This window comes from Carcharhinus amblyrhynchos, chromosome 13 (genome assembly GCF_965287045.1).
Source record: "Carcharhinus amblyrhynchos chromosome 13, sCarAmb.v2.hapA, whole genome shotgun sequence".
NCBI classification, from domain to species: domain Eukaryota; kingdom Metazoa; phylum Chordata; class Chondrichthyes; order Carcharhiniformes; family Carcharhinidae; genus Carcharhinus; species Carcharhinus amblyrhynchos.
In genome coordinates this window covers 7,574,975-7,635,922 of record NC_137336.1, presented here as the reverse complement: position 1 = coordinate 7,635,922, position 60,948 = coordinate 7,574,975, and the positions used below count along the sequence as shown (strand labels likewise).

The 60,948-nt window shown below is 42.3% G+C and overlaps 2 protein-coding genes across 3 annotated transcripts; both read left to right on the top strand.

Annotated features, from left to right (window-relative positions):
• The first annotated feature begins 1,101 nt into the window (after window positions 1–1,101).
• Window positions 1,102–31,487, top strand: hars (histidyl-tRNA synthetase). 2 transcript variants are annotated; one of them, XM_080201243.1, is made up of 14 exons: window positions 1,143–1,256; window positions 6,045–6,410; window positions 8,782–8,871; window positions 9,222–9,341; window positions 10,893–10,988; window positions 12,509–12,634; window positions 13,581–13,688; window positions 17,853–17,951; window positions 20,800–20,893; window positions 21,593–21,720; window positions 25,403–25,663; window positions 27,600–27,716; window positions 29,817–29,963; window positions 31,164–31,487. In XM_080201243.1, exons 2-14 carry the CDS (start codon window positions 6,300–6,302, stop codon window positions 31,221–31,223), a joined length of 1,557 nt encoding a protein of 518 aa, XP_080057369.1. In that variant the 5' UTR covers window positions 1,143–1,256; window positions 6,045–6,299; the 3' UTR covers window positions 31,224–31,487. The 2 variants fall into 2 exon arrangements, with proteins under 2 accessions (XP_080057370.1, XP_080057369.1); XM_080201244.1 differs by lacking the exon at window positions 6,045–6,410 and having other exon boundaries at window positions 1,102–1,256.
• Window positions 31,488–49,974: 18,487 nt separating this feature from the next.
• On the top strand, window positions 49,975–60,553 carry LOC145351435 (dead end protein homolog 1-like). Its single transcript, XM_080201028.1, has 4 exons — window positions 49,975–50,100; window positions 55,170–55,637; window positions 57,769–58,266; window positions 60,486–60,553. The coding sequence occupies exons 1-4, from the start codon at window positions 49,980–49,982 to the stop codon at window positions 60,551–60,553; spliced, it is 1,155 nt and encodes a 384-aa protein (XP_080057154.1). The 5' UTR covers window positions 49,975–49,979.
• Window positions 60,554–60,948: the final 395 nt, after the last annotated feature.

Below are 60,948 nucleotides of genomic sequence, written 5' to 3'. Positions count from 1 at the left end.
CCGATGGTTTCTGGAAGTCATGTTAATGCCACCCTGTTGGGCTGGTGGTAATCTGAACTTGTAGCAGAGACAGAGACAGAATCATTGTGACTGTGCCGTCACTCTCACTCACAATGGAACAATGAAAGATTCCCGCAGCCGCAGCAAGAAGAGGAATGGAGCTGAAACTCTGAGCGGATTGTCAACGTCTGCAATATTACAGCGCTTCAATAAAACCTCAGCCTCACTGCAGAGAACGGTGTCATAAATAACAAAGAGGACTTAGCTGTGAATTGATATCGCAGTGAGTTTGAGGCGGGGAAGGGGGTTTTGAGGCAGTAAAGGGCTCTGAGGCATGAGGGAGGTTTTGAGGCAGTGAGGGGATATTGAGGCACTGGAGGAGTTTGACGCAGTGACTCGGATTTGAGGCAGTAAAGGGGTTTTGAGGCATGAGGGGGGTCTTGTGGCACTGACGGGGGGGTTGAGGCACTGAAGGAGTTTTGAGGTAGTGAGGGGGATTTGAGGCAGTGAGGGGAGGTTTGAGGCAGTGAGGGGAGTTTGAGGCAGTGAGGGGGGTTTTGAGGCAGTAAAGGGGTTGAGGCATTGAAGGGGAGTTTGAGGCAGTGAGGGGAGTTTGAGGCATTGAAGGGGGGTTTGAGGCACCGAGGTGTTGAGGAGGTGAGAGAGTTGGAGATAGTGAGGCGGTCACCGCAGTGCAGCTATCGCAGCCGCGGGTCAATTTGTTGCTTTGACATTTCCCCATCAAATTGCAACAATCCTCATCAGTAACGCGCATGCGCCGGATTCCTGACGGGCATCTGGCGACAGCGGGGGCGGGGTTTGGAGCATTGGGGGCGGGGATTTGGTTTGTGGCGGGCGATTCGGGGCGATTGACAACCGGGACAGAGTCTGTGCTGCGGCAGGAGTATGGGCGGGGTTAGGGGCGGGGTTAGGGTGATTGACAAATCATGGCGGCGTTTGAGCTGGGCGGGCGTTTGGCGGGTGGGCGTGGTTAGGGGGTGGGTTGTGGGTGGGGTCACGGGGCGGGGGTTAGGGGGCGGGGCTCGGTCTGTCAGTGGATACTGGGGCCGGATCTGGGCGGGGTTTGGGTGATTGACAGCCGGGGCTGTTGGCCTTATCCCTCCGCCTGGCAGCGGTTGCTATCACTTTCTCTTTGAGCGGTGGCGATCATGGGTCGGGAAGAGCTGGAACAGGAGGTGAAGAAGCAGGGCGATGTGGTTCGCACACTGAAGGCCAACAAAGCCCCTGAGCACCAGGTCAGTGATATCAGCAGCAGTTTATAATAAGGGGGGGAGTCCTGGCCGGGGCCCCGGGTGTGAAGGCCGCGGATCGCGAGCGGGTGGTGCTCGCCCAGCTAGGCCGCAGCTCTGATCCCCTGATGTCTGAGGAAGCCGGCCGGCTCCAGCTCGGGAGTGCCAGGGAGGGAGGCCTGGTACAGGCCAGTGTGTGAGGGCATGGACTCTGCTGCCGTTTCTGATCCTCTGTTGCTGGCGAATACTGACCCTCCCATTAGCCCATTAACACTGACTCAGCTTCTCCCCTTGCCCACCCAAAGGCAAGTAGCTCATTCACTGTCTTTGATCCTGTGTGGCCATAGCTACAGAACACCCCAGTGTCCCTGAGGATGGGTGAGAATCCTGGTGAAACTGTCCTCGAGTTATAGAAAATACAATGAATGAAGGCTAGGGAGGAGATTGCAGAGCCTTTGGCTTTGATCTTTAGGTCGTCATTGCCTACAGGAATAGATGATAGAACCCTGCAGTGCAGAAACAGGTCCTTCGAGTCTGCACTGACTACAATCCCACCCAGGCCCTATCCCCATATCCTTACGCATTTACCCGCTAATCCCTCGAACCTACACATCCCAGGACAATTTTAGCCTGGCCGATCAACCTAACCCGCACATCTTTGGACTGTGGGGGGAAACCAGAGCACCTGGAGGAAACCCATGCAGACACGAGGAGAATGTGCAAATTCCACACAGACAGTGACCCAAGCCGGGAATCGAACCCAGGTCCCTGGAGCTGTGAAGCAGCAGTGCTCAGCACCACCCAGCTCCACGCCACCCTAAGACTCGAGGATAGCAAATGTTGTTCGCTTGTTCAAGAAGGGGAATAGAGACAGCACTGGTAATTATAGACCAGTGAGCCTTACTTCTGTTGTGGACAAAGTTTTGAAAAGGATTATTAGATGTAGGATTTATAATCATCTAGAAAGGAATAATTTGATTAGGGATAGTCAACATGGTTTTGTGAAGGGTAGGTCGTGCCTCACAAACCTTATTGAGTTCTTTGAGAAGGTGACAAGTGATGATTATTTTTATTATTTCATGGAATTTGGACACTATTGACAAGGCCAATATTTGTTGTCCATCGTTAATTGTCACTGAAATGAGTGGTTTGCTTGGTCATTTCAGAAGGCAGTTAAAAGCTGTGGGTCTGGAGTCACATGGAAGCCAGACTGGGTAACAGTGGCAGATTGCCCTCCCTAAGGAATATTAGTGAACCATTAGCTTTTTTACGACAACAATAGTTATCATGGACGCTATTATTGATCGAATTTAAAGTTCACCAGCAGTCATGCTAGGGTTTAAACCGTGTCAGCATAGCATTATGTTTGAGCTGCAGGATTACTAATCAAGGGACGTTACCACTACACCACCATGTTCTCCCTGCCATGCACCCTATCCTTATAATTTAAGCCTTGTTGTCATTTTGGTGAATCTGTACTGCGCACTCCCTCTTCAGACCGGTCCTCATGGGTGATGGCTGTTATTGCAGACATTGATTAAAGCCCCATTCAAATGAACTATAATTTTGCCACTGTTTTTCAATCCCTGAGGTAAAAGTCACATTTTGTTAGTCTGTCTCAATACTTTTTGTACCCATTGGAATAAATCTAATTTTTCTACAACGATGCTCCAAAGATGTGTGGGTATGGTTGACTGGCCATGCTAAATTGCTTCTTGGTGTCAGGGAATTAGCAGGGTAAATACGGGAATAGGGCATGGGTGGAATTGTTGTCAGTACAGGCTCAATGGGCTGAATGGCCTCCTTCTGCACTGTAGGGATTCTATGATTAGTGCTACTCGCTTATGCAGTGAGCTGTGCAATCTGAGCTACACAACTTCACTTTGAACAATATTTTGACTTCTAGAAATGATCTAAATTCATATTCGAATGTTGGAATGATTTTAATTGGTCATGAATGTCCTGTTCACTCTCCACTGCCTTGCTGTGCACCTTCAGGAAGTGAAATTTAAAACAAACAAAATAACAATCACTCATGCTGCCTAGTTTTTTAAAAGCTTTTTCTTGATTTTTTTTTATGGAAGGAGGAAATAATTAATGTGGAAAGATGTGATATTGGACATGGCTACAAATGGATGACTGGGAGTGTTTCTCTTGCATTTTGGCTTATGGAGGCTGTCTCTGGTTATAAAGAGAAAGTTTAGTTGCTAAAACAGGACTTCAGGGTGGGTTTCAGTATAAACAAGATAGAAAATGAAAGCAAGGAAATCCCCATCCACTCTGAGTTTCAGTTTGTAATATAGCTAATATGTGTAAAATTGTGGCAGGATGTACTTGTTGTTTGGAAAAGCTTTCAGTTCTGCCCCCCTAGCCTGTATTATAAATTTGCAGTATAAATGGATAAACAATAACGAATATGTTGTGTCTTCTTAGAAATCCAAAAGTACCATATACATCAGGATTGCAGTTGAAAATACAGACTCCTTCAGCTGAATTGAGACACAGCTGTGAGAAATCTGCAGCACTCTGCTCATTCTGTGTCAGCCCTCTCTAAACTTAGTACAGCCCTTTCCTAAATAAGGTGCCACTAAAGCTGCTGAAGATTCTATTGGAGCTGGGTAGTGAATGAAATGAAATTAGTGTACTGTATCACAGCCCAAGTTTCATTCTGATACTGTTTTATTGATGGAGTGGGGCTGTAACCGGATGATGCAACACTGGCTGAAATTGCCTCAGGTTGCTTTCACATGGAAATCATCTCAAATGTTCTTGTGCTCTGACAAAGTGTTTCATTTCTGTCAAGTTTTGGCAATTATCTAGATCACAAAAGTTCCAGATGAGCACAGAACATCAGCTGTAGGATCAGTATCAGCACCAGCATAGCTGCTACACAGTTTGATTAGATTGGTTCATTGCGAGCTGTATTCTGATTAAGGTTTAAACACATATTAAAACTCCAGAATCAATTTTCAGCACATCTTCATATTGGCTTTCCTGCCAGTATTACTGCAGAATCTCAGTAAAGTTTGAATGAATATCACCCACTATCTTCAGTTGATCAATGCCTTTTTGAATTGTTGTAGTTTTATTGTTTTAGTCTAGCTAATATGAATGTCCACATCCTTTGAACTGTGTTAAGATCCCAGACCAGAATCCCAAATTGTATTAGGAAGCCAAGCTAGAACCCAACAACTTTTCTACTTTGGCACAAATGTAAGGAAAGGGTACTTGCTTCAAGAGTAAATCCACTGACAATTTAAGGATCTTTTATGGTGAAGCAAACTTTTATTTAATAACATGATTTAAACATAACTCTAACAAATGAAGCAGCTTAAATCTTAGCAGTTGAACAACATTTAAAATTGAAAAGAAGTGACTACTTTTTAGCTCATCACTGTTTCAGTTCCAAATAAGTAGTCTTTCTCTTAGAGACTTAAAAACCACTTTTAAGTGCAGTTAGTAACCCTGAATATACTTGCTATAAATTGTGTTAACAGGAACATTTTGCATATGCCTCTGTTCTGCAATTTCCAACCTCCAAAAAAACCCTTTCAGTTTCCTCTCCTCACTGTCAATTGCTTTAACTTTCAAGTCCCAGCTGTTAATAGAATTACTTCAAAACTTTCACCTTTCCTCAAAGTTTTCTCCCAACTATAAATCTAGTTAAATAGAATGGCTTCTTTAACTCAAAGCTCTTATTTCATTCTTCCTCGATTTCTTCTGGAGCATAATTCATTCTCTATTCATTTAGCTTCAGTATTCTGAAGTCTATTTTCTATCATCGTTCTCTGGGTCTGTTTAGCTGGCTTATGTTTGTTACAGCTTCTCCCAACCTTGAGCAGAACAGAGAGAGAGAGAGAGAGAGAAAAAGAGAGCTTTCCCCCAGCTCTCTCACAACCTTCAAAAACACTTGCCACTCTTTTTTGCTATAATTAAGAATACAGAATGCTCCGGCACCACCCCTTCGCCCTCATTTCTAAACTTGTTGGGGGACAGACACTTTGAATTTCAACAGGAACTTGAAGTTAACCCCTAAACAAGAAAAAAGTAACACATACACACAGCGATTGCACGTGCATCAATGCAACTATCATAACTGAATGACATTGTCTTAGCTAGGGAAGATAGTATTATTGATGTATTAGAAATCATGAAATTCCGTACCCCAGCTTAAACTCCTCAGACACTGAACTGCCCTTCTGTCTTTCCGTGTGTCCCTTGGCCCCTGTTGCTAGGCAACTTTTTTCCCCCCAAACCATTAACCCCTCCTCTTCAAGGGCTGCAAAACTTCCCAGCACCAAGCTCACAAAAAACTTGGAATGAAACTACAACCACGTTTCAGACTCCTTAATGCCGAAATACAAATACAGATTAAACTTGTTCCTAACAGTATTGTTAAAGAAATGTTTAACGTGTTAATCAGAATCCACCATGTGGAATTTGTTCAGAGACAATAATGAAAGGAGAATTTATCAACCATAACAGGGCTGGAAGAACCAGAAATTGATTAATTGATTGTACCCCACCACTTGGCCATCAAGATATCAAATTCATGATGTTGGTTTTAATGCTTTATTATTATAGAGACAGAAATAGTACGCACTTAACTCTTTTTTTAAATTTTAATAACAAGATACATGGCCTTAATTGTAACTAGCTGTAACTTAAAGGCCCAATAACTGGTTAGACGTTCTTCCAGATCTGTGTGATTTGAGATATATTGTTCAGTTTCGTTAATTATCATTGTTACTCCTCCCCACCATGCTTTGCTGCCACAATGTACCACTGGCTTAGTGGTAATTGCTGACCAGTTTTCTCCTGTTCCTTCATGCACGATCCACGTGGACGTTCCTTCCCCTTGTGATCTATCATTTTTGGACCTGGCGAAATCTGCACTCTGGACGAAATCTGCGGGAATGAAAATTTTTAATGGGTGGATTTTAATGGGGCTTGAATGTTAACTTTGCTTAATGGGACTTTGCTGATTATTGGAATTAAACTGGATATGTGGTGTACGTTGCCGACATCTGCGGTGAACTCAAAATCAAAATGAACAAATTTGGAACAATTGCTGCTAAATGCTGGCCTCGATTTTTCTGTTACCGGGCTGGACTCTCTGACGTGGTTGTACGAATGCTGTGCTCTCTGCCTAATGAACAGGTGCGTAACTTTTTTAAAAGGTCTTGCATATAAAAAAAAATTTTGGGTCATAGATCAACTGGCCAAGCATTTAATTTTCAAATTTTAGTGCTCATCTAAGCAGGTTCTTGTATTTATATTGTACCTTTTTAATGCATTAAAACATCCCAAAGTGCTTCACAGGAGCATTGTAAGACTAATTTGGCACACAGCCACATAGTGATATTAGGGCAAATGGCCAACAATGTGGGGGTGGGGGGAGGGCAAGAGTTAGATTTTAAGGAGCGTGAAAAGGAGGAAAGAGAGGTTTAGAAAGGAAATTCCAGAGCTCGGGGCCCACACAACTGAAGACTCAGCTGTCGATGGCTCATGAAGCTGGAATTAAAATGACATAGATATCTCTGGGGCTGGTGGAGATTGTACAAAATATAGAAAGATTCTATTATAAAGGCCAGAAATTGTTGACAAGCACATCTTGCAGATTTTAATATTTATGATAACTTTACAATAAAAAACTGTTTGCTAAGTGTACCTTGTCACCTGATCAAGAACAACTTTGATGCCGTCTGTAGAGAAGTTTGTGAAAGTCTTTCTCCCCCATTGTAAACTCTTTATTATATCCCATTTATTGCCTCATTGTAAAAACCCTCTATTACCACCAGCTCCTTCCCACTCTTAAGTTTGTTACATCTTGTTGCCATCTGTGTCCTAGTTACAGTTACTAGAGTCCCAGACCAGAAGCCAGTCTAGACTCCAACAATTTTCCTATTTTGACATGAATGTGAGGAAAGGGTGCTTCATTCCATGAGCAATTTCACTGATAAGTTAGGGATCTTTTCTCCAAACAAGATTAATTCATGAGACAGTTTAAGCATATCTCTCAATAAAATGAAACATCTTAACTCTTAACAGTTGAACAATCTTTAAACATGTAAAGAAGCAACTCTAATTTCTAATTTATCATTGTTTCAGTTCCAAATAATCAACATTCTTCTTAAACTCAAAAACCTACTTTACATATAGTTAGCAATCACAGATATACTTGCTATAATGAGTATAGACAGCCTTGGAGTTTTCAGGAAGATTTAGACCTTTCAGAAGCCTGCAAAAAAAACTCCTAACTTTAACCTGAAAAGCCAAACTCTTGTGCAAGGTAATCACCCATCAGAAGTTGAAACTTCCTTGTGTGGGGATTTCTGTTAGAGGATGCAACCCCTGGGGAGTGCAAGTTCTGGCCCTACACATTTTGTGGGTGTGTGTGTGGTTTGTCATATCTTTTAAACATATTGTTCCATGTGAGTAGAAATGTTCACAATGTGGAAGACTGCAGGGAATGGAACGTAAGGACACCTCTTGCATTCATAACATTGATGCACTATTTTGGAAATACTTTAACTGGAATAAGTAATTTTGAAATATCTGCACTTTGCAAAATGTTCCCCAACCTGGAAATGCCTGATGCATTAATATTATTTCTGTTAATCTCTCCTCATCCCCTGTATTAAAAGGGAGACCTCTTATTTTTAAACTGTTCCCATGTTCTAGCCTCTGCCACATCCTCTGGCTATCCACTTAAAAGTTGCCTCAGGATCTAATTCTCAGCTTCCTATTCACAGAATTCAAATGAAAGAAGACTTCCAATTACGTAGCTATTCTCACGACGAGCCCAAGCAAATAGAGTCATAGAGGTTTGACTCTATGGAACACTTTTGAAGTATAAATGTTATTGCAGGAAACATGGCAGCTAAATTGCACACCACAAGCTCTCAAATGCTGTCCTTTCTTAGACAGTCCCCCAGGATCGAGGGTGATTTGCTTCTATTCTAGTTCATTGGGTTCTGGCATGGTTGATGAGTTCAGTGCATGATCTGCTGACTCATAGACTCATTCTAAGTTCAGAAGCACACAATCTTTAATAGCAAGGCAGAATTTATGGCCCCTGTTTCAGACATTAGATTGAACCACACAGAGTTTAAATGTAGTCTCACTGAATAGGCTTGGTAGGCTCTTTTCCCTGTACTCCTTTGGGTGTTTATAGCCCTGTCTAGCCTTGTTCATGGTTACTTTTGTGCAGTGTGGGCAGGTTGTGCTTGCAGGGTTGGATAGGTGTGTTGAGTGGTTTGCATGCTCTGTCCAACACCTCAGCTTTCCCTCTGCACATTCCTGACAGAGTGTCTCAATCTCACCACAAGCTCCCAGCAATATGGGAATGATCAGATATTGACTAGGACATTGAGGACAACTTTCTTGCTCCTCTTCTAAATATCACTATAAGATAATTTACATCCACTGCAGGTAATTGGCAGACAGCGTTTCCTAATGAAATTGTGCACTGGGTGAAGGGAAGATTCAATTCATGAGATTTAAAAATTGCTTTTACTATTTTATTCAGATTGCAGAGGAGTTAGCGAAGTTGATGGAACTGAAAGCTCAGCTCGGGACTAATGATGGGAAACCACAGTTTCTACTCAAAACACCCAAGGTATGTTCAGTGTAATTATAAGAGTGTGGTTCAGGATTTGTTGAGTGTTCTGCTCCATCATTGAATAAATAAATTGCCCTGTTTATGTTGCCAGCTAATTTCACAAACCAGGTAGATCTTAAAGCAAATGTGTTTGCACAGAGGCAATTGGGATTGCCCAACCTGACACACAGCCATGTTTATTTGCCTTTAACACAATTGGTATTTGTATTAATGGCAGCAATGGTACTGCAGTTGTACTGACATTATATACTATAATGGGGTGATGTAAAAATATATATCTTTATCGCAGTGTTGCACTGAAGGGGTGTGCTTCTTTTTGATCTTTATATAAACTTTCAATTTTACAGGGAACCAGGGACTATAACCCCAAACAAATGGCTATCCGTGAGAAAGTCTTCAACATCATCACTGACAGCTTTAAACGCCATGGAGCTGAAACCATTGACACACCAGTATTTGAGCTCAAGGTAAAGGCACTCAGGGCTTTGCAACACCTGAATATTTTTCTGTTTTGACTTGGATAGGGTGGCCTGTGTAGGCAGAACAGGGGAGAAGGCTCTGTCAAAATGGTGCTATCATCAAGGTTATTTAGCATATTGGTATTAATACATCTTGTGAAGATTTCACAAACTTTATCAGGCATTAGGCTTTTGTAAAATTGAGTCTCCAATACATCATCTGAAATTACTCCTGTTATGACCAGCAGTGCTGTATCTGTATCTATTGGTACTTTCCCCTACTTCTCAGAATCTTTTCTCAGCCTATGTTCAGAAGCACAAAATCTGTAAAAGCAAAGCAGAATGTATTGCCCCTGCTTCAGGCATTAGGTTGAACCACATACTGTTTAACTGCAGTCTCACTGAATAGGCTTAATAGATTTTCTACTCTGCACTCCTTTGGGTATTCATAGAACACTCTCGCACTGTTCATGGTTACTTTTCTGCCCTCACCTCTTCTGACTTTAATTTCATAGCATTTCCATGGTGCAATTTGAACTCATAACATCTGACTTAGTCGATACGATAGCTACTTGGCCATTGTTTCTCTGAACTACTGGGTATTCCTTGCAGATTATGACTTTATAATTTAATTGCCTTGTTATCATCAATATTAAGATTTATTGCAATCCTAGTACAACACAGCATCAACCCTATTGAGTGCTTAATTCTTACAGTGCATTGTATGCTGAATATTCTTTTTACCCGTCCTCATTGTAGTAGAGTAGTAGTAGTAATACAGTATATATGGACTTAGATAAAGTTACTGTTAGGTTGGATAACAGAAACACATTATCCAACTTGATTAAAATGGGCCTCGGGTATGCCATCGCTAATGCATTATAGTCATAGAATCCCTACAGTGCAGAAGAGGCCATTTGGCCCTTCGAGTCTTCTTCAACTCTGAGTATCTTGCCAAAGCCCTCTTCTCCCTCTATCCCTGTACCCCACACATTTACCATGGCTAATTCATCGAACCAAACATCTTGAGACACTAAGGGGCAATTTAGCATGGCCAGACTGCTTAATCCGCACACCTTTGGCCTGTTGGAGGGAACCAGAGCTCTTGGAGGAAACCCACAGCGGGAGTTCAGAGTATAACTTTTTTTCTGCCAGCCTACAGCCTATGGTGTGTGTGTGTCGGCTCAATGCAGAGTGATATTTAACAAACAACTGGGAAAGACAGTGCTGTTGGCTCATTTGATTTCAATGACAAAAGGACTGAATTACTAGCAAAGAGCATGAATTCGAGATATGACAGTTCAAATCTTAATGGGCACAATTCATATTTCTACTCTGAACACTCCTGTATACACTCCCAGGTAATTAGATACATAACCAGTGGGGAATGTGGAAAATTGGACTTTTTTAATTGCTGTACATTGCTGAAAAATCTAGTTGGAATACTTTAAAAGACAATATTTAATGCAGAATGTATGTTGCATCGTTTCTTATTTCACTCAAAGATCCTTGCAATATATTCTTGAAAATGTCTGTTCTGAATGATCTCCTGTTCTTTAGGAAACGCTGACTGGAAAATATGGTGAAGACTCAAAACTTATCTATGACTTGAAGGACCAGGGTGGCGAGCTGTTGTCATTGCGTTATGATCTCACGGTATCCTTGATCTGCCAGTGAACAAAATTCAACAAAGAAAACAAAATAAATTATATAGTATTTCCACCACACTGGATGTCTCCAACCAATGAAGTACTTTTGAAGTATTGTCACTTGTAATATAACAATGGCAAATAGTGTGTGATATTAACTGAGAGATAAATATTGGCCAGGCCACCCAGAGATAACTGCACTCCACCCTTTCAAAGTAGTAGCATGGAATTTTTTGCATTTGCCAAGTAGGAACATGGGAGCTTGATTTAATGTCTCTAGAATAGCAATGGACCCGCATCCCCTCAGTATTGTCTTGGAATGTCAGCCTTGATTTTTTTGTGCTCAAACTCTGGAATGGGACTTAACCTATAACTTTGTGACTCAGAGAGAGAGTGTTAATAACGGAGTAAGCCCTGACACAACAGTGAGATAAAAATGTGCAATTTCACTCTATCTTAAACACAAAAGATAATTTTAAAAAAATACATTTGCGAGCAAATGATTTAGATTCAAGAGGAACAGATAAATAAATATTTGTTAATGAACAGTAGCTTGTTTTTTTTCAAATTTTAATTCAGTCAGATTATAAATGCACCAGTTTTTGTAGCTATTTGGAAGTTTTTTTTCATCCTTGATACTTGAACTTAATGCCTGAATTGGATATTTTTCTTGCTTCGTCCACCCTGTGGTTTTATCTATCATGGGCAAATATAGTCTAGCAGGAAGAAAGGAAATGATTATTGAGTGTGATTGAGATAACTGGAGTGAGAGAAAACTGCGACTGGTGCCAGTTAAGAAATCTATTAGCAAGATTTTGCTTACTGAGTCCCTAATTAAATTTAACCTCTTAGAATTCCTACAGCACAGTATGACGCCATTCAGCCCATCTAGTGTGCACCGACTTTTCGAAAGATCATCTTACCCAGGGTCCCAGGTGCTGTGAGGCAGCAGTGCTAACTACTGTGCCACTGTGTCGCCCACTGACAGAAATCAGTATATGTAGTGTCTGATATATGTAGTGTAATCAATCTGGTTGAAGTGCATTATTTAAAATGCAGAGATTTGCTTATTAGTCAAGGGAATGTTGCACTGCCTGTTTTGATATCAAGCCCTTAACACTGAAGGTAGCAGGCGTGATGTCCAGCTGGTAATGAGTAGGCGGACCTTGATATCCATAGTCCAGAAAGAACAATGACAGAGACTCTGATATCTGACTGTTGTGAGGTTATCCCTATGAGGAAGTTTGTGCATGTGAATGTCAGGTGTGCAAGCGGGATGCTGTAGAATATCCTTTCCAACTTATAGTCACCAAAATTCAGAAGCCAAGGAACATACCTCTGCACGTGTCACAGTGTTCGTGAGACAAGAATAAAGGAGATATTTAAAGAGAGAATTTAAAAATAGGAACATGAAGTAAAATAATTTTTCAATTATGTGACCAGCATAAAAGTTACCATGATATTTCAGGTAGAGCTGTTCAGTCCATTCTGTTACCATTCCTGTGTTTGTCCTTGACCTTTTCTCAGGTTCCTTTTGCCCGTTACTTGGCTATGAATAAAATTACCAACATTAAGAGATATCATATTGCTAAAGTATACCGAAGAGACAATCCAGCCATGACCAGGGGCCGTTACAGAGAGTTCTATCAGTGTGTGAGTATATGTTGAGTTGATGTTTCTGGAGCAGCATTCTGCTTGGAATTCATTTACCTTGCAGAACTGGAATCATTTTGGAGTAGCTGAATATTAATGACCATAATAAGAAATAAACAAAAAGCTGCATGTTTACTGTGCACGAAGCTTACTCCAAAAGGTCCAGTGTGTAGATTGTGTTGATGTGAAAGTGGCATTTTACAGTGCAGCTTTGTTATCTATTAAAATCTGACCCATGTATAAGTTTTCAAACTGAAGGGATTCTCTGATCTGAGCCCAGGGGATCTAAGAAGTCATTGCTTTCTTTGCATTTGACAACGTACAGGTACCTCTTTGTTCCTGTCCATTAAAATATTTTCTGATTTTAATTAGTGTAGCTCACACTATCTTTTGGAGCTTAGGGCTGAGTTTCACTGAGAATACGTCATTATGGGTAGGGGCTTTAAAGAAGGTTGTTCATATTGACAGAGTCTGGGAGTGGGTCACTATTGAATAAGATTCTGGGAATGACAAAGAATTCAAAAAGCTGTTGTTTTTGTTTAGAGAATGAGCTGAAGTTGACAAACATAATGATCTTTAACTGTTGATTTATTTTGCTTCTATATAAATTTTGTACTTGAGTCAGGAAGATGCCATTTGTCCAATTATAATTTTTTCCTGGCCCGTTGGGGAGATTAAGAGTTCATTTTGGGTATCCCTTTGAAAAGTATATTGTTAATCCTAAAATATGCTACCCCAATCAGCTCTTACATATGGTTCAGTCTTTTTTCTGTAGCATGGGCTTGCCTGAGGAAGCTGTATTTGCAATTAAAACGTCTGAGACACTTTAAATTGTAAAACCTTTGATGTATTTTCTCCTCCGCTTGTATTCAGTGTTGCAGTGCAAACAGATTTAAACTGCTGATCCGAATTTAAAATTTTTTTTAAGAATGATTTCCTTTTTCAGGATTTTGACATTGCTGGCCAGTATGACCCAATGATTCCCGATGCTGAATGCCTGAAAATTGTCCATGAGATCTTGAGCGAGCTGAAGTTGGGAGAGTTTCAAATTAAGGTAAAATTGGAATTCCGTTAAGATTCTGAGTGAGAAGATGAAAACCAGTGAAATGTTTGAGATATCACAGCTAGATGCCACTTGTTTAGAACATAAGGGCTAGGAGCAGGGGTAGGAAATTCAATTCAATTTAATCTAAATCCTTTCTTGTTGAGTAAGCTCGGCACAGATGTGATAAATTCCTTGGTCATGTCACGATATAAAGGCAGGAAGAAGTGCAACTTACTTTGTGTTTTTTACACATGTATGGCTGAATAACAAATAGATTTAGGACAAATGCTAGAAATATTTTTCTTCTTGTCTTTAGGCATGTTTTAGACATTTGGTAAGCCAAGTAGACACTAACAACAACCTTGTGTGAATAAATTTGATTTGCAGCTGAAACCGTCTTACGGTTTCATAAGTAATTCTGGTTTTTTTTTTCATTCATTTGTGGTTCATGGGTGTCGCTGGCCGGCCAGCATTTATTGCTCATCCTTAATTCCTTTTGAGTGCAGTTGCGAGTCAACCACGTTGCTGTGGCTCAGGAGTCACATGTAGGCCAAACCAGGTAAAGATGGCAGATTTCCTTCCTAAAGGACGTTAGTGAACCAGGTGGGTTTTTCCAACAATTGACAATAGTCTTTGATAGATTCTTAATTCCAGATATTTTTTATTAAATTCAAATTCCACCATCTGCCTTGGCAGGATTTGAAACTAGGTCCCCAGAACATTTGCTGAATTTCTGGATTAATAGTCCAGTGATAATACGACTAGATCGTCACCGCCCCCTGAAAATAAACACATTCTTTGTTTGCATTAAATTGTCCCATGAGTTCCAACCACCTGTGAAGTCTTTGTCAGGGAGTACTGAGCACAAAATAAGTTTGAACTTGAAAAAAGAAAGTTATAAGATGGAGGAATAATGTTGAAAGTCTGTGGCACAGTGAGACTGTCTACATTCACTGAAGGAGTAGGTGTGTAGTTTCGAAGGTCAACAGCTTATTGCATTCATTGTTTAGTTGTGCTTTCCTGTATGTGTTTTTGTATTTATACCGTTCCAAATAGAGCTGATAACTTAATTTACGACTCAGCCCTCCTTCATCCCAGTGGGCCACAGATTGAAACTGGGTATGTTCACCAACCTTGAATGAGTTTTAATAAACGTTGAATATTTCATAGCACGTTATAGAAAATACTTATTTGTATATCAGTAGAACTGTCATCAACCTCAAGCAGTAAAAGGAAGATAAATATTTAGACAGAGCACAGTCAGCAATTGTGAGCAATCAACATGCACTTAACTTAATTTGTCTTTGCTTTATGTGCGTATCACTTCAGTGACACTAGTAGGAAAAGAGTTGTGCTAATGGAAATTAGCAGAATGTGGCAAACCTGCAAAAAGGCAACAGTCAACAAAATGACTGCACTCAGAACCCTGATCTCCCGCATATGATCCCTGGGCTGCAGGTTGCCCACCATTGCTGTAGAGGGCACTGGCACAGTAGTCTTTGTGAAAATGCTGTGGGAGGGGACAGCTGTTTGGTTGGTTCCATGTTTTGGATTGTAGGCCATAGTGCCTTGATTAAAAGAGGGTGTAGCTCATTAAACTAAAAGCTTTCATTTCAGAGGGCTGAATGCATAGCTCATCACTTCGTAGGTCAGGACTACACCAAGGTTAAAATGAGGAGGAGAGATTGTTAGCTAATCGCAAGGTTAGATTTGAAAGAGAGTGTGTTGTAAGTGGATAGACTGAGGCGGATAAATAGTCTGTGATTTTTCAGGTCATGTGTAAAGAATAATTTAAAATAGGGATTGCTCAATAGTGGATGCTGAGAAGGATTGCAGCTCTTAATTCTGTATTATATTTCATTCTTCCATCATTCTTAAACGAAGCAGGTTCTATACTTACTTTAAAATATCCAAATTTTGTACTTCAGCTTACATGTTACAGTGATACAGTTCTTGTGCTATAGTTCATGGAATTGCGAGGTTTCAATATAAACACAAGGAAATGCAAATAAGTCTCAAATCTGAAGCCTGGGTTACTCTGCATTTTCTACCCACTGTTAAGATGAAGTTGATCTAATAGTGATCCTACCTAATAGTTGATTGTTTTTATGTATATCTGCTCTCATCGTTTTACGTATTGCCTCCATTTGTGAGTTCCGTAAATATTAGCTTTGTAATTTATGTGGATGTGAGAGTCATTGGGAAGACTGGAATTTATTGTCCATCCCTTGGTTCCTGAGAAGATGTTGGTGAGCGATATTCTTGAAGGATGCAGTCTAGGTGTCTTGTCCTTTGTGGAAGTTTGATTCAAGCGAGAAGTTTGCTTGGCCACTTCAAAGGACATTTAGGAGTCAACCACATTTGATGTGGAATTAGATGAAAGATATCAGCCAGGTTGGGCAAGGACCTACCTCATAGAATATTAGTGACACAGTTAGGGTTTTTTCAAGCAACTGACAACATGCACGGACTTTATTTTTAATCTGAATTCAAATTCTCAAGATCACAATCTGGATTGTTAATCCAATTATCTTTTTCTAAAAAAGTTTTTGTTGAAATGCTGAGAGATTGCAAAAAACATAAATGCAAGATTAGATCAGAGGCTAGGAATATTGTAGTGAGTAACTCGACTCCTGACTCCCCAAAACCTGTCCACCATCTACAAGGCACAAATCAGGAGTGTGATGGAATACTCCCCACTTGCTTAGATGAGTGCAGCTCTAACAACATTCAAGAGGTTCGACACCATCCAGAACAAAGCACTTGATTGGCACCATAACCACAAATATCCACTACGTCCACCACCAACGCTCAGTAGTAGCAGTGTGTACTATCCACAAGATGCACTGCAGGAACTCACCAACAATCCAGAGACAGCACCTTTCAAACCCACGACCACTTTCATCTAGAAGGATAAGAGTAATAGCTACAGGGAAACTGCAACATCTGCAAGTTCTCCTCCAAGCCACTCACCATCCTGACTTGGAAAGATACTGCCATTCCTGTGCAGTCGATCGGTTAAAATCCTGGAATTCCCTCTCTAACAGCATTGTGGATCAACCCACAGCACATGGAGAACAGCATTTCAAGAAGGCAGCTCACCACCACTTTCTCAAGGGCAATGAGGCTTGGGCAATAAATACTGACCAGTCAGTGACGCCCATATCCCATGACTGAATTTTAAAAGAAGAGGGATCTGGCTGTCCTGGTGCTTGAATCACAGAAGACTAGTATGCAGGTACTGCAAGTAATTAGGAAAGCTAACAGAATGTTATTGTTTATTGTGAGGGGAATTGATTACAAAATTTGGGAGGTTGTGCTTCAACTGTTCAGGATGTTGGTGAGACCACATTTAGAGTAGAATGTACAGTATTGGAACAGTATTGTAAAGATACTTTAGAAACAGTTCAGAGATGGTTTGGTAAACTAATAACAGGAATAGTGCATTGTCTTTTGAGGAAAGGTGGACAGGTTATGTTTTTTTCACTGGATATAGAAGAGTAAGAGTCAACGTGATTGAAACCTCTAAGATGCTGAGTGACCTTGACAGGATGGGTGTGGAGAAAATGTTTCCTTTTTTTGGAGAATTTAGAACTGAGGATCACTGTTTAAAAATAAAGGGTTGCTCGTTTAAGATGGTGATGAAGTGAATTTCTTTCCTTGAGGGTTATGAGTCTGGAATTCTCTTCCTCCAAAAGGCAGTGGAAGCAGAGTTTTTGAATATTTTTAAGGCAGAGCAAATAGATTATTGATAAACGGAGGGGCGGGGGGGAGTAGTGAAAGGTTATCAAGGGCTAGCAGGAATGAGGGGTTGAGTTTACAATCAGATCTGTCATAATCTTATTGAATGGTGGAGCAGCTCGATGGGTTGAGTGGCCTACTCCTGCTCCTGATTTGTATGCTGGTATTGGTGCCAGCTTTCTGTAAGGCGATGGTTTAACTCTTAAGTTAAACATTGCCTGTTTACCCACAGAAATTTCAGGATTTTCTTTTTCAAATCTTTATTACTTTTCCCGGTACCCTTTCTCTTTCTTTTTGATTATCAGTAATTTGAAACAGTGAAGGTCCAATTTTACACATTACAGTGACTCATTCAGAAGATTGAAACCATATCTTGTGATAAATCTATCCTGATGCCAAAACCTTGTAACTATGTCCATTGTCTGAATTCAGGTTAATGACAGGCGTGTCCTTGATGGGATGTTTGAAGTGTGCGGCGTGCCAGCTGATAAATTTCGAACAATCTGTTCTGCAGTGGATAAAATGGACAAGGTAATGTCTGATTCACGGACCAGACTTGTTATCCTTTAAGTAGAAAATTGGTGAAAAGTCTAGCCCATTATTTTCCACAGTCTGTTCCAAATCCTTGTTTAAAACCACTGGTTTATGCACTTTTTTTTCCCGGAGTTTCAAGTTGATTAAAAAAAAAAGACTTCAAAACAGAAAATGCTGGGTGTACTCAGCAGGTCAGGCAGCATCTGTGATGAGAAAGACAAAGGATTAATGTTTAAATTCACAGACCAGTTGTCAGCTGTACATGTTCATCTGGGGAGGCTACAATAGTCCTTGGTGAGGATAGTGAAAACCAGCCAGCATTCCAGTTGCTACACGTGCGTGCATTGGCAAGAGGACGGTTGTCATCTTAACAGTGAAACTTTTAAATATTAATTTCTGGAATGTGAGTGTCACTGACCTGGGCTAGCATTTATTGTCCATTCCTAATTGCACTTGAAGTTTAGGGTTTGAAGGAAATAAACCATTGCTGACCAAAAGTACAAACACTTTCACCCAGCAACACCCCACCGACCCTCCCACATACACCCAAGCACCCTTGCCCATGCTCACACTCGTACACACTCACACACACTCTCTCACTCACTCTCTCCCACAGACATACTTACACACAGACACACACACACATTCACCCACACACACGTTCTCCCATGCATATACTCATGCGCACACACACGTACACTTGCACTCATCACTCCCTCCTACGCACTCATCACTGTCTCCTACACACTCATCACAACAGCTTTTCTTCCCGGTGCAGTCAAGGCTTTGCCTTTCTGAAACCAGCCAAAACCCAAAGTCACGGGGCTCCCACCTGAGCTTAGCCTTGTGGCCCTAATGTGAGCCAGATATACCAGGCCCCCTGGGTTATAGCCTCAATACTGGGCTCCCTGGGTTCTAACCTCAATGCTGCTTCCATCATTCTGGTAGCCCTCAGCATATTCACCAGTGTCCAATCGAACACTGTTTCACTTCCTCGTTTGTTGCTAATTGGCACCTAGCAAAAGTGGGAGAGAACTGGCTCATGATTGGAGGAACAGCTCCAAGAATACTCTTCCATTGAAACTCACCTATTGACCAGGATTTCAGAAATTGGTGCTGGGTATTGCGTAGAGGGAGCACTGTGCAGAGGGGCATTGTGGGCTGCATTTGTGTCCTGGTCCGAACTGTGCACGCACCTGAGTTAGAATCCCTGACATTAACACTTTCTGTTTCCACAGTGCCACCTAACCTGGGTGTTTTACAGCAGTTTCTGTGTTTAGTTCAGATTTTCAGTATCTACAGTTTGCAAATATCTTTTCTGTTTGCTTGGGGTACAGGCTGATCTCTTGAAGCTGGTAGTAGTATAGTTTATTCAGTCCCTTCTGTCTGAGCTCTGTATGTGTGTGGCCAAGCAGCTGCCTCTGTTGTCCCCTTTAAGATATTGCCAGTGCGTGGCCTTGCAAAAGTAATTGAAAGTGTATTGAGATGAGGAGTGAAATGTAGAGAGGATATTGACTGATTTTTGTAAAACTTTTGGTGATATTTTTCTCTACAGCTGTAAATAGGGGAGAGAGAGTTTATTCAGTTGCAGTCCCTTGAGATGGTATTTCAAAATGCTTCTTCATAATGATGATGTTTAGAAACAGCTTCCTAAACTGACTGTTCCTTTATACACTTGTGCTTTAGTAACGAGAATGAAGCTAATGGAACAGCTAGCCGTCCCAGTTAGAATTTTTCCCAAATGTTGTGGAAGTGTTTCTAATTGCGGTGAAGGATTTTCCCTCGGGGATTATTTGTTATCTACATCAAACATTCTAGCGTGGTCTGCCGTGGGCGGAAGACTCCCCAAGCACTTTTAACTGCCCTTGATCATTATTCTCTTGATGTTAATGATCAGATAAGTGTTCTACCAGAGGCAGACAGTGCTTTATCTTTCCTTTTTCTGTTTTACCTGGTTACTCACTGGGGTGTTTTTATGCAAATGAATCTGCCCAAACTGCACTGACCTTCTGAAGTGCTTTCAGCATTGCTAAAGTCAGCGCAGAATTCAGATCGACCCCCTGACCTACACAGTCAGCTCTGTACAGTACTACAGATCCCCCTGACCTACACAGTCAGCTCTGCGCAATACTACAGATCCCCTGACCTACACAACCAGCTTTTTAACTGAGTCACTATTCAAGTTTATACATGTGGATCATGTTCAGTCCTGGCATGATTTCTATAAATTTGACCATTGCCCTACTAATCAAATAAAGAAACTTGTTTTTTTCATGAACTTAAGTGATTTTGGCACGGTGGCACAGTGATTAGCACTGCTGCTTCACAGCGCCAGGGATCCAAGTTCAGTTCCAGCCTTGGGTGAATGTCTGTGTGCAGTCTGCACACTCTCCCCTTTATCTGCGTGAGTTTTTTCCGGATGTTCCGGTTTTCTCCCACAGTCCAGTGATGTGCGTGTTAGTTGTTTGGCAATGATAAATTGACCCTAGTGTCAAGGGGATTTGCAGGGTAAATATGTGGGGTTATGGGGATAGGCCATGGGTGGGATTGTGTCAGTGCAGGCTCGATGGACCAAATGGCTTCCTTCTGCACTGTAGGAATCCTATGATTCCCTGTCTGTTTTAACTGGATTAAGTCTTGAGCATGTGCTTTCTGATCGCTGCCATTGTTTTTTTTAAAGCACTTACCCATCTTTTCAATATATTCATTTTATTTAGATTGTTTTTACTTTCACATTCCCTTATCATGCTGTTCCATTTCTTTACCAATCCTGCTGATACATCCCTGTGCTGGTCACTATCTGGTTTCTGTGGATTCATTCCTTTCATGACTCATGTACCTATAGATGCCATGGGAAGAAGTGAAGAATGAAATGGTTGCAGAAAAGGGCCTCGCTCCTGAGACCGCTGACAAGATTGGAGAATATGTTCAGCTGCATGGTATGCTTTCTTTTCACAAAATGCTCTGAGTAATGTCATCAAAGCTGTCTCCACTTTTGTCGATTCATGCTAAGTACTGTCTGTAAGATGCACATTGTATAATGGTTCTTTTGCATGGGGAACAAACTTGAATTTAAAGGATTGTTCATGTTGTCAGATGCCAGTGAATTGCTTTTTGAGGAGTAGGCATTATTGTTCAGGCACATGCAATGGGTGTTTCACTCAGAGGTGTCACAAATGACAGGGGATAACTGATCAGACTCTGTTTGTTTGTTTTGCTAGTGTTGAATGAGGATGGAATGTTGGCCATTTAATTGGGAGAGTTTTGCCAATGTCAGAGAGGAGAGGCCATGAGTAAGCTCTAAACATAAACTCGGGTGAATGGAGAGAAAGCCTCTGCCGTATGCTGGCTTACATGCTTGCTCTTGTGTGTAAGTGGTGCCAGGGTAAGAAATGTGGCTGTGATTTGGTGGGGGACATTTTCAGTGCAAGCAGGGGACGTACTCCTGTCAAAGTGGTAGAGAGAGCTTAGGCCACTGTCTGAATGCAGCCTATCTAAATCTAAAGATTTAGAATACAAATAAACATGCCACTTTTTAAATTAATTATCTAATTTTGATGAAATAATGGAGTGGTTACTTTTTCTGTGCTACTTATTCTCTCCATGAAGCACAGAGGATAATTCACTATGTTTTGCAGGTGGGTCAGAGTTGATTGACCGGCTGGTACAAGATGCTAAACTGTCCCAGAACAAGGTGGCTATGGAAGGTCTGAATGACATGAAGCAGCTCTTTGAGTATTTGACACTTTTTGGTGTTGCAGAGAAGGTAAGCAGCTCACCTACATGATTTAAACTTTTCTAATAGAATCACATCCTCAGCTCCCAGTTTGTATGGAGATGGAATATCAATTGTAGGATGTAACCTGTCAGGGCTGTCCTAAAATAGGAGTTTTTAACAAATCTGTTGGCAGCTGGAAAAAACGTAACCATTTTCTTTACCCCAAAGGATATAAATGATTTGTGTGAACTAGAGAGAGTGCAGCTTTGTTACAGATTCAACATATTCCTGGCACCTTCATCACATGACTCACCCCGCCACATCTCAGCCGTTATCACAAATGTGTCCATGCTTCTGACGCACTGCCTTCCTATACCAATTGGAAAATGGAAAAGACTCATTACCCAATTGGACGATGCTTGACTGTCAGCCTTACAATTCCCCCTGTCCCCGCCCCCATCCCCTGCCATTTTTCAATATTTTTGATGTCTGGTATAGAGAAATATTCAAAGAAAATAACCAAAAAAAATCTGTTTTAATGTCCAAATGATATTTCTCCAGGGTGGCACACAGCTGTGTCCTGGAGATTGAGCTTCAGTTCTTGGAGACTCCAGGCCAGCCCTGGAGAGTTAGCAAGCCTACCCACTTACGGCGTAAATTGTACGTTTTCTGTGCAAAAAGAGAGTGTATTTTGAAGTCTTTTGGCTTCACTGATCAGCTAATGATGCAATTGCACCTGAAATTATTGAGGCAAAAATGCAGTAAATATTTGAGTCATATAGTTGGCATTCTTGTTTCATTTTCGTGACCTCACAGTTCACCTCCTGCATACAGTAAGTGAGATAAAAAGCATTACAAGAAATCCAGTTTGTATATTTATGATTTACTCGAAACCCGACTTTAGTTTTCCAAAGCCATTTGAAAATGAATGGCGGAATGGACTGATGGTTGTTGGGTAATCTTTGTTAAATTACATGTCTTGTCAATAGTGCACGTTTCCTATAAACATCCTGCTTGCTTCCTGCAGCATCAGCCTCATTACATTTTTTTGATATTGCTGTTTCTTCTGAAGCAGCAATTTACAATGAACAATGTATTACAATAACAGCTGATGTTCATATTGGGCATGTAAGATCCCAGAATGAAACCTGACTTGATAGATCCTAACTTTCTTTTCGAAACTCTGGAAGAAAGTTAATCAGCAAATTCACAGGAGTTTGCGGATGAACTTTGAACACAGAATAAAATATCAAACAAGAACAGTGATCTATATTGCACCAGACAAAAAGGGTGGAAAATCTTAACACAAACACAAGAAAATAATTCAATGTTTACATTGGCCTCACCCCAGCTATATCTTCACATAATTTTTTTTATAAAGAACAAAGAACAACACAGCACAGGAAACAGGCCCTTCGGCCCAACGAGCCCGCACCGCCATATTAACAATGCATTTTTCCTACACCTCCCTCGACCTGTGTCTATGCTTATGGTACCCCCATTGGAAACCAGATTCAGGGAAAATAATTTGGGGACAATTTGTTACACCAATCAGCCTAAGAGCACATCTTTGGGGTGTGGTAGGAAACCGGAGCACCCGGAGGAAACCCACGCAACATAAGAACATAAGAAATAGGAGCAGAAGTAGGCCATCTAGCCCTTTGAGCCTGCCCAGCCATTCAATAAGATCATGGCTGATCTGTCGTGGCTCAGTTCCACATTCCCGCCCTCTCCCCATAACCCTTAATCCCCTCTCTTATCAAAAACCCATCAACCCGCGTCTTAAAAATATTTAGCGAGGTAGCCTCCACCACTTCAACGGGCAGAGAATTCCAGAGATTCACCACCCTGTGAGTGAAGAAGTTCCTCCTCAACTCCGTTCTAAACCGCCCCCCCTTTGTCTTGAGGCTGTGCCCCCTAGTCCTACTATCCTTTCTGAGCGGGAAGAGTCTCTCCACCTCTATCCTATCCATCCCATTCATCATCTTATACGTCTCAATGAGATCTCTCCTCATTCTTCTAAACTCTAACGAGTACAAGCCTAGTTTATTCAGCCTCTCCTCATAGCTCAACCCCCTCAACTCCGGCATCAGCCTAGTAAACCTCCTCTGCACTCCCTCCAAGGCCAAAATATCCTTGCGTAAGTACGGCGCCCAAAACTGCACACACTACTCTAGCTGCGGCCTCACCAATGCCCTATATAGCCGCAGCAAGACCTCCCTACTTTTATATTCAATCCCCCTCGCTATGAAGGCCAGCATCCCATTCGCCTTCCTGACCACCTGCTGCACCTGCAAGCTGGGTTTTTGCGACTCATGCACAAGGACCCCAAGGTCCCTCTGCACCGTCGCCTGCTGCAGTTTTTCGCCACGTAAGTAATAGTCCTTCCTACCATTATTCCTACCAAAGTGGACCACCCCACAGGGAGAATGTGCAAACTCCCACAGACACTGGCCCAAATCCATGTATCTGCACAGCTAGCAGTGATAGTCACTGAGCTGTTGTGGTGCCCATCTGCTAGACCAGTTTTAAGCATACACAAACAACGCGAAGTACTAGGCCACTCTCAAAACATCCAAGAGCAGCCCACGCACAACCCACCGTGTGCATTCCCCTCGTTAGACAACAAGGTGGATCGACACACCTGCGGAGTAAAAGAGACAAAACATCAACACGTAGCATTAGCTTTCCAGTAATGTCCCAAGGCTCTGACCCTTATTTAAAACCATCTCCTATAACCCTCCATCCCTGTTTCACTCATGTGCCTATCTAAGTAAACCTTAAACAAGTCCAGCGTTCCTGCCTCCACCACCTTATTTGGTAGTGCATTCCATACCCCTTATGTAAATTTGTAATATTTATCCTATACTTAAATAGTCAAGGTGAGTATCAGATACATGTGAATTGACAGGGAGGCTGTATTCAGACACATCTGACTCCAAAGTACATGACAGATGCAACCTAAGCAGATTGCGTGGATTCCTCAACAACCCACCCAGACATTTGTCACACTGAGCCAGCCTGTGACACTGAAACTCCGCCTTTCTCACAAAGGTTTTCGTTCGAGTTGGAATTCCCTCCATGCTACGTCTACAGCTGCAACATGGAGTCACCAACTTTTGGCTGCCCTCTGGGCTAGCACAGATCTTCTGGGCTTCTCTTGAATCCACTTTGCTTCAATTCTGCTCTCCACAGCTTTCCCAGAATGTATTTCTCACTTCCTTTTCTCTCAATTTAAAAGATCTGCTTTGATCTCTGTCCTTATCCCTTACCTGCAGCTGTCTTCTGGGATCTCTTTCAGACCCACTCTTCGGTTTGGGACCTCTTCCCTGTTCCCTGGGGCACCTTCCTCTGAATTGAGCTCCAGTTGCAGGTCACTTGACCTGCTTTTCATGCTGTATTGCTTTTCTTCATTTGGGTGTGCACATAGGGCTGGTTCCCGGCCCGAAAATGGCAAACAGATGCCAACTGTGCATGTGTGGCCATCCCCCAGTCTGCACATGCAAGGAAGGCCAGAGGCAATCATTTGTGCTTTATGACAAATACTATAAATAATCTTCAATTGAAAACTCACGGCAATCATTCTTTAGCTCACTTCTTAAAGAAAGATAATGGAAAGGTTGAAACGTTGTTTAGAGCTTTCATTTAAAAAATAACTTTCAGTGCCTAATGTTTGCAATTTTAAATTTATATTCATTTTGTGTTGTGAATAATTGCTTTTATTTTTCAGGTTCTTTTTGATCTGAGTTTAGCTCGAGGTTTAGACTACTACACTGGTGTCATCTACGAGGCTGTGCTAACTCCGAGTCAGGCAGATATCCAGACACAGCAGAATGAACACTCTGAACCAGTTAACGTTGGCAGTGTCGCTGCTGGAGGGCGGTATGATGGCCTCGTTGGAATGTTTGACCCCAAAAATCGGAAAGTGCCTTGTGTGGGAGTCAGCATTGGGATTGAAAGGATATTCTCCATTATGGAACAGAGACTAGAGGTACCGCACCTGATTTCTTATGTGCTTTAGAACAAGAAAAATGGTTTAAGAAAAGAAACTTTGAGTGTTCTTGGACACTTTACACCAGTTGTACTGCATTTTTGGTCAAGTTGCAACATGTATTTTCTCTTCAATTCCTTTAGTCCAGTGTGCCTGTTTTCAAATGAACCTTCACACATTTGATTGAATTGCACCTTCAGATGAAGTGTGGGTTGTGTAGCAGCCAAAGATAGTTCCATATTTGCTGCACTGATAACCTGGAAGACAGATTTTTCAGTGGATTGATACTAGATTTGACATTCTGATATCTGATCCATTTGTTGCTGAGCTCATGATATTTCTCATGGTAGAGCAGATTCGTCGTCTTTTTATTTTAGTTACCTATGCAAACCTATGATTTCCCCTTTTCATCCTGTTCACCTGTATTGCAGTGGTTATGTTGGTGTATTAGTAAACAAGAGTCCTACATGCACATCAGATAAAATCTTATAGTGGCAGCTTCCAAATTTGAATGCAGGGCTATTGGGTTGTTATAAATAAACAACAGGAACATTAATGACTGTTCAGTAAGGAAACCTGCCTTCCTTACCCAGACTGGTCTATGTGACTGCATTAACTCATTACTGCCTTGTTCTGTCTTAGAAAGCCACTTGGTTATCTCAAATCAGGGAAAATGAGAATGGACAATAAGCCTCTTCCTGAGAAAACTTTCCAATGCTCTGCCTTAGCTGCTCTCCCCAATGCCTCACACACACACCCGCCGCCACCACCACCATAATGTTATAAAAGTGCACAACACTAAAGAAGAAAGAAGCATTTAGATGAACATTTGGGTTGCCATAGCATTCAAGGCTTCAGACCCAGCGCTGCAAAATGGGATTTGAGTAGATAAATGGTTGGTTAGCACAGTCACAATGTGCCGAGGGGCCTTGTGCTGCATTGTAAAACTCTGATTCAATGACATGACCTTTCATACATTCCATTCAGTGCAAACCATGTAAATTTCTTCCAACACTGTTACTCACTACATTTACAATTACAGTTAATAGCTACAAGGTTTGTTACATTTTCTTTATTCATTCATGGGACATGGCCACCATTTATTGCGCATCCCTAGTTGCCCTTGAGAAGGTGGTGGTGAGCTGCCTTCTTGAATCACTGCAGCCTGTGTGCTGTGGGTTGACTCACGATGCTGTTACGGAGGGAATTCCAGGATTTTGAAGTCAGGATAGTGAACAGCTTGGAGGGGAAGTTGCAGATACTGGTGTTCCCACATGTCTACTGACCTTGTTCTTCCAGATGGAAGTGATTGTGGGTTTGGAAGGTGCTGTCTAAGGTGAATTTCTGCAGTGCATCTTGTAGATAGTATCCATTGCTGCTACTGCTGAGCCTGCCGTGTAGAGAGAGTGGGTGTTCATGGATTTGGTGCCAATCATGCGGGCTGCTTTGTCCTGGATGATGTCAAGCTTGTTGGAGCATGTCAAACATAGAGCCCAGGGAGTTTTATACAGTTTCCAGCCCATTGGTGCACGATGGCTGAAAAGTCATATCAGGAGTTGGGTAAGTGGCTAGGCAGGTGTGTGCAATACATGTCTGAATTTCACTGCACTGGCGAGTGAGTGTGCTGCCAACAGCCCCAGGTGAGAGCATTACATTCTTAATTTGCAAATGAAAAGAAAATGTGGAACATGGATATGGGGAAAGAACATGGTGGGGTTGGGGAAGGGAGAATGACGACAACTAATTGTAAAGCTTATTCAAAAAGCTGGTGCAGACACAATGTGTTAAATGGCCTCCTATAACAGAGTCAGTAAACTCCACTGTAGTATCCATGCTGGTTTCCTGCCTTCCCTCAGTGAGTAAGTTCTCCGTCATTCCTTTTCCTGAAACAGTATATCCTATGGATTTTTTTTTTACTTCTGTTCTGTTTTGCCAGGCCTCAGATCAAAAAATTCGTACGACAGAAACACAGGTTCTTGTTGCTACGGCGCAGAAGAAGCTTCTGGAAGAGAGGATGAAGTTGGTGGCAGAGCTTTGGAAGTCTGGAATTAAGGTTTGTGACATTCTACAATGCTCAGTTGACATGGCAAGTAACGGGATGAGAAACTTCACTGAAGTGGAGAGATTGGAGAATCTGAGACTTCTATTTAGAGCAGTGCTGGTTAATGGGGATGCATTAGAGTTATTCAAAATTCCGAGGGATTTTATAGAGCAAATTAAGGAAACTGTTCCCTTTGGTATGTCAGTAACCAATGATCTAAAATAATTGGCAGAAAAACTAAAGAGGAAATCATGGAGAATCTATTTCACAAAAGAGTTGTTATGATCTGTAAGGCACTATTTGAAAGGGTGGTGAAATCAGATTCCCAAAAGACGTTCAGGAGAGCATTGTTTTTGTATTTGAAAAAACAAATTTGCAGAATTACGCAGCAAGAGCTGGAATTTGGGGCCAAATTGGATAAACTTTTCAAAGAACCAGCACAGGACGATGGATCGAATGGCTGTAAGACTCTATAATTCTAGATTTAGTTCAAGTGAGGGTGGTGATAAAGATTTTTTTGTTGAAGAAGCATTGTGTGTTTATTGAAAATGACTTACTGAAAATCAAGATGTGTCCAGCTGTGAGGAGCTTTCCTTTCTCCCCCTTCCTTCAGCTCTGCCATTTGAATGGCTTGTTAATAATCCCCATGCAGAATGTGGATGCCACTTGCAGAAGGTGTGATATGGTTCTGACTGCTTGTGGATTCCTTTATCCATGAGTATCAGAATCTTTGGAATGGGGAGAGTTGGTGAGGAGGTAAATAAAACATTTGTTCGGACACCAGTTTTTCTCATGCAGCAGGTACCACTGCCCTCCAGGTCAATGCCAGCTATGTGACTTGTTAAGACCCAGGTCAAAGACTGCAAAGTGTTTGATGAAGTTAGCCAAGACCCTCAGTTTCACATTTGATTTTGGCATTAGTGAGTGGAAGTTGTTTCACTCCAGGTATGATTGAAGTGACCCACTAGGAAGCTTTTATCAAACAAAGTTTATTTAAGAATACAGTTAGAATATAGCAAAAATGATTCACATAACTTTTACCAATCACAGGACTTAAACATGACGCTGTATAACTCCTAATAGCTAGTTACCTCTGTTGTTCCAAATTAAAGCACCATCCCTTGGACATACACTCTTCTTCAGACTTAGCACAAAAACAAATATGCTCACGTGATGCTGGATTTTGAGCTCTATAATACCTCTGGACAAAAATCCAAGCCAGCTGTTTGCAAAGAATGATATATTCTCAAAACAGCCAAACTTCAAGGAGGTAAACCTAATCTCTGGTGGTTTCCAGTCTTCAGACTCCAGAGTGGGGGAAAAACGCTGCTGTTACACTCAGCTTCAAGCTGCTTCTGAAAACAAAACTAAAACCAAATGCTGTGTGAAAAATATCTGTCCTGAATCACATCACATGACATGATCTGTCAAACATCCCCAAATCAAGTTCTACTTGGCAAGGAAACATTAAAACCACAGAACACTGCATTAGTTCAGACTAAAATCAACATGTTATCAATCATATTGCTTCAGTAACAATGAAGAACACCAGCTACAGACAGCACGGTGCCTCCAAAACACCCTGCAGAGAAACATCATTAAAGTACATTTCTTAAAGGCACAGTACAATTGCAGACTATTACATTCTGCCAGGAAATGAGATTCTGTGTAAGTGATCAGAAATTAGTATCGGTCAACAAAATGCCAGCCAGCCCTGATGGGTAAAATAATCTAGTAAAAAGTCTGACAACACCAGGTTTTAGTCCAACCGATTTATTTGATAATAGACTCACAAGCTTTCGAGGTTTCCCTCTTCATCAGGTGAATGGAGAGGGAAACCTCGAAAGCTTGTGAGTCTATTATCAAATAAATCGGTTGGACTAAAACCTGGTGTTGTCAGACTTTTTACTGTGTTTACGCCAGTCCAACACCGGCATACCCACATCATAAAATAATCTAAGCAGTGTTCAGATATTATTTGAAACTCAATGTTTCCTGCCTCAGTGAATACAAATACTGAAATGACTCCATCAGAGGAGCAACTTCTTAGACGTGTTGTTCACCCATTCCATGGGATTTATAGTGGGGAACTTTTCTTGTACAATTCTACAGGCGGAAATCAGCTACAAGCAGAACCCAAAACTACTGAACCAGCTCCAGTACTGTGAGGAGACAGGAATTCCCCTGGTGGCTATAATTGGAGAACAGGAACTAAAAGATGGAGTTATCAAACTTCGAGTTGTTGCCACGAGAGAGGAGGTTAGTTATTTATTTACAAGTTACATTTGTATGAAAAAAGAAAATTCATAGCTGTTATGCTTAAGATTCTAAGTTTAAAACCCTTTGAGAGAGTTGAACCTTTATAAAGAAATGGTCTTATATAATGGACCCTTGCAAAAAAAAAATGCACATATTGAAAGACTCAAAATATTTGCAAGGTAGAGTGTACATGAGGCACTCAGCAGACCCTCAAATTATAAATTGTAGACAGCCATCACTGCACTTCAATTGATCTTTTTACAACTTAAAAGGCAGGGAATGTAAATCAGTGCTAACATAAGGGTTGGATTTTATTTCCAGTATTTCTTCTATGGGATGTGGGCATTGCCCTTCAATTGAGTGCTTTGCTGCGCCCTTTCAGATAATCAGTTAAAAATCAACCATATTGTGGTGGGTCTAGAATCACATGTAGGCCAAAGCATGAAAATATGGCAGATTTCCTTCCCTAAAGGACATGAGTGAATTAGATGAGTTTTTACAACAATTGAAGATAGTTTCATGGTCACCGTTACTCAGACCAGTTTTAAATCCAGATTTATTAATTTAGTTTAAATTCTACCAGCTGCCGTGGTGGGATTTGAGCCCAAGTCTCTGGATTACTAATCTCGCAATGTTTTGTTCCCTGTGACCGGGCTACTTGCCCCTTTAAGCCTGCTTTGTGAATCAGTAAGATCAGGGAATGGGAGATTCTTTCTCCAGCCTGCATAGCAGTAGAGAAAACTGCCCTATCAGGATATTTGCACGGCTTTATCCTGAGGATCAAGTGGTTTATTTTTCACTGTGATGCTGGGTAATAAAACTCCCTATTGAACGGAAAATATTGACAGCATTTACCATGAGCACTTTTGAAAATAAGATCACCTCATGCCCAGTGTGTCACAGCATCAGGCGATCGCTAGGAGATTGTCACGTGGCTACACATGTACTTAACGTAAAGGGACTGTTCCTCATGTACAGCATGTTTGTTCACTGCATGGTAAATTCTCAATAACCAAGCACCTGTGCGGCTTAATGCGAACTTTCTTTCTGCCAAAGTACCAAGTTGTCTGGAGGTTACAGCTTTTAATATGCGTTAAAGATTTGCTAACCAATTATGATATTTCAAAGATCCTTGTAAATTTACCCAGTGTGTTTTAAAGTGTGTGATTGGTGAATTGTTTTTTGGGTTGTCTTCTGCAGATTAATGTTGAAAGAGTAAATCTCGTTGAAGAAATCATGAAGAGAACATGTCAGTCCTAACCGCTTCAGGGAGATGTCTTATTTTTACATATTGGATGTTACTATGGATACCATACTCCCATCATTAACCTACTACCGCTTGTTGCTAAGCAAAGCGAACAAGAAACTCCCCGATCTGAAGGACACTTCTTTTTCCCTAATTAGACTTTAAAATTGGTTATGAATGTATATGTTCTGTTTGGATTATGTTTTGAGAAGAATATTCTGTGAGGGGAACTAGAATTTGCTGGCCCAGCCAGATCAATAAAAAGGCATGCTAGCAAATTGCTGTCTGTTTATTGACTCAAAATATTTGTTCACGCTTTTGCAAATAAACCCTAGTTATTTGGGATATCTTTCAAATCACTTTGGCAGCACAGTAATTAGCACTGTTGCCTCGTAGTGCCACGGGCCAGGGTTCAATTCCTAGCTTAGGTCACTGTTTGTGCGGAGCCTGTATGTTCTCCCCGTGTCTGTGTGGGTTTCTTCCGGATGCTCTGGTTTCCTCCCACAGTCCAAAGATGTGTGGGTTAGGTTGGTTGGCCATGCTAAATTGATCCTAGTGTGGGGTTACAGGAATAGGGCCTGTGTGGGATTGTGGTTGGTGCAGACTCGATGGGCTGAGTGGCCTCCTTTTGTAATTGTACAGATTCAATAACATCAGAATAAATGAGAATAACACTCATTTCTCACAATCATTCCTACTCTGTGCTAGTCCAGCTATGGCCACATTGGTCCAACTGTACCACTTTCCCTGTTTTCATCATGTATGTTCACGCAATATCGGCCAGTGGGATAAGGCAGTGATTTTCAAAAAGCTTTTGTGATTGGGTTCTCCTTTCAAATGAATTGGTGATCAGAAACATAGTGGCAACTCGTGATGTTCTTTGTGCTCTTGTTCCTTTTGTCCTACTCACCCACAGCCCCCTCCTCCAATGCTCCACTCTATATTGCTCTATTTTATTCTCTTAATTTGCATGTGTGGCTTCTAAGGAGTGTTTCAATGTTCTGCTTAGGAAGTATTTACTTCCATGTATCAGTGAGATGGCTGCTCCTGCTTCACAGGAGCCTGAGGAGAGTGGAAACATAGATACTGCAGAAGGGATGGAGTTGGGAGGGGTGCGGGGGTAGCATTGAGGACCACAGGAACAGGAGCACAGAACACTGGGTGCCACTTTATACCACATCATCCTGAGATACGGACTCTCCCAGAAAGTCTGTGGACCCGCAGTGGCTCACGACCTCAGCTTGAGAACAACTGCCATAAGGAAATTTATTTATAAGCAAATTCTCCATATTTGGATACTCCCTTTTGATGATTATGTAATTTGAATGAAAAATGAGCACAAAATGCAAAGGATCCGAGCCATGTTTCATAAATGATTTTGAAGGAGCAGTCTCACACACTAACATACACATACACATAAAAGCAAAATATTATGTATGCTTGAAATCCGAACTAAAAACCGAAACTGCTGGAAAAGCTCTGGGTCTGGTAGCATCTGGGGAGAGAGGAACTGGTTTCAGGTCTGGGACCTTTCTGGAATTTGAATGTAACAGATTTTGAGCAAATGAAAGAGGGGTGAGTCAAAGAGCAAAAGGGAAGGTCTCTGACAAGGTAAAAGTAAATTACTGCAGATCCTGGAACCCAAAAAAGAAAGTCAAAGCTCAAGGGTCATCTGGATCTAGACATCACCTCTGACTGAGATTTTTCAGCATTTTCTCTTTTGGTCTCTGATAGGGTGTTGGGCATGACAGTAAGTGGCAAGTTTCTGTGCTTATATCAGAAAGAATATTAATGGGACAAATAAAGAAGCCATCTTCCAAGATCCCATCTGCTTTATTAACAACTCCTGAATTCAGAGACACCAAAGCCAGCACTTAACTGATGAGCTGATTCAGCAAACTCGGACATCAGTCATCCTCTGGTCTCATATTGTGCACCACAAGAGTAGCCTGTGTAGAGATGTGAATGATGTGATTGCTGCTGCCAACATAGAGAGAAGCTAAGCAAAAATAAAGAAATACAAAAGGGAGGCTGAGGTTATGATCTTAAAATTAACAAACTTCGTGTTGAATCCAGAAGGTCATAAAGTGTGCACTCAAAAGATGAGATGCATTTCCTCATGCTTCTATTGAGCTTTGGCACCAATGTAGTTTGATGTCAAAACATTTTAAAGATTTAAGGTTTTTATAAAAACTAGAAGCAGGAGTAGGCCATTCAGTTTTGCGAGTCTGCTCCGCCATTCATTACGATCATGGCCGATCATCAAGTTCAATATCCTGATTCCCCCTTCCACCACCTCATATCTCTTGATCGCTTTAGCCCCAAGAGCTACATTTAATTTCTTTATGAAGTCATGCAATGTTTTGGTCTCAGCTACTTCCTGTGGTGGTGAATTCCCCATATTCACCACCCTCTGGATGAAGAAATTTCCCCTCGGCTCAGTTCCTTATCCTGATGCTCGTCCTTCAAAATGAACGTGACTTGACCAAAGCTGGTTTAGAATTTCTCAGGTGCAGAAAGGCTCTGAACTTAATAGGAATTTTATCAGGAGCATGATAGCTGGAAGGCCAGGGGGAGGCCCAAAACTCAGTTTTTATGACATGAACGTCCCAAACATTGATTCTTACACAAGAGAGAAACTAGCTGATATAGAGGAAAATGTCGACATTACCTGAGGACCACCATGATGATCAGTAACTTCTGCTTTAGTTGTGGGGTCTTTGCAGACTAATATCCATATTCACCAACATTTATGTGGTGGTTACAGCTAAAGCCATTATGACCTGCTGAATGGCTGTCCTTTCATAGGGTAGAATCCCTACAGTGCAAAAGGAGGCCATTCAGCTCATGGAGCCTGCATCGACATCAATCCCACCCAGGCCCCATCCCATAACTCCATGTATTTACCCTCCTAATTCCCCTGACACTAAGTGACAGCTTAGCATAGCCAATCAATCTAACCCGCACATCTTTGGAATGTGGGAGGAAACCCATGTGGACGCGGGGAAAACTTGCAAACTCCACACAGACAGTCACTTGAGCCAGAATTGGGTCCCAGGCGCTGTGAGGCAGCAGTGTTAGCCACTGTGCCACCATGCTGCCATGATTCATGATTATGAAAACTTTTAATTGGGAATAATCTAAAGGTTTCAAATGAAGAGGCTGTCTCTACTTTCTTTGGCAGCTTCTTCCGTTGTGAGATTTGTGCTTGGGAGGAAAGATTGTTAGTGTTAGGGTGCTGGACCAGAACCCCAAGATATATTAAGAAGCTAGACTAATCCTCAGCACTTTTTCTATTGGCATAAATGTGAGGAAAGGATACTACCTTCCAGCAATGATTCCACTAACAAGTAAGAGATTGTTTATAGTAGAAAAGGGGGAATTTCACAGTAAATTCATTGTAGTGTTGTGATAAATAAACAAACTTAACTTTATCTTTTATGGTTAAAAAAAGCTTAGTATCAGATTTAATGTATAACCAACAAATGAACAAGCTTAATGATTATTAGTTGAACAATATTTAAAATGAAAGGAAGCTCTTTATTTTCTAGTTTATGATTTCTAGTTCCAAGTAAGCCACATTCCTCTTGCAGACTGAAATTCTACTTTAAATACAATTAACACAATTTATAGCAAGTATATTTATGGTTGCTAACAGTCTTGACGCTTCAGGGAGAGATTTTGTGGAGAGAGAGAGTTCTCAGGAACAGTCTGCACATTCTTCTGACTTCAGTAAAGCAGCAACCCCAAACTGCAATAGCTCCTTTCTCTCCACACAAACCCAGTTCTTTACGTTATCACATGACCCTGTCAATCAACCTCCCAAAAGAACTTTTGGTATAAGCAAAAGATCATCTGTTCTATCAATGTAACAAATTCCTAGCTAAAATGATTAATTAACTTGCTTTCATGAATCCTGGAGCTAAATGTTTTCCAGACATCCAGGCTGTCTGCAGAATAATCCTATAGTGGAGGCTGGAAACCTTACAACCTTTAAAAGGTATTTGGATGAACTCTTGATTTGATTTGATTTGATTTATTATTGTCACATGTATTAATATACAGTGAAAAATATTGTTTCTTGTGCGCTATACAGACAAAACATGTCGTTCATAGAGAAGGAAACGAGAGTGCAGAATGTAATCATTAAAGCATTGTTAGAGAGTTTAAAAGAGTTTGAATGAAGTTTTAGAAGTAAAGAACGAGAGTAAAAGATAGAGTTAGAAGGTATGCTGGGCACAGCTTGCAAGAAGTCGCCTCGCTCTGGGACATCTTGGAAATATAACATTCAAGGACAAGAGCAGGAAAATGGGATTAGTGCAAATTTAGTGGTAGTTATTTTTGGTGCAGAGTTGATGGGCTAAAGGACCTTTTCTGTGCTGTACAAATCTATGGCAAAATTCAACCACTTCTTTATGCAACCCAGGCTAATTAAAGTGTTTTTGTATTTTTGCTTGAATTATCCTTGCTCCTAAGTTACCTCCTGCTGGAATCTTGTGCGCTACCTGCAAAACCTCCTTTATGTAACTTATTAGTTACACAACCCATTTTCCATCTACCTGAATACGTGTAGATTTCCATTTCTTCATTAAGACATTATTTCTGATGTAATAACACTGTGGTATGGACTCAGATTATGTTTTGTGTTGTTTCTGATGCAACTGTTTTATCACAGTATCTTTCTGTGGTAATTTTGCCAACTTTCCCGAACTAAAGATATCATTTCATTCTCCACCTATTCTTATCAACCATGTGGCCAACAATTGTTTCTGATAACTGAACGGCAGCCTCCTTATCATTAGTTTATGATACCACCTCCTCCTGTCTTAACCTGTGGCTCTATGATCATGTTACCACAGAGTTGTGAAATACCCTAGGATATGCTTCCTACAACACCTCAGTTGTTTGATTTTCCACTGATCTTTCAACCACAGTTATCATCTCTTCCCACCTGTGATCCAGTGACATCATTACCCACGATAAACTGTACCCCTGCAAAGGGTGATTTCTCTATTACTCCTACCACCATTTCACCCAACTCTCTAAACTTACTTTACATAATGGAACACCACTCCCTTCACCATTAATTTCACATATTATCACCTTTTCTGTCAATAATCCTTCTGAACTACACCTCTCCTTAAGTCTCATTATTAAAGATTGACTCAGTCCTGCATCCCTTAAGATCTTAACCTCATAGAATCCCTATGCAGACAGAGGCCATTCAGCCCATCAAGCCTGAACTGACAACAATCCCAGCCAAGCCCTATTCCCTTAGCCCCACGTATTTACCCTGCTAATCCCCCTGACATGAAGGGGCAATTTAGCATGACCAATCCACCTAATCTACACATCTCTGGAGTGTGGGAGGAATCTGGAGCACCCGGAGGAAACCTACACAGACATAGGGAGAACGTGCAGACTTCTAAGGCCGGAACTGAACTGGGTCCCTGGTGCTGTGTGGCAGCAGTGCCAACCACTGTGTCCCCGTGCCACCCTCGTTACCTACTCCTCCTTGTACACGTGGGTAAATATTACCCACACAAATAAAATCTTTAAAAATGATCAAACCTGCTTATCAACCAACCTCTGAATGGGCTGCACATTCTTTTGCACCTCTTCCGCTTCAACCATGGTATCCTTTGCCAATTTAATGAACCCAAAATAGGCCTATCCTATTTTAACACGATTGTCTTCCCAATACTTTTCTTAAACCACCAACACTGCGACTTTGTGTGTACAACTTTGTTACAGTGAAAACATATGAGGTTTCCTATCTCTTTTCCACCCTCGTATGTTTCCTTTTCAACCTGAGGCAAACTGACCTTATTATCTCCAACAATCTCCTTTGCCTCAAACACCTGCAGATTCTTCTTTTCCCCAGTTTCGATCCCTCATAGGTTGAAATTGAGATCGAAAGCCAAACATTGATTTATGAACTAATTCAGAATCATCTGCCATTTCTGAAGCCAGTCTTGTAGCTTTAAACCTTTGGTTTTCCACATGAGATCTCCCTACGGTGAGAAGTGAATTTTTAAATTCCTCCAAAGTAACCATTTCCCTAAGAGTCATAAGTCTGGTCTATTTTTAATGCTCTTATGCACCTGTCACTTTGTTTAATTATTTAAATTCTATATACATTTGACCTGGTTCTTTCCTTAGGTTTCTAAAGTTTTGTCTGTAAGCTTCTGGCACTAGTTTATAAGCACTTAAGATTGCTTTTATCGCCTATCAAAATCCTTAGGTACTTCCTCTGATACTGAGGCAAACATTTTACTAGCTCTTAACCTTGTTGTAAAGAGGCCGTTTCTCTCTGCACAGCCGTTGATGTTCTCTGCAAAATCATTGGAGATTTTGTCTGTTGGATGAACCGCTGCCAACATCGAGAACAACAACCCAATACAAAAGCTGAAAACCACTCTTGGTTGCGATCTCCAGCCATCAGCAAACATGCAGTAGAGGAACTTATCCCATCTTCAATGAACCGATAGCTTTGTGTCCATCGTCTTGCATAGATGGAAGGATGCTAATGGTAAATACCTCATAGGGGCTGGAAGGCTTAGAGAGGGGTCAGGCTACAGAGAGATTTGGAAGGATGCGAGTTTTAAACTCAAGATGTTGTTTGTACTAGCTGCAAAAGCCAAGAAGTTATATTCGACCTTCATAAAACATAGGTTTGACCCCAACCTGCTCATTATGTCCAATTGTGAGCACCAAACTTTAGGAAGAACATGCAGGCTTTGGATAGATACAGAACAGATTCACTCAAATAGTTCCAGGGGATAAGTTTATTTATTAGTGTTACAAGTAGGCTCACTGCAATGAAGTTACTGTGAAAATCTAAACTCAGGTGCCTGTTCGGATACACTGAAGGAGAATTTAGCATGGCCAATGCATCTAACCAGCATGTTTTTTGGACTGTGGGAGGAAACCGGAGCACCCGGAGGAAACCCATGCAGATACAGGGAGAATGTGCAGACTCCACACAGACAGTGACCCAAGCTGGGAATCAAACCCGGATCCCTGGCACTGTGAGGCAGCAGTGCTAACCACTGTGCCACCGTGCCGACTGTATTGTTCTGTATGAGGATGGTGTGGAGAAGTTGAAGTTTTTTCTCATTTAGTTCAGAGAAAACTAAAGAGATTTGATCAGTGCTTAAAATCATGAAGGGTTTAGATATGAGTAAAGGAAAGCTTTAGATTAAGATTTAGATTTAAGGCATTTAACAAAAGGGCCAAAGGTGAGATGAGGATAAACTAGGGGAATTTCACAGTAACTTCATTGCAGTGTTAATGTAAGCCTTACTTGTGACTAATAAATAAAACTTTAAACTTACATTATGCAATGATTAGTTAGAATTTGGAATGCACTCCTTAATAGGATGGCAAATAGAGATTCAACTGGAATGGACTTTTCTCAAATGGGAATTGGATAAGTGCTTGGAAGGAGATAAACATTGTGTATAAATTGCCTGCTGTGTTTCCTACATTATGACAGTGAGTACACGACGAGGAACACTTAATGGGCTGCTGGGCTCTTTGGACCTCCTATTGTGAAAACTCTTTTGCTGGATGTTCCAAGTCCGCTGGCAGTATTGAATGAGGAACAAAGTTCTTTGTTGTACCCAACGTTCTTCAGCGATGTCAAAATCAGGTTCCCTTATCACTCACCTCACTCCTGTCTAAATACTTTTCAATTTGTTTTTGGAATGTGGGAATAGTTGGAGGGCCAGTATTTGTTGTCCATCCCCAGCCGCTATTGAGCTGCCTTCTCATGTTTGATAGATGGAGAAATAGAGGGAAATGGGGAAATGCCACAGAAAAGGTGTTAACACCGGCATACATCAGCCATAACCGTATTGAATGGCAGGACAGCCTTGAAGGGCCCGGTGGGATTTCTTGTGTTCCTGTTTTCTTGAACTGCTGCAGTCCGTGTGTTGTAGATACACCCACAGTGCTGTTAGAGAGGGAGTTCCAGGACTCTGACCCAGGGACAATGAAGGAACGGTGTGTGATTTGCAGGGGAAGCTTCATATGGGCGCATTTCTCTGCACCTTCTGCCCTTTTTCTTCTGTAAAAAGTCTGACAACACCAGGTTTTAGTCCAACCGATTTATTTGATAATACTCACAAGCTTTCGAGGGGACTGCCTCTTCGTCAGGTGAATGGAGAGTTCTGGCCTCAGACAGAGCATATAAAGCACAGACAGTTTAGAGATTACTGATTAGAATGCAAATCCTTACACCTAACCTGCTGTTCAAGACCTGAAGTCCCTGGAGCGGAGAAGCTACGACATCTTCTCCGGAGTCTTCAACATATCATTGACGAAGACGAACATCTCGCCAGGGCTATCCCCACACCCCCACTTCTTGCCTTCAGACAACCACACAACCTCAAACAGACCATTGTTCGCAGCAAACTACCCAGTCTTCAGGAGAACAGTGACCACAATTCCACACAACCCTGCCACAGCAACCTCTGCAAGACATGCCGGATCATCGACATGGATACCATCATCACACGTGAGAATACCATCCACCAGGTACATGGTAAATACTCTTGCAACTCGGCCAACATTGTCTACCTGATACGTTGCAAGAAAGGATGTCCCGAAGCATGGTACATTGGGGAGACCATGCAGACGCTACTACAACGGATGAATGAACATCGCTCGACAATCACCAGGCAAGATTGTTCCCTTCCTGTTGGCGAACACTTCAGTGGTCACGGGCATTCAGCCTCTGACCTTCGGGTAAGCATTCTCCAAGGTGGCCTTCACGACACACAACAGCGCAGAGTCGCTGAACAGAGACTGATAGCCAAGTTCCGCACACATGAGGACGGTCTCAACAGGGATCTTGGGTTCATGTCGCACTATCTGTAACCCCCGTGACTTGCCTGGGTTTGCAAAACCTCACTTACTGTACTGTCTGGAGACAATACACATCTCTGTAACCTGTGATCAGTGCTCCTTCCACTCACATTGTCAGCCACTTCAGGTCTTGAACAGCAGGTTAGGTGTAAGGATTTGCATTCTAATCAGTAATCTCTAAACTGTCTGTGCTTTATATGCTCTGTCTGAGGCCAGAACTCTCCATTCACCTGACGAAGAGGCAGTCCCCTCGAAAGCTTGTGAGTATTATCAAATAAATCGGTTGGACTAAAACCTGGTGTTGTCAGACTTTTTACTGTGTTTACGCCAGTCCAACGCCGGCATTCCCACATCATGACTTTTTCTTCTGTATCAGGGCATGTATCCTGTGACTCTGGAACTGCAAGCGGATCTCCTTTGTGGCTCCCTACTTTTTCTAGTTGGATGACATTAACATGAAAAAATCCAAAGAAAATAAGTCAAGAAAAGTAAGAGCTGTATTTACTGTGGAGATAAGAGGTTAACCATTATACTGCATTTTTTTTTGTTCATTCATGGGCATCGCTGGCTAGCCAACACTTGTTGCCCATCCCTCGGTGCCCTTGAAGCTGAGTGGTTCGCTAGGCTATTTCAGAGGGTAGTTGAGAGGCAACAGTGTTGCTGTGGCTCTGGAGTCACATATTGGCCAGAATAGGTTAAGATGGCAGATTTCCTTCTCGAGGGGACATTAGTGAACCAGATGGGTTTATCCGACTCCCGACAATGGTTTCACGGTCATCAGTAGATTCTTAATTCCAGATATTTTCACTGAATTCAAATTCCACCATCTGCCGTGGCAGGATTCGAACCCAGGTCCCCAGAACATGAGCTGAGTTTCTGGATTAATAGTTAAACCAGGCCATTGGCTCCCCCAGTGGTTTCAGGTTATTATTTTAATGAAAAACATTATGGTGCTGAAAGAAAAAGCTACCTGAGAAGTATAGCTACACAATAGATCTGTTTTTTTATTAATTTATGGGACGTGGGCATCTCTGAATAGGCTAGCATTTATTTCCCATCACTAGTTGCTCTTCAGAAGGTGGTGGTGAGCCAATTTCTTGAACTGCTGCAGTCCCTGAGGCGGAGGTAAACCCACAATGCTGTTAGCGAGGGAAAAACAGGATGTTAACCCATCAACAGAGATGTCAGGGTGGTGATCCTTCAGGTGTTGTGTTCCCAGGTATCTGCTGCCCTCGTCCTTCTAAATATGGGTTTGGACGATGCTGCCTAAGGAATCTTGTTGAGTTCCGCAGTGCATCTTGTCGATGGTACACACGGTTACCACTGCTCATTATTGATGGAGGGAGTAAATTTTATGGAAGGGGTAGCAATCAAACAGGCTGCTTTATCTTGAATGGTCTCAAGCTTATTGTCAGAGTTGCACTCATCCATATATAGAAACATACATAGAAAATAGAAGCAGGAGTAGGCCATTCAGCCCTTTGAGCCTTCTCTGCCTTTCATTTTGATCATGGCTGATCATCAAATTCAATATTCTGATCCTGCCTTCTCCCCCATATCCATTGATCCCCTTTAGCTCAAAGAGCTATATCTAATTCCTTCTTGAAATCACACAATGTTTTGGCCTCAACTACTTTCTGTGGTAGTGAATTACTACTCTCTGGGTGAAGAAACTTCTCATCACCTCAGTCCTAAAAGTGGAAAGTATTCCATCACATTCCTGACTTGTGTCTTGTAGATGATGGATAGGTTTGGGGAATCAGGAGGTCAGTTACAGAATTCTGTGGGAGAGGAGAACAGAGCTCAGCAGGAGGTTGGCCAGGGGGCCAGGACAATTAGCAGACCCTCACTGTAGACTGTCTGTCTCTGCATATACATGAAATAGACAATACAGACAAAAGATGGATGTTTTCCTATATTTATCAACAGGATACAGCTGAATGTCCTTGCTAACAGCACCAAAACTATGATTAAGACATGATTAAGTGACCATTGTCTGAATGAACCTTCCATCTGTCCACCACTAAAGGTTATGACATTGCCGATGGATTGCAATGAAATAGCTATTGTCTCAGACCTACTTCTTTGTATCATAGGTAAATAATTTACCGGTGGATGAGACTAGAAACAATTATCTTTCCTAGAAGTTGCGCCCTATAAAAAAGCTGATTGTACACAATTGGGGAGGGCAGACTGAAGAAGCCTAAGGAATTCCTGAGTTCTCTTCTTATCGATAAGAAGACAATACAGGATTCATCATTTGTGAATACTGTGTCCGAATATCCTTTTAACTCTGACAATTCCCAGCCTTTGACCTGGACCTGTAGCTACAGTATTTATAACTGGTTCAGTTTCTGGTCAATGGTAACCCCCCATGATGTTGATAGTCAGTGATTACAACGCCATTGAACGTCAAGGGGAGATGATTAGATTCCAGGAGATGGCCATCGCCTGGCACTTGTATAGCATAAGAACATAAGAACATAAGAAATAGGAGCAGGAGTAGGCCATCTAGCCCTTCGAGCCTGCCCCGCCATTCAATAAGATCATGGCTGATCTGTTGTGGCTCAGTTCCACTTTCCCGCCCTCTCCCCATAACCGTTAATCCCCTCTCTTATCAAAAACCCATCAACCCGCTTCTTAAAAATATTTAGCGAGGCAGCCTCCACCACTTCAACGGGCAGAGAATTCCAGAGATTCACCACCCTTTGAGTGAAGAAGTTCCTCCTCAACTCCGTTCTAAACCGCCTCCCCTTTATCTTGAGGCTGTGCCCCCTAGTCCTACTGTCTTTTTTGAGCGGGAAGAGTCTCTCCACCTCTATCCTATCCATCCCATTCATCATCTTATACGTCTCAATGAGATCTCCCCTCATTCTTCTAAACATGAATGTTACTTGCTAATTGTCAGCCTAAGCCTGGATATTGTTCAGATCTTGTTGCATTTGGACATGGACTGCTTCACCATCGGAGAAGTATGCAAACTATTATTACATTATAGTTATAGATATGAAACAGCAAATTATTGTAAATGTGCTTTCTCTGAATCACACAAATCAATAGCTGATAACCATCAGTTCAAAGCATCTAAAGTTAAAGAATATCTTAAACAAAGCTTTACTGACAAAATTATCGTTAAAAAGCAATGTTAATTCAGAGTTAGGTTTCTTTTAATTTTTTTATCAATTGATGTATAGGACAGCAAGGTGGCACAGTGGTTAGCACTGCTGCCTCAGAGCACCTGGGACCCAGGTTCCATTCCTGGCTTAGGTGACTGTGTGGAGTCTGCATGTTCTCCCTGTGTCTGCATGGGTTTCCTCCGGATGCTCCGGTTTCCTCCCACAGTCTGAAAGATGTGCTGGTTAGGTGCATTGACCCAAACAAGACTGTGGTGACTAGAGGAATTTCACAGTAACTTCTTTGCAGTGTTAATGTAAGTCTTACTTGTGACTAATAAATAAACTTTACTTTATGTATAAGTTCAGTACATGTGTTTTATTAGTTATAAACATAAATTCTGCATTTGCCAATTTACAATGTGTTTGGTTTAGAAAGGTTGAATTTTCATCTCCCAGTTCCTTTTGTTTCAGGCAAATCTTTATAAAAAGGCTCTTCAGATAAAGAGGCTCAGGAGAGCCTCACAGCACAATTCCCAGCCTTAGCCAGGTCTTGTAGTCACAGTGTTTATATGGCTGGTCCAAATCAGTCAATGACAACCAAGGGCAGAATCGAACCCGGGTCCGTGGCGCTGTGAGGCAGCATTGCTAACCACTGTGTTTCTGACATTCCAGAAGTAATGAATTGCATGAAGCACTGAAATGTTGAGATGTGTTAAGATACAAGATACATTTTAATTATGAGAATGATGTTGGCATGTTGCCAGGTGTAAGCTTGATATGATGGCCACACACTAGGTGCCTGTTCTATTACAAGTGAATGCTAATTATGTAAACTAACTGGCTGGCTCCAGGAATCTTTAATTGATTCTATCAACCCTTTCACCTGACATCAGAGGTGGGAAGTAAGAGATAAAGGCAGCAGGTGGGAACAATAAAGCTGTTTACACTGGAGAAAATGAAGCTTTTAAAAAAAAGACAAATTCATTTTAAATTGAAGCACAAAATTTAGATAGCATCAGCTAATGGCCTAAATAAGCATCGTGTCATATTGTAAAAATGACTGGTCCTTTTTTGCACTGTTTGTTATTATCGGATATGTCGTTTTGCAATAGCTTATTTGAGAGTTTTTTTTTCATAAATAAAATATATTTTTGAAATAAAGTAAATTCCTCTCTGGAATACAGCTGTTTCTTTCCCTTTTGTTGCTATGGTTACATTTGCTTTCTTAGGGTAAGTTTTATAAGAGTAATTGGAGTTGATTTTAAATTGTGTAATTGACCAGTTGTCCTTGTGTCAGTTGGAGCTCAGCTGCCAGCACCGTTACCAGTTTTGGGTTTAAGTCTGAATCTAACAACTAAGTCAACCTGCTCCTGGGCCTGGTGAACTGTTTAACAGGCAGCTAGATAAATGTAGCAGGAGAAAAAGAATTGAATGACATGTTGATGGGTTTCCATGAAAAACAATACTTTGGTGTGGAGCATAAACACCAGCTTGGATCTGATGGGCTGAATGGCCTACATCAGCGCTGTAAATACTTTGTAAAGAACTGCTTCTTATTCTTCAAATAACTCTGAAGGAACTCCTGTTACCTGAACATTTGGATTATACAAAAATCTTTGGTGATGGAGCATTCTTTAGTATCTGCACTGGTGTAATAGCTGGGTTTGTTTTATTCTTTGACAGAATGTGAGTATCACTGGTTGGTCAGCATTTATTGCCCATCTCTAGTTGTCTTTGATAAAGTGATGATGAGGTGCCTTCTTGAACCATTGCAGTCCATGTGGTGTAGGTACATCCACAGTGCTCTTGGGGAGGAAGTTTCAGGATTTTGATCCAACTCCTGAAAATGAGAGCTCAAATCTCCACTGTTGACTTGAAGGAAAGCAGTGAAATCTGTCAAACTGAACGGATGTTGTTGTCAGCTATTGATGTATGCTGTGTTCTACACAAATCTTTAAAGCTGGCAGGACTATTTATTTTGTTACTATTGTAAACCACTGCTTAGACCTCAGCTGGAGAATTGCATCATGTTCAGGTCACTGCATGCGGGGTAATAGGAGAGGATGCAAAGGAGATAGAACCATAGAAAAGTTACAGCACAAAAGGAGGCTATTCAGCCCATCTTGCCTATGCTAGCCCTAGCACACCCAAGTGTCTTTTCTAATCCCACCTTTATTGCACCCAGCTCATAGTCCTGTCTTTTACAGCACTTAAGGTGCAGATCCAGATACTTTTTAGAGTTTAGAGTCTCTGCCTCCACCACCAACTTGGGCAATGAATTCCAGACACCCATGTAAAAAAAAGTTCTTTCTCATGTCCACTCTACAACTACTTATCAGGAATACATAGAGAGACAGGAGAGAAGCTGTGATTGGTCTCAATGAACAGCACTAATACTCAGGTGAGTTCCCACTCTTATCATCATACTTTTGGAATTCAGGTAAAGCTTGTACCATTCACTATTTTTGCAATCTGTGGCCAATTCATGCAGGATTTTGGAGGTGAGTTTAAGAAGAAGTTTCAAATTTGCATTAAGTTTATTATTTCCACTGAAACTTGGGATTGCGGCATCAAGGGCAAGGTTATATATCCAGCAAATAGGGATAGTAAGGAATAGGGCAGGAAAAGTGGAAGCGGAGCTAGAAACTATGCGATGATTTTATTGAATCCTGAGCAAGCTTGAGATGTCAAATGACCTGTTCCTATATTCCCAACACAGGAGGAGGTTGAGGAGAGTTTTAAAGTGTTTGAAATGAACAAGCTGCCAGAGGAGTAGTAGAGGTGGGTTCAATGTTGTCTTTTAAAAAACATTTAGTCAATTACATGGGTAAGATGGATATAGAGGCATATGGGCTAAATGCGGGCAATTGGGAGTAGAATAGGGATTTTTTAAAAAAAAGAGCAGTATAAACAAGTTGGGCTGATTGGCCTGTTCCTATGCTGTAAACTTCTATGACTCTGAGGTACTCGGGGGAAATTATTCCGACTAGCAGGAAGGTCAGTAACAAGAAGCTACAGATTTAAGATAGTTATCTAAAAAGTCAGTAAGACAATAAGGAGCAATCTGTTCATTTTAGTGAGTTATGGTCTGGAATTGCTATCTGAAGGGTGGTGGGAACAGATTAATTCAGAATCTTCAATAGGGGCTTGGACAAGTACTTAAAAGGAAAACTTTATAGAGCTTTGGTGAACAGGCAGGTCTAATGACTGAAGATTCTGTCCAAGAGCCAGTACAGGTTCAGTGGACTGAATAGCTTCCTTCTATCTTTTGATTCTGTGAGCAGTTACAGCTGTGAAGAATCACCTAATGCTAAAGCTTTATTTAATATTAGGACCAGGAAGCAAGTTGAATGATCTAATTAATGTTCAAGATTATGGAGTGAGTTAAAGTGTGACTCTTTCCACTGATTCACAAGAGTTTACAGAAAGTACATAATCATAAATGCTTCCACGCCCGCTGGGCACCGCAGGGGCTGAGGTGTGTTATAGACCCTTACAATCACATTTTGATTTAACGTTTTAAGTTTCCTTTGGACTTTGGTTTCTGTTCGGGCCGTTTCCCCCCCGCCCCGCCCCCCCGCCCCACCGCCCCACCCCCCCCCCCCCGCCCCACCCCCACCCCCCCCCGCCCCCCCCCCCCACCCCCCCCCGCCCCCCCCCGCCCCCCCCCCCCACCCCCCCCCCCCCCCCCCGCCCCCCCCCCCCCCCCACCCCCCCCACCCCCCCCCCCCACCCCCCCCACCCCCCCCCCCCCCCCCCCACTTCCTTTTTGGGGGGCTGCCCCTCTTAATTTGTCCCTAAGTTAATTTGAGTTTGTTTTACTCGTTGGGTACACGAAAGAACTACATTATCATAAACGAGAAATCAAGATAAGATTCTTCACACAGAGGGTGGTTGGAATGAGTAATCTGTCCCAGGCTACCACTGAAACAGAGTCAATAAATACTAGAATTAAGATAGCTAGAATAATAAAAGGGAGAGGCAGCATGTAGACAATTTTAGGGGAGAAAAAAACACCTCAATGGTAGAAGGTGAAATAGATTGATCTGGAATTTTTTCACCTTGTATTTCCAATATTCCTAATCACTGGATTCATTCAGATGGTCCACCCAGGTTCGGATCAGGCAGGCTGATCTCTCAGACTAGGGTAAAGTTAATGATCAGGAATAATCAATGAGGTTTAACCAAAGCGTTGCCTGATGCAATTTTTCAAAGCCATCTTGGCCAAAGTTCATTAAATTGATTGCAGAGATGAGGAGTTTGTTGTGTGAAGAGAGATTGAACAGTTTAGGCCTATACTTGCTGGAATTTAGAAGAATAAGGGGAGATTAAATTGAGGTAAACAAGACGATAAAATGTATGGACAAAATAGACGTGGAGCAGATGCTTCCTCTTGAGGCATTCTAGGATGAGAAGTCATAGTTTAAGAATAAGGGGTAGCAAATTTAAAACAGAGTTCAGAAGAGACCACTCCCAAAGGGTTGTGAATTTGTGGAACTACCCCAAAGTGCAGTGGATGCTGGGACAATGAGCAAATTTAATGAGTTAGATTTTTAATTGGTAATGATTGAAGGGTTATGGGAGGAGACAGGAAAATGGGAATCAGGAGCATATCAGCCATGATCGAATGGTGGTGCAGACTTGATGGGCCGAATGGCCTAATTCTGCTCCAATGTCTTATGAACTAAGATGAAGTACCTGATTTAAGTCTGGGATGGGATGCAATGCCTCATTGTATCAGCGTGGATTTTGTTCCTTTTGCGGAGACCATAAATTGGATTAAATTTTACCCTTTTTTGGATAGAATTTTTTTTGTTATTTACTGTACTTTTAATTAAATTAAAACGTGTAATAAGTAATTCTGTGGGGCAACTACCAGTTTGGGAGATAGAAAATGGGATGCTGGCCTTCATAGCGAGGGGGATTGAATATAAATGTAGGGAGGTCTTGCTGCAGCTGTATAGGGCATTGGTGAGGCCGCAGCTGGAGTACTGTGTGCAGTTTTGGTCGCCATACTTACGCAAGGATATTTTGGCCTTGGAGGGAGTGCAGAGGAGGTTTACTAAGCTGATGCCGGGGTTGAGCTATGAGGAGAGGCTGAATAAACTAGGCTTGTACTCGTTAGAGTTTAGAAGAATGAGGGGAGATCTCATTGAGACATATAAGATGATGAATGGGATGGATAGGATAGAAGTGGAGAGGTTCTTCCTGCTTAGAAAGGACAGTAGGACTAGAGGGCACAGCCTCAAGATAAAGGGGGGGCGGTTTAGAACGGAGTTGAGGAGGAACTTCTTCACTCAAAGGGTGGTGAATCTCTGGAATTCTCTACCCGTTGAAGTGGTGGAGGCTGCCTTGCTAAATATTTTTAAGACGTGGGTTGATGGGTTTTTGATATGCGAGGGGATTAAGGGTTATGGGGAGAGGGCGGGAATGTGGAACTGAGCCACGACAGATCAGCCATGATCTTATTGAATGGCGGGGCAGGCTCGAGGGGCTAGATGGCCTACTCCTGCTCCTATTTCTTATGTTCTTAAAATGCATTGGCTGCTTAGGGGTGGATGTAAAGTGAATAGAACCAGTCTTGAGACAGAGCCTTCCTTCTCGTTTTACCCCATGATATCTGATAGAATTCAAATGGGTTTTTTTTGCTCTTTGTATTTGCTTTAACTGTCTGGAGTTTTAACAATCAACACCCCCACACCCGCAATGAGAAAAGGTCCCCACATCTCTTGGTCCCAGTACAGTTTCGGAAGGAACTGACCGACGCTGCGCTGCCCACACTGAGACTTGGGGCTGTATAAAGGGGTGGAGATGTTTGTGTACAAACCTTGCATGTGCTCAATGACGCATTAGGTCAGAACCAGCAAGAACAGGTTGGTGGATGGACAGTTCGTTGTTTGGCAGATCAATCAGCCCGGCTAACGTTTCGGAAATGTTGAGATTTAGCGGCTGCACAGTGTGTGTAGCCTACACGTGTACCGTGTAATGTAACTGTGTCGAAATGGACATTAATCAGTTTTGCAATCCGGGAGTCCTTTTTATTTGGTGCTTTAATTGTATTTGGAAGACTGGGAGCCTGTCCGAAATTGGACGGCCAGTTGACTTTTTTGTCGGCTTCGTTCTCCTTCTCTATCGGGTACTTTACAAAGTGACTGTCTGGGTTGCGACTCTGAAGCTGATGTTTGACCAGCATCGCAGCTCACTGTCTGCCCCTCCTTACACACTGCAATGGTGGTGGTGGGCAGATACCATTGTGACTAGGAGCCAGAACCCCACCCCGGGTGATTTTTAATCTTTATTCTACCATGCTTTATCCAGCAGTGTAGAGATGAAACTACTTGACGCAGAGTTATACAAATTACAGAATCATTTTGTCCTGTGGTTGGTGACAGTTAAAAGGCAATATTTATACCAGGCTCAAAAACCACTCAAAGTCTGAACTGAAAGTAACACTTTCTGAGGCTGGCACACCTTTCAGTTTGTGGAGATTTAATGGGGACTTATTTATCAAGGCTATTTTACCTATCCCAAAATTCAAAGCATTGTTAACAGTGTTGGCTTAACTGAAAGTATTATTGGAGTTTGAATTTTGATACAGGAAGGGGGTTCCACCTTTGTGTACATAGTACATTTCAAAAGTGTGTGTGGTCTCCTGCGGGAAGGTATATTTTAATGTAGGGAACTTCTTAGTCCTCTGAATACATCTTTTTTCTCCCTTTCAGAATTGTTTTTGTAAAACTTCTGTTATAAAATTCTAAATGCCTATGCCTTAATATTTTACAGATGATGGCGAACGTCTTGTTGACCTCGGTTAATAAGTTGGCGTTGGAAGCATGGGTAGAAGCAACGGGTATCAGCCTGGTCCAAATTAATGGGCAAAGGAAGTTTGGCGGACCACCTCCAGGTTTGTCACAAGACATGTTCCCTTAACTCGCACACCGCCTGCTGCCAATGTAATTTCCCATTTTTTTTTACAATCCCAAACCAGACATCCGTTCGATCGATTTTGAAGGTGCCGTGCAGAATGACCTTTGCTTAGGACCATACGAACAGAAACATTCAGCTCCTCGAGCCTGGTCTGGCAATTGTTTATGGCAGATTTGTATGTTCACTCTACGTACCCGCCTTGGCTCCATATTCCTTCACGAATATCATCTTGAACAAACCCCCAGCCTCAGTAGATTTAGTTGTTTGTGGGGGAAGGTTTCCAGCATCCTTTTTAAGCTAAAGTTTATTTATTATTGTCACAAGCAAGCTTACATTAGAACCATACACTACAGAAAGAGGCCATTCTGCCCGTCGAGTCTGCACCGACCACAATCCCATCCAGGCTCTACCCCTGTACATAAGAACATAAGAACGTAAGAAATAGGAGCAGGAGTAGGCCATCTAGCCCTTCGAGCCTGCCCTGCCATTCAGTAAGATCATGGCTGATCTGTCGTGGCTCAGTTCCACATTCCCACCCTCTCCCCATAACCCTTAATCCCCTCTCTTATCAAAAACCCATCAACTCGCGTCTTAAAAATATTTAGCGAGGTAGCCTCCACCACTTCAACGGGCAGAGAATTCCAGAGATTCACCACCCTTTGAGTGAAGAAGTTCCTCCTCAACTCCGTTCTAAACCGCCCCCCCTTTATCTTGAGGCTGTGCCCCCTAGTCCTACTGTCCTTTCTGAGCGGGAAGAGCCTCTCCACCTCTATCCTATCCATCCCATTCATCATCTTATACGTCTCAATGAGATCTCCCCTCATTCTTCTAAACTCTAACAAGTACGAGCCTAGTTTATTCAGCCTCTCCTCATAGCTCAGCCCCCTCAACTCCGGTATCAGCCTAGTAAACCTCCTCTGCACTCCCTCCAAGGCCAAAATATCCTTGCGTAAGTACGGCGCCCAAAACTCCCAAAAGTACGGCACACAGTACTCCAGCTGCGGCCTCACCAATGCCCTAAACAGCCGCAGCAAGACCTCCCTACTTTTATATTCAATCCCCCTTGCTATGAAGGCCAGCATCCCATTCGCCTTCCTGACCACCTGCTGCACCTGCAAGCTGGGTTTTTGCGACTCATGCACAAGGACCCCAAGGTCCCTCTGCACCGTCGCCTGCTGCAGTTTTTCGCCACGTAAGTAATAATCATTCCTACCAAAGTGGACCACGTGCATTTGTCCTATTAGTCCCCCTGACACTAAGGGACAATTTTAGCATGGCCAATCCATCTAACGTTAACACTGCAGTGAAGTCACTGTGAAAATTCCCTGGTTGCCACACTCAGGCGCCTGTTTGGGGGTACACTGGAGGAGAATTTAGCATAGCCAATGCACCTAGCCTGTATGTCTTTTGGACTGTGGGAGGAAACCAGAGCACCCGGAGGAAACCCAGGCAGGTACTAAGAGAATGTGTAGACTGCACACGGACAGTGATCTGGTGCAGTAGTTAGCACCGCTGCCTCATAGTGCCAGGGACCTGGGTTCGATTCCTGGCTTGGGTCACTGTGTGGCGTTTACATGTTCTCCCCTGTTTGCATGGGTTTTCTCTGGGTGCTCCAGTTTCCTCCCACAGTTTGAAAAACCGTGCTGGTTAGGTGCATTCACCTGAACCAGCGCCGGAGTGTGGTGACTCAGGAAATTTCACAGTAACTTTATTGCAGTGTTTATGTAAGCCCTACTTGTGACTAATAAATAAACCTTCAAACCTTCGTCCAAGCCAGGAATCAAATCCAGGTCTCTGGTGCTGTGAGGCAGCAGTGCTTACTCACTGTTGCCCAGTATATGAAGAAATGCTTTCTAATGACACTCTGAGCATGCTCGTTTTAAGGTTATTTCCCCCTTGCTGTCAGCAGGGAAAGTAGCTTACCTTTATCTACACTGTCAATTCTTTGTTTTCAACACCTTAATCATCCATACGCCAGGAAATACAGGGCCAGTTGCTGTGATCTGTTCTCATTTCTTTAGCCTTGTTAGACCTCAGTAAATTAGCTGAGAAACAGATGAAGAATGATCGGCTGCTATCGCATTTACATCGAAACAGTTTCGGCGGGTGCCTTTCGAAAGTAAAGCGGCAGCAGCGATTTTGGAGTGAGGTGGTTCTCTAACTTTTGAAATGCAGAGTAGATACCTCCAGCAAGCAACAGCCATATCCCACAAAATAATAAAATAAAACCTACCAATAATGCAAGGAGTTGAGTAATATGATAAAAATCTTAAACCAAGGAAATAAGAGAGAAATGTTAGATTCTCAGCTCCTAAATACTCAGTGATCAAGTCTTTTGGATTGCCAGTGGGAATAGTTATTTTCGTGTGACTTCAGAGCTAATGGTCTCGTCGGGAAGAGGAGGTGTGTATCGAATCGTATTTATGTTGATTCAGTGATGTGCAGTTTTCTCCCCGTGTCATAAGAACATAAGAAGCAGGAGTAGGCCATCTGACCCTGAGCCTGCTCTGCCATTCAGTAAGATCATGGCTGATCTTTTCATGGACTCAGCTGTACTTACCCGCCCGCTCACCATAACCCTTAATTCCTTTACTGTTCAAAAAGGAGACTTGAGCACAAAAAAGTCAGGCTAATCATGAGACAATAAGTCAGATCCATGCCTGAGCTCTCCAGTGGATGTTTAGAAAGTTAATAAGAACATAAGAAATAGGAGCAGGAGTAGGCCATCTAGCCCTTCGAGCCTGCCCCGCCATTCAATAAGATCATGGCTGATCTGAAGTGGATCAGTTCCACTTTCCCGCTTTCTCCCCATAACCCTTAATTCCCTTGTCTATCAAAAACCTATTTACCTGTGACTTAAATATATTTAGCGAGGTAGCCTCCACCACTTCAACGGGCAGAGAATTCTGTAAGTTCTATAAGCAGGGAGATCCTCCCTGGTGCCCTGGCCAATATTTATTCTTCCACAAATGTCACTCAAACAGATTGTCTGATCGTTATTACAGTGTGGGTGTGGAGATAATCCGCATTGGACAAAAATAAGATTCAGAATACTTTCTAAATGCTGAAAAGTTTCTCGAGGCCTAGGAAAAACTGGAGAGATCGTTACTTTACCATCGTAGATTTTATTTTCATTCGGAGATGTGGGCATCATTGGCTTGCCCAGCATTTATTGCCCTCGAGAAGGTGGTGGGGAGTAGCCTTTTTGAACCACTATAGTCCATGTGATATAAAAATATCATGCACAGGCATTGATTTTGTTATCAGTGCTAATTAAGTGCTGCTGTTTTTATATATCTCTTTAGCTCTTTATCTCTAGAGAACATAAATAAGTTATGCAACAGCTTTACAAACACCTGGTTGAGGCACTCCTCCAGTTCCCGCTCTTAGTACCTCATCTTGGGGAGGATATATTGATTTTGGTGGATGTTCCAAGTAAGCTTACTGGAATGATCCTCTGATTACAGAAGGTTAAATTACAATGAGTGACTGTGCAGCATTTTTTAATTCCTGGAAACTGGAGTATTTATTTTGATCAATATTATGATGAGCTGTTGATGTGGATATGGCGAAAGGCTATTCCTACAGCTCGAAGGTCAGAGATTGGGGGGCATAAACTAAAAATTAGAGCCGCACTTTTCCAAGGGAAACATCTGGACAGGTCAATGTTTGTAACTCTTTATGAATGGCAATCTGTGCTAATTGATGTTAGATTTCAGATTTAAATTGGCAGGGGTATGAGAAAAGGTGGATAACTAAAGTTGGTTCGCAGGTAGGAAGCCAAGAGTTGGCATAAATGGGTCTTTTTCTGATTGGCAGTGAGTGACTAGTGGGGTTCTGCAGGGATCTGTGCTAGGACCCCAACTGTTCACATTATATATAAACGATTTGGAAGAGGCAACTGAATATTTTATCCCCAAATTTGCAGTTGATACAAAGTTGACTGGGAGAGTGAGCTGTGAGGAGGATGCAGAGATGCTTCAGCATGATTTGGACAGGCTGAGTGTGTGGGTATCTGCAGGGCAGATGTAATTGAATGAGAGATTATCCACTTTGGCAGCAGTAGTAGGAGGACAGATTATTGCTTGAATGGATGGATGTAAATTAAGAGAGGTGGATACTCACCTTGGCGTCCTCATGCATCAGTTGCTGAAAGTAAGCACACCGGTACAGCTGGCAGTAAAGAAGGCAAATGGTATGTTGGCCTTTATAGCGAGTGGATTTGAGAATAGGAGTAAGGATGCTTTGCTGCAATTGTATGGGGCATTGGTGAGACCACACCTGGAGTATTGTGTGCATTTTTGGTGCCTGTATCTGAGGGAGGATGTCCTTGCTATAGAGGGAGTGCAGTGAAAGTTTACCACGCTGATTCCTGGGTCTGACATATGAGGAGGGACTAAATCGGTTTGAATTATATTCACTGGAGTTTAGAAGAGTGTGAGGGGATCTCGTAGAAACTTAAAATTCTAATAGGGTTAGACAGGGTAGATTCAGAAAAAATGTTTCCAGTGCTGGGTGAGTCCAAAGCTAGGGGCCATACTTTGAGGATAAGGGGTAAATCTTTTATAAATTTCTTCATCCAAATGATGGTGAATGTGTGGAATTCACTACCATAGAATGTAGTGGAGGCCAAAACATTGCCTGATTTTCAAGAAGAAATTAGATATAGCTCTCGGGGCTAAAAAGGATTAAGGACTATGGGGGGAAGGGGGGAATCAGGATACTAAATTTGACGAGTCTGCTCCATCTTTCACTTTGATCAAAGTGCTGAATGGCCTACTCCTAGTTTCTATATGTTTCTGTACAGGGTTAGGCTGCAGATCAGCCCTAATCTCATTCTGTGGTGCAATGCATTCGATGGGCTGAATGGCCTTTTCCTGTGTTTCTGTGTCATGTGTTGGCCCTTGTGCAAAGTAATTGCCGCATGTTCTACATTGTAACAGTGACTACGTTTAACACTACAGAAATACAAGCCTTTTAGTATCCCTATTTGTCATTTGGCTCTCTGGACAAGTTAGACTTTAGGTGTTCCATTTTATTCTGCAGGTTGGACTGGCCCCCCTCCTCTCTCTGGATCTGAGGTCTTCATTGGTAAACTCCCCCAGGACCTCTACGAGGACCAGCTAATCCCGTTGTTTCAGTCAGTTGGTAAACTCTACGAGTTCCGTCTCATGATGACATTCAGTGGTGAGAACCGAGGGTTTGCATATGCCAAGTATGCCAATCGCTGGTATGCCCAGTGCGCCATTACAATGTTCAACGGCTACCAAATCTGTGAGGGGTTCCCCATTGTGGTGTGCAGAAGCACTGAGAAAAATGAGCTGTGTGTCAGAGGCATCCCGTGGGGGAAGCAAAGGCTGGAGGTACTGGAGGTGCTGAAGGAGGTGACAGAGGGAGTGATGGACTTGTCACTCCACCTGAACACGGAGCGGAGGAAGAAGATGTCAACGCTTGCTATTGTCAAGTATGAGAATCACCGAGCTGCAGCAATGGCAAAGAAGAGGCTTGTAGAAGGTAGAGTTCCTTCTGTTTTTAGAATATCAGTGTTAATTATTTTGGGCATCACACCACCACCTTTTCCTGGGCAATTGAGGATGGGAAATGAAAACTGACCTTGCCAACCAGTGACACAGCAATTTCATTACTAGTTCTGGGCTGGCATTTTGGGGAACCTTAAGGTTAAATTTGATGATCCAGGTGTGATCTGGAGCGACTGGTGAATACGAAACTAAAATTGAAACATTATTTTGGCATCATTTAATTTTGGATGAAATTTAAAACTTCAAACAGACTGAAACAGAAGTGAAGAATGACAATAAAAACTTTATATTGTGTCTTATCATACCAAATGTAATTACCTTTCTGCAAATACCCTTTGATGTTTTTGCAATTGCAGTTCCATTTTGTGCACCACAGTGATAATTGAATAAAGAGTTTACTGGTTTTGACAGTGAGAAACTGAGGAAAGTTGGCAAGATCACTGGAGGAAAACAGGATTATTGTATCTGACAGATTGGAGACCTTTTCATGCGATGTAATAAGATTCCCGATAACTACGAGTCTGTCTTGCTCTTTGTAGCTTATAGTTGGTTAGGATGTTGGAACGTTACCAATTAATGGAGTTTCAAGTCACTTGTTAAGAGACAGGGTCAGAATTGTGGAACTTTTCATTTATTATTTCTCGCAGTGTGGGTGTCACTGGCTAGGCCAGCATTTATTGCCTGTCCCTAATTGCCCTTAGGAAGGCATTAGTGAGCCGCCTTTTTGAACCTCGAGTCCACGTGGTGTAGAAACATCCATAGTGCTGTTAGAGATGGAGCTTTGTGGGTCACCAGGATTTAGACCCATTGACTGTGAAGGGACAGCAAAATGGGATGATAATATCTTGGAGTGCTGGGGAACAGCTTATTGCTGAGTATGTGTCCTTGATTCAGAACCTGGTTCTGAAAAGCTGTTATTTCTATTTCTGTTTCCCAAATCATAGAATCCCTACAGTGCAGAAGGAGGCCATTCAGCCCATTGGTTCTGAACTTACTCTCTAAAGGGCATCTTACCCAGGATCAGCCCTCCTACCCTATCCTCATAACCCTATGCATTTACAATGGCTAATCCAAAGACATGTAGGTTTGTTGGATACGAAGACGCATGGGCAGTCCACCTTACCTGCACATGAATATAAAAGTAGGGAGGTCTTGCTGCAGCTGTATAGGGCATTGGTGAGGCCGCAGCTGGAGTACTGTGTGCAGTTTTGGGCGCCGCACCTGCGCAAGGATATTTTGGCCCTGGAGGGAGTGCAGAGGAGGTTTACTAGGCTGATACCGGAGTTGAGGGGATTGAGCTATGAGGAGAGGCTGAATAAACTAGGCTTGTACTCGTTAGAGTTTAGAAGAATGAGGGGAGATCTCATTGAGACGTATAAGATGATGAATGGGATGGATAGGATAGAGGTGGAGAGACTCTTCCCGCTCAAAAAAGACAGTAGGACTAGGGGGCACAGCCTCAAGATAAAGGGGAGGCGGTTTAGAACGGAGTTGAGGAGGAACTTCTTCACTCAAAGGGTGGTGAATCTCTGGAATTCTCTGCCCGTTGAAGTGGTGGAGGCTGCCTCGCTAAATATTTTTAAGAAGCGGGTTGATGGGTTCTTGATAAGAGAGGGGATTAAGGGTTATGGGGAGAGGGCGGGAAAGTGGAACTGAGCCACAACAGATCAGCCATGATCTTATTGAATGGCGGGGCAGGCTCGAAGGGCTAGATGGCCTACTCCTGCTCCTATTTCTTATGTTCTTATGTTCTTATGTTATCTCCACAGTGTGGAGGAAACCAGAACACTCGGAGGAAACCCACTCAGACATGGGGGAAATGTGACCAAATCACCTAAATCTGGAATTGAATCTGACTCTCTGGTGCTGTGAGGCAGCAATGCCACCGTGCTGCCTGATACTACCAGACCACCATGGTTTTCACCTTCTGTTTTTATCTCTGATCTCTAGCACGCATAGTATTTTGATTTTTATTGAGTTTTACCTTGCTTGCAGTGTGGTTAATTCAATAGCCATTAAGTTGGTTGTTAATTTTGACCATAATAATAAAAGCTGAAATTTTGTGTGTTTGCTGGTAATTTCTTCTGCATTTTCTTCCTCTCCAGGTTGTATTGAGCTCTGGGGCCAAGCCATTGAGGTTGACTGGGTGAAACCAGAAGGAAAACAGCAGAGGCTTTTCTCCAAGCCCAACTTGCCCCTGGCTCCCTTGCCGGCACTGACCCACGGGCTCCCTCTGCCACTGCTAAGAAGTTCCACCATGCCTGACTTTGACATCTCCTCTGGCTGTGGCCAAAGTATTGTCCCTATTGGGCCTGGCAGCCAGCTGACTCACCAGCTGTACCTGAAGCGGGGCCGAGGTTCGCCAAGTACAGGGTGTGATGATGTTCAACGTCTGAATGCCTACTGCATGAAGATGCAGCTCGGGACTCCAATTTATAGCATCCAAACTCTGAGTTCTGACGAACCTTCCTTTCTGTTTAAAGTCTACTTGCCGGGACTTGGTGCATGTTTCAGCGGGACGGTCACCCCGACTCCAGGTGATCCAACTTTGGGAAAGGACGTAACAAAACGAGAAGCTGCACGCCAGATCCTCCTGTATTTAGGTGAGTAAACCTGCATTACCTGTAAGGCTATTGGAATCCGTGACCTCTACCATCTTGGAAGGACAAGAGCAACAAGGCAGCACCTGCAAGTTTCCAAGTCGCACGCCATCCTGACTTGGAACTATAATGCTGTTCCTTCACTAGAAAGGTACAGAAAATAATTTGAACGACTAGTTGGCTTTCTCCTTGGAGGAGACGGGAATATGAAACTTGGAAGTGATATTACCACTATGCAAAATATCTAGTGAGGTATTCTACCTGAAGTAAGTGTGTTATGTTCAGGCAATGTACTTCAAGAAAGAATCATAGAATCCTACAGTGCGAAAGGCCGTTCGGCCCATCGAGTCTGCACCAACTACAATCCCACCCAGGCCCCGTTTCCATAACCTCATGCATTTACACTGCTAGCCCCCTTGACACTTGAGGGGCAATTTAGCATGGTCAGTCCACCTAAGCCCCACATCTTTGGAGTGTGGGAGGAAACAGGAGCATCCAGAGGAAACCCAGGCAGATGGAGAACCTGCAAACATCACAAGGCATTGAGCCAAGACAGAATTGAACCTGGGTCCTTGGCGCTGATTAGATATTAGTCTTTAGAGGTGACGTTGCATTAATTCATTAGAATGATACCAAGATGCAGTGGATTAAATTATGGGGACAGGCGGCATGGACTTGGCTTGTAGTTACTCCAGTATAATTGGTGTTTTAAGGGAAACTAGTGCCCCCTGGTGGTGGGAGACAGTCTAGAACAAGGGCACATAATGGCCTATCTTTTATTTTGATGTTCATTAGGTGATGCTAAAAGGCATTTCACACAGTGAGGTGGAATGGAATTCTTTTGCAACCCCCCACTTTAAAAATCTGAGCTTAAATTGAACATTTCAAATCATAAGATGAATAAAATTTTAAAGAATGTGGGACTAGGGCAGATAAATTAAGTAAACGTACAGATCAACCAAGATCTAAAGGCTGTGTGGCCTACATTTGTTCCAACAGGAGAAGCAAATTTGGACTCGTTTGGCATTTAGATTCCTGTTCCATATGCACTTTGATAGATCGATTGTAGAGAATTTTGATCTGCTGGGACCAGAATTTGAATTGGACACCATTAATTGAATGAGACTTTTTTCCTGTCTCAAATTTGTACTGAATCCACCACCTCCACATTCGTTAACGGGGCAAAAATTCAGCCTCGTTGCTAGGCAATCTGATTGGCCAGCAGCTTTGTATAGTCCTAACAACTGCATTGGCCAGGACGGTGTCTGTGAGCAGTCGCACAGATTCAAAGTCCAGGAATAGGTAAGTGAGGGTGGGTCCCATGATAGATGGGGAGATGCCCAGCTGGTGAGAGGGGACAGAGGGGATGGCGTCATGATGGAAATACCTGGAGGGAGGGAGCATGCTTCTGGGGGGCAAGGCATCCCTGGGATTAGGTGGTGTGCTTTATGTGAAAGGCGGACCCTTGAAGGAAGCCACCCCTCCCACCCTGCTTCCCCCATTCTCTGCTTGAGCAGGGTGAGCTGCCAGCCATCCTCCTCTGGCCCACTCCTGAATTCCTTCTGCCAGCCCTTAAGATTGAAGCTGGGCAGGGTGTGGTCTTTATTGGCTGCCAAATAGGAGTCTCCGTTGGGGTTTTGGGGAGTGTGATCCCATTTGCAATAGGTACACAATATAACAGTAACTGGTGGATCGGTCAGACATGTTTGTGTGTGTGTGTCCCTTGTCTGGCCAATGTGAAATTGTGAACAGGTCATGAAAGGGCAGTAGGAAGACCCCCCCCCCCGCAACCCCTTTCCAATTTGCAAACCCGTTGGGCAGAATTTTGTAGTCCCGTGCCAATGTGCTTTTTTTTTTTGACCGATCTCCCATTGCCATTATGTACATCTATTGATGGATTCATAAGTGTTCTCTGGCTCTGTTGCTTTTTATACGTTTTTTAATGTACTCCATCATATTCATGGTCAAAATCTGCCCAATTTCCACAGTTTCCTGCATTTGCATAAAAGGTTTTGGACCAAGTTGCAGATAAAACTTTGAGAGTTGCCTTTTTTTTTTGGAATGCTGCTGTAATCAGAGACCCAAATCATTTTCCTGTAAAATGTGTACAGTCCATTTGAAAAGATTTTGAGTTGACGCTAGTTTTAGTCTTGTCTGTGTAATACACCTGGGATAGAACGCTTCTTTCTACATGCTATTAATGGTTTTTATTTCTGTTGCAGGTCACTCCATGGGTTTTGATGGCTTTAATCTCCCTAATGCCTCGACTCTGGAGAAACCATCTAAATAATGGGTTTCACTGTGAATTACTTTACTTTTTGTTTCACTTCTGAAATTTTTTTTCATTCGAGCACGACTTGTCACTGTTTAACAATATTTAAAGTTGCTAAAGTTTGCTTACTCATTGTGAACTTTGGATTGTTTATTTTGCACTTAACTGGAGGTGAGTTATGTTTTGTGTGTTTGGTTATTTTTATTGGTGTCGCTTTATCTATAGCAGCCATTGGAGCTGAATTCCTGATGTGTTTATGGCTTGGTGATAAAAAAAGTTCACCTCAGATGTTCCAATTTTGATATTCTGGGCAGCAGCTTGTGACATGAACATTAGAGTTTTAAATTAGGATTTTCAAAGAATGGTTCTTTTAAAATCTCCCAGAATGTCAAAATTCTTGTTCCTCATTCTTC

Coding starts and splice junctions, on each gene's coding strand:
- LOC145351435 (XM_080201028.1), top strand. CDS start 49,980: ATGATGGCGAACGTCTTGTTGACCTCGGTTAATAAGTTGGCGTTGGAA. Junction 50,101..55,169: donor GTTTGGCGGACCACCTCCAG/GTTTGTCACAAG, acceptor TTTATTCTGCAG/GTTGGACTGGCCCCCCTCCT. Junction 58,267..60,485: donor CCAGATCCTCCTGTATTTAG/GTGAGTAAACCT, acceptor TTTCTGTTGCAG/GTCACTCCATGGGTTTTGAT.
- hars (XM_080201243.1), top strand. CDS start 6,300: ATGAACAAATTTGGAACAATTGCTGCTAAATGCTGGCCTCGATTTTTC. Junction 17,952..20,799: donor CAGTGGATAAAATGGACAAG/GTAATGTCTGAT, acceptor ATGTACCTATAG/ATGCCATGGGAAGAAGTGAA. Junction 20,894..21,592: donor AGAATATGTTCAGCTGCATG/GTATGCTTTCTT, acceptor TATGTTTTGCAG/GTGGGTCAGAGTTGATTGAC.